General features: G+C 37.6%; 1 protein-coding gene across 2 annotated transcripts; it reads right to left on the bottom strand.

Moving 5' to 3' along the window:
• Nucleotides 1-23,898: 23,898 nt before the first annotated feature.
• VSTM2A (V-set and transmembrane domain containing 2A) lies at nucleotides 23,899-50,050 on the bottom strand. 2 transcript variants are annotated; one of them, XM_042927565.1, is made up of 5 exons: nucleotides 49,972-50,050; nucleotides 48,004-48,170; nucleotides 46,774-46,824; nucleotides 43,565-43,901; nucleotides 23,899-24,053 (listed from the first exon to the last, which is right to left on the bottom strand). In XM_042927565.1, the coding sequence occupies exons 1-5, from the start codon at nucleotides 50,048-50,050 to the stop codon at nucleotides 23,965-23,967; spliced, it is 723 nt and encodes a 240-aa protein (XP_042783499.1). In that variant the 3' UTR covers nucleotides 23,899-23,964. The 2 variants fall into 2 exon arrangements, with proteins under 2 accessions (XP_042783499.1, XP_042783500.1); XM_042927566.1 differs by lacking the exon at nucleotides 23,899-24,053 and adding an exon at nucleotides 24,099-24,178.
• Between the last annotated feature and the right edge of the window lie 22,039 nt (nucleotides 50,051-72,089).

The raw sequence follows: 72,089 nt of genomic DNA, 5'->3' as shown, positions 1-72,089 counted from the left end.
TACCCATTTGTATGTTTTGTTTCGAGATATGTCCATTCAAGTCCTTTGCCCATTGTTTAATTGGGTTATTTATTTACTGCTGAATTATAGAAGTTCCATATATATTTTGGATTTTAACCGCTGTATGCTTATTAACTGTGTGTGCTTATCAGATAATGGTTTGCAAATATTTTCTCCCATTTTCTACGTTGCCTTTTCATTCTGTTGACTGTTTTTTTGTTGTGTTGTGTTGTGTTGTGTTGTGTTTTTTTGTTTTTGTTCCTACGCAGAAGCTTTCAGTTTGATGTATCACCTGCCTATCTTTGCTTTTGTTTCCTGTGCTTTTGATGTCATATCAAAGAAATCATTGCAAAGAACAAAATCAGAAAGATTTTCCCATCCATTTACTTCTAGGAGTTTTACAATTTCAGGCTTTACGTCCATTTTAAGTGGATAGTGTGTATAGATGACCACAGGAGTCCAATTTCATTTTTTTTTTTGTGTGTGTAGTTACTCAGTTTTCCAACACCATTTGTTAAAAACACTTTTTTTCGTACTCTTGGCATTTTTGTCCAAGATCAGTTGACCATATGTGTGTGGGTTTATTTCTGGGTGCTCTGTTCTGTTCCATTGGTCTATATGTCTGTCTAACAGATATTTGATTTAGCATTTGAATTGAAATTAAACTGTGAAAGACTTAGTGAGAGGTGATTGCCTTAGGCAAGCCAGGGCAAGTTTCACCAAAGGAAGCTGGGACTCCTGAAGTCAGAAGCTTACAGAAGAATACAGGGAAGGAAGAGAGCATGTGATCTAAGTCTCTGACCTCAGGTATTTAGGACAAGGCACATAATAAGCAAGCCACTTCTTCTGTACACAGTGCTGCTAATGTGCATTCAAGTCTCCTGAGAGGTCTCAAAATGCAGATTTTGATTCAGGTGGAGGGAAAGGAACATACTGAGATGTGGGAAATCAAATAGCTATGTCCTGGGTTAGGAGATTATAGGGAACACATTGCAAAGCGGAAAACTACTTTCTAGCCTTGCTGAAAACAGTGGTCATGCTTCGCTTATTTAGTTAATGCATATCCAGGGGGGCACTCACTTTGCTTATCTAATTAATGTACATCTAGGGGTTAGGTCTTGCCTATACTCATAAATTCCTAGGCAATTTTTTTTTAATTTCTTTTTTAATGTTTATTTTTGAGAGAATGACAGAGAGACAGAGTGCGAGTGGGGGAGAGGCAGAGAGAGAGAGACATACACACACACACACACAGAATCCAAAGCTAGCTCCAGGCTCTGAGCTGTCGGCACAGAGCCCGACGCAGGGGTCGAACTCACAGACCGCGAGATTGTGACCTAAGCCAAAGTCGGATGCTTAACTGACTGAGCCACCCAAGCATGCCAGGCCATGTTTTATCACATGGAATATATTACCCTGTCTTGACTTGTTTTCCCCTCACGTTTTCTATACGTGCTCACTGGCATATAGCCCACCGACATATTGTTTATTGTTTCCCTAGATGTATGTTCAATGAATATGAGAGCTTGAGAGCAGCTCGGGAGACTTCTCTTAGCCTCCCTCTCATTTCTCGTGACTTGTATAGACTCTTGAGTATCCTTTATGCCGTCCTCAGCTTTGCTGGACAAAGCCAAAAGCTGAACTCACACTGAGATTCTGCATTTTGAACAGATTCTTAGGGAAGAAGATACTGCTGACCTAAGGAATATAATTTGAGTAGCAAGACTCTAGTCTATTCATGTTTATCTATGACAGCCTTATCCTCTATCCACAAGAGTTACCGTTTTATAAGACAATATTGTTAAGCAAATATGGTACTGCCTATTTTACTTGTCTGTTACTTTATTTTCTAAATACGAATAGTAGCTAACATTTCTTGAGGACTTACTGTATACAAGTGCCTTATAATTAAGAACGTATGTGAACGTCACATTTATTAAGTCATTACAACATCTCTATGAGGTAAGTGCTATCATTATCCCTAGTTTGTGTGTGGAAATTGAGACACTGGGGTTAAGAAACATCACCAAGCCAAGTGGGCAATGTAGGGTCTGGACTGACACCAAAATGTGGATGCCTGAACCTATGCTCATAAAATTTACTCTTTGTTAAAATTACCTAAGAAAGAAAACCCAGAAATGAACCCACAACTATACGGTCAATTAGTTTTCCACAAAGCAGGAAGGAATATCTAATGGAAAAAAGATAGTCTCTTCAACAAATGGTGTTGGGAAAACCAGACAGCAACATGGAGAAGAATGAAACTGGGCTGCTTTCTTACACCATAGACAAAAATAAATTTAAAATGGATGAAAGACCTAAATGTGATACAGGAAACCATTAAAATCCTAGAGAAGAATACAGGCAGTAACTTCTTTGACATGGGCCGTACCAACTTCTTACTAGATATGTCTCCTGAGGCAAGGGAAACAAAAGCAAAAACAAAGTATTGGGACTTCATCAAGGTAAAAACCTTCTGTACAGCAAAGGAAACAATCAACAAAACTAAAAGGCAACCGATGGAATGGGAGAAGGTATTTGCAAATGGCATATCTGAAAAGGGTTAGTATCCAAAATTTATAAAGAACTTATAAAGCTCAACATCCAAAAAAATGAATAATCCAGTTATAAAATGGGCAGAAGCCATGAAGAGATATTTCTGTAAAGAAGACATACAGATGGCTGACAGTCACATGAAAAGAGTTCAACATCACTCATCAACAGGGAAATACAGACCAAAAACTACAATGAATTATCATCTCACACGAATCAGAATGGCTAAAATTAACAACACAGGAAACAACAGATGTTGGTGGGGATGCGGAGAAAGATGAACCCTCTTACAGTGTTGGGGGAAGGCAAACTGAGGCAGCCAACTGTGGAAAACAGTATGGAGGTTCCTCAAAACATGAAAAGTAGAATACCCTGTGGTCCAGCAATTGCACTACTGAGTATTTACCCAGAAGATTAAAAAAAAATACTAATTCAAAGGAGTATACGCAGCCTGATGTTTATAGCAGCATTACCTACAATAGGCAAATTATGGAAGGAGCCCAAGTGTCTGTCCATTGACGGATGAATGGAAAAAGATGTGGTATACATATACAATGGAATACTACTCAGCCATAAAAAACAATGAAATCTTGTCATTTGCCATGGCATAGATGGGGCTAGACTATAATATTAAGCAAAATAAGTCAGAGAAAGACAAATATCATGATTTCACTCATATGTAGAATTTAAGAAGCAAAATGAACAAACATAGTTGGGAAGAAAAGGAGAGGCAAACCCAGAAACACTCTTAACTCTAGAGAACTGATGGTTACCAGAAGGGAGGTGGGTGGGGGGATGGGTGAATGAGGTGATGAATAGGTGATGGGGGTAAGGGGTACACATGTCGTGATGAGCACCGGGTGTTGTATGAAAGTGTTGAATCACTAAATTGTACACCTGAAACTAATATTACACTGCACGTTCACTAACTGGAATTTGAATAAAAATTTTTAAAAAAGGGACACCTGGGTGGCTCAGTCAAGTGTCTTGATTTCGGTTCAGGTCACAACCTCACGGTTTGTGCGATCAAGCCCTTGTATTGAGGTTGCTTGAGATTCTCTCTTTTCCTCTCTTTCCCTCTCTCTCTGCCCCTCCTATGCTTACATGGGTGTGTTTTCTTTCTCTCTCTAAATAAATAAACTTAAAAAATTAAAATTTAAAACTACCTACCTAAGTGATGATAGATTCGAATACATTAATTTCGTACTTTTGAGTAAATTTTGCATAGTTTATTTGTAGGTCTTAATGGTCTCATTTTTCTGAATGTCATTACCTTTTTACCCTGTCTAGTTTAAAAGTATTATTTACCATTATCTCCTTGTTATTTAAAACATATATAAATGTGTATTTATTTTAGATAATTTTAAAAATTCAAGTCAAGGGCTAAAGAAGCCCTAAATAAAAAGAGTAGGAAGGTGAGTCCCCTAAATTGAGTCAACTTGGTGACAACTCAGCTCTGAGCCACATACTCCTTTAACATACATAAAATCCATTTTGATTTGGCAACATAACTATACAGATGGCGTCTTTTATATTGTATATGTTAATTCTACCACTTACATTGGTGTGGGTGTATGGTAATAATTTTTTTAATAAAATGACTTTACTTTCACATTTTAGGAGTAGTACGTTGTTTCTTTTTATAAGTAAAAATTACTAGGTTGAAAAGAAGGTCTACAAATATCCTGTAATATCATAGTTCAAAACCATGACCAATAAATAACATTTTGGCTTATATCATTTTAGCATTAATCATGAAATATATGTATATGCATATATAGTCACAAGAATTTGAAACCAGAATGAATTGCTTTAAATCCCAATTCTGCCATATCATCTCTCTGTAACATTGAATAATTTATAAGTTGCTTAACCTCTTTGAAACTAAGTGTCCTCATCCAAGAAAGGGGAAAGAAGCAGTACCTACATCAAATGTTTATGAGAATGAAAGAAGTTAATATATGTAAATATCTTAGAAATGTGCTTGCCACATTGTGAATACCTAATAATATTAGCCATCATCATCATCATATTTTTCATAAAATTTCATGTTTTTATATTTATCAGTAATTTTCCTTGAGGTTACAAACCTTTAAATGTCTTTTACACATTAAAATAATAGTTCAGGGGGCCTGGGTGGCTCAGTCTGTTAAGCGTCCAACTTCATCTCAGGTCATGATCTCAAGGCTTGTGAGTTTGAGCCCCACGTCAGGCTCTGTGCTGACAGCTCAGAGCTTGGAGCCTGTTCAGATTCTTTCTCTCTCTGTCTCTGTCTCTCTCTCTGCCCCACCCCCATTCATGCTCTGTCTCTCTCTCTCTCAAAAATAAATAAGCATGAAAAAAAATTTTTTAAATAAAGTAATAGTTCAATTATATAACAATCGAGCTGATAGATTATTTTCCCCATGTTTGAGGTCATTTGTTTCAGAGCAAATATTAGAACTGTTTACAAATAGTTGGACTTTATATATTACAACTTTTATTTTTATTTTGTTTTACCATTTACTGGTAGCATTTGTATCTGATTGATTTTTGTGACCAACATGAATCCTTTTCAATAAGTTCCACTATTGTTGGTTCATTTGTTTTTTAATTTATTTATACATGAGTTTTCTTTGTGCAAAATTTGAACTCATAAAGCTCTGTTGAGGGCTACTATCTGCTGTCAGGGTACTCAGATTAGTCTCTCAGCCCTTCTGACTTCCACCCTGACCCTTTATGAATTTTCCCTGTTTTCGACAGCTGCTGGATGAGCAAAACCCCTGCATAAATGTCCAGGGATTGGTCTAGTGTGGTTCTGCTGGACTGAAATGACATCGTCCTTCACTGACACCTGATTTGTCTTTTGACACTGGAGAGAAGGTGCTGGGAATGAAAACCCACAGTTCCCAGGTTGCTAGGACATCAGGACTCTGCCCATCTTCTCCCATTCGAGTGCTCTGGCTTGGAGAGTGGAGCTCTCCAGCTACCCCACAGCAGCCACAGCTCAACAGAGGACCCACAGCTCTTTTCCTCACAGACCTTGCAGTGCTATGAACCACAGCAGGGAGCATGGAGGATTGGAGGTTGCTCTGTGAGTGGGCAGGCCTGTGAGTGAGGCTCTAACTCCAGATTCATTAATGTGATGGTTGATACGAAATCCTCACAGATTCTGGCAATGCACGAACTGTCAATCTCAGTCTTTAGAAATAGAATGTGTCTTCCTCAGTGTTCATAGACGTTATTTTGGAAATTTCTCACGAGATTTCAGTTTAATCTAGGTACAACTGGCTTTCTTACTCAAATCCTAAGGTATTGTAGTCTTAGGAAAAACGTTTCTAAGAATTCTTCAATGCTCTTAATCTTTTGTGCGTTTGATACTTCTTTTGATACCTTAGAGACCATTCTATGTTTTATTTTATTCTTTTGTACCTTGAAGGGCATTTTAATTGGAAATTGCGAAATCACAAATCAGATGTCAGTTTATTCCAAACCTCGATTCAGTGTCTAGTAAGGACCCATGCAGTAAGAGATTAAACCTGGTAGTTTTAATCCCAGTACGCTTCAGCTGCTTTCCAGGTGAAGATCATGAAGTGACACTTTTAATTTTTTATTAGCGCTTCAGAAACTCCTTCACGTGCATTATCTTATTTGCTCCTTGCAGCCGCCATGTAAGATAGGCAGGGCAGGACATATAATTCCCACGACACATGAGGAAATTGGGGATCAGGGAGGTTAAGTGTCTCATCACCGGCATGTTACTTCTTTGGTGAAAGGCATCAGTTTTGTAGAAAGCAGCATGGAATGGGAGAAAAGACACCAGCTTAGGAAACAGTGTCTTAGAATCCTGTCTTTTCCCATCTTCTGCACTGTCTTGATTGTGCCATTTAAATTCCCTGAAGTCTGTGTCTTGAAATGAGACATCTAAAATGGAACACACTCAATAACAATAACACCCTACATACAAACCCAGAGGAATAATTTGAAGTTTGAAATAATGGCTATGATGAACAGAGAGTAGGGAACATAGGCAGGGGTTGGAGCAGGCCAACAGGCAGGGAAAAGCGACAAGATGGGAGAAAGATGCTAAAGAGGGAGTGGAAAGGCGACTTTCAGTATTATTATTTGTATTTATTTTCTTTGTTAGAACTCTTCTTTGGATGGAGAAATCATCACAGAGCTACAGCATTCTTACTGGGGAGGAATGTGCAGACATCATTGTCCTTGGACACTATTACAATAGAATTCCCATACCACCTGCCGCTTCTTGAAAACAATAGCATGGACAGGTGCCATTTGGGGAGACACACTTTAGAAACAGCCTGAGATGTGTGGCCCCTAGGCTTGAGTCATGTGTCTGTGGATTGTTGTGTACAAGGGTGTGACGAATAAGGCTTTGGCTGGACTAGAGGGTATCTGGGAAGAATCACTGAGGGACGAGAGTGAGGTGGAAGGGTGAATCCAGATCTCAGAGACCCCTGACTGCCTGCTTATGTAATTTAGACTCTACCGACAAATGAGAGACATTGAAAAGTTTTAAGGAAAGTCATGCTGTCCAGTCATTGGATGCATTCACTGGTTTCCAACTGGATTTAACAAATTAAGTGACTTTTTGTAATTCCAAATTATTTATACTATATGGTTTGTATATAATTATAATTATGCACGTATTCCTTAATTTATTAGATGCTTTTTCAATAAACATGTAGACATTACACCATGTATAGATAGGCTAATGCCTTGTAGCAATAGCTCATGAAGCTATTCAGTCTCTACATTTTCTACATGTTATGGAGAATAGCACTGGACCTGGAATGAATAGTAGCGTATCAGTACCTATTTCAGAGTCTAATTTTGCTGATAATTTAGTTCTGGCATCAGTAATGTTATCTCTTCAAGTTCTCATACTGTCGATATAATTAGTATGTAGCTTATAAAGTTTTTTTTATTGAATTTCTTTCTATAATGCTTTAAGATGGGTCCCCCAGGGCCAATCTTTATCGCTGTCCAATGCCAAGAGTATATTCTTATCTTTGCAAACTTATTTCCCAATGCCAAAACACCCATTCTTTTCAAATTTATGAGTCCCTTTTTCTCATCCTCTTACTCCCTGAAAGAGTAAGGAAAATAAGGATGATCAAATTAATGTATAACAGAAAGATGTGTCACTCTCACGTAAAAGCACATTTGATGTCTTTACAGTTAGTTGTCATTTTAGAAGCTTGTGAAAATTGCTTTCATTCTCTACCCTCAAATCACAGATAATAAAATGCAAGGATGCGTCACAACAAACATTTAAATGATGTGCCAATCCTGACCATTCTGACCATGCTGGGAATAGGTATGTGCCCGTGCTGAGGAATATGAGAAAATATGCTGTCGCTGCCAATTTAAAAATGAAACAAGGCTCTCATGAAAAAGAATAAGGCACTCCTGTATTAGTGTACAAACTATTTTAGACACATCCGCCTCATCCATAACTGTCATTAAAACAATACTTACACAAAATTGATGCTTTAAGAAAAACCTGCATAAGGTAGAGGTGGAAATGAGCTCAGCGCATCTAACATTTTCTGTATACTTTCAGAAATTTGAAACCCAAGTCGAATACAGAAGAGTTTGACTATCTTTATGATTCCCCAAAGAGCTCCTTCAGGCTTAGACAAAGAACTCAGGCATTTGCATAAAGAACCCAATCAATGCTTCTTCATCCTTTTCTTTCTTGGCTTTCTTTTCTTCCTCCTTTCTTCTCTCTTTATTTACATGCAAGCATTGCATTTTTACTCCAGGTAAGAGTCTACACTACTGTTAGGAATGCAAAGATACAATCCATGTACCACTAGCATCGACCCAAAGACCTATGATTCACATTTTCAAGCCTTTGAATGTGAGATGCAGGTGAAATGAAATCTCACAGCCAAAGAATTCCTAACTATGCATGATGTAGAAATACACACGATGTTGTGCTTTAGGGGCTCATTGCTTATAGAATAGTTTTCTTTGCATAATTGTCATCATAAAAATTTTAGTAGTTTAAGGTTTTAATGTATTATGCATCTTGGTATGTGAAGATTTAATTGTTGTTTGGCTTAATTTTTAATTGAAGATACTGACCGTTTGACGTAGTTAGTAACAATGGCATGTGGTTTCAAAGACTTACAAATAATCTTAGAGTGATTGTTACAGTCCTTCCAAAATCTTTGACCTCGGTCAAGCTGAGTCAGTTTGTAGTTGGAGTATTTTGATTTTTGTTTTTTGAAAGACAGTAAACTGTGTTGACATATTTTAAAACATCTCAGTCACCTTTTTTAAATGAACAGATTTTATTTTTTAGAAAAGTTTTGGGTTTTCAGGAAACTGAGCAGACGGTACAGAGAGCTAAGATATACTTTCTCATGCCCCCATTTAGTTTTCCCTATTATTCACATGTCTCAGTAGTGTAATATTTGTAACAATTGGTGAACTCCTATCAATACATTATTATTAACTAATGCCTATAGTGTACATTACCAACTACTCTTTGTGTTCTACAGTTTTATGTGTTTTGACAAATGCACAATGTCATTTAACCACCATTACCCAATATGTTTCATATCATACACAATAGTTTCCCTGCACTAAGATTCCCAGGCACTCCCCCCATCCATCTCTCATGGGAACCACTGAACTTTTACTTTCTCCATTGTTTTGTCTTTCCAGGACATCATTTATTTGGAATCACATGGTATGTAGCTTTTTCTTTCACTTAGCAATATACATGTAAAGTTCCTTTACACCTTCCATGGCTTGATTACTAATTTCTTTCCATTGCTGAGTTATATTCCATTGCACAGATGGACCACAGTTATTTATCCATTCACTTTTTGAAGGATACCTTGGTCACATCCAGTTTTTGGTGATTATGGATAAATGTGCACATTTATGTACTTATTTTCGAGTGGAAGATTTTTCAACTCACTTGGGTAAATACTTGGGGATGTAATTGCTGAATCATACGGTAACACTATGTTTAGCTATGGAAGAAACGGTCAAACTGTCTTCCAAAAGGGCTGTACAAGTTTGAATTCCCACCAGCAACGAATGAGGGTATCTGTTACTCCACATTCTCACTGGCATCAGTGGTGTCAATGTTTTGAATTTTAGCTATTCTGATAGGTGGGTAGCGGTATTTTATTGTTTCAGCTTGGAATTCATCTTTTCATATACTTAGTAACCATTAGTATTTTTTTCACTGGTGATGTGCCTGCTCAGATCACTTGCCCATATTTAAAATGATATGTTTTCATTCTTATGAAAATTCAAGAGTTCTTTGTATGTTTTGGACACAACTTCTTTGTCAGATATGCATTTTACAAATGTTTTCTGTTCTGTTCTCTGGCTTGTATTTATATTCTTTTGTAACTATCATTCACAGAACAGTTTTTAATTTTCGTAAACTTTAAGTTTTCAATTTTTTCTTTCATGGAGTATGTTTCTGGTGTTGTATCTAAAATTCTTCACCAAATATATGGTTATCTAGGTGGTTTTCTACTTTTTTTTTCTTCTGGGAGTTTCATAGTCTTGTGTTTTACATTTAGGTCTTATATATAGATGCATTAAAAACATTTTTTTTCAATGTTTATTTTTGAGAGACAGAGACAGAGTGTGAGTGGGGGAGGGCAGAGAGAGAGGGAGACACAGAATCTGAAGCAGCTCCAGGCTCTGAGCCATCAGCACAGAGCCTGACACGGGGTTCAAACTCACAGACAGTGAGATCATGACCAGAGCCGAAGTCGGACACTTAAATGACTGAGCCACCCAGACACCCCTGTAGATACATTTTGAGTAAATTTTTAGGAAAGGTATAAGATTAGCACCTATGTTCTTTTTTTTTTCTTTTTTTAAAAATTTTTTAACATTTATTTATTTATTTAAAATTTTTTTTAATGTTTATTTATTTTTGAGACAGAGGGAGACAGAGCACAAGTGGGGGAGGAGCAGAGAGAGACAGAGGGAGACAGAGCACAAGTGGGGGAGGAGCAGAGAGAGACACAGAATCCAAAGCAGGCTTCAGGCTCTGAGCTGTCAGCACAGAGCTCGATGTGGTGCTCCAGCCCATGAACGGTGAGATCATGACCTGAGCCAAAGTCAGACGCTTTAACTGACTGAGCCACCTAGGTGCCCCTTCCAATTACGCTTTTATTTTATTTTTATTTTTTTGTTATTATTTTAAATTTTTTAACGTTTATTTATTTTTGAGAGAGAGAGAGAGAGAGCGCGCACAAGCAGGGAAGGGGCAGAGAGAGGAGACACAGAATCCGAAGCAGGCTCCAGGCTCTGAGATGTCAGCACAGAGCCCGATGTGGAGCTCGAACTCACGGACCGCAAGATCATGACCTGAGCTGAAGTCAGCCGCTCAACTGAGCCACCCAGGCACCCCTATGTTCTTTTTTTTTTTCTAAGTTGGTACCCAGTTGTTCCAGTACCATTTATTGAATAGACTATCTTTTCTTCATTGAATAGCCTTGTGAAAAATCATTGACCATATTTGTGTGGGTCTATTCCTGGGCTCTCAATTCTGCTCCATTGATCTATTTGTCTGTTTTGCCAATACCACACTGTCTTGATTATTGTAGCTTTATAATAAGTCTTGACGTTAGGCAGGGTCCATCCTACAACTTTGTTCTTCTTCGGTATTGTGTTGACTTGAAGCATCCTTCTCATCACTGTGTTGTGCTTCCCTATGTGTTGATTAACTACTGTATAAAAATGAGCCTCACAGTAATGACACAGAAATGGAGATCTGGGCTATTCTATAGTGACCTTGTTATCAAAAGTAACAATAGAAGGAAATACTTATTTTTCGCCTACTATGTGCCAGGACCTGGGCAAATTACTTTGGAACTCTAAGAACAGGTTGAAGGGGACTGTCTATGAAGTGTTCATTGTCAGACAGGGGCTTAATAGTTTGGCAGTTTGGATATGTATAGGTTCTTGCACACTTTGGGAACTGTCATGAGTTCAGACTTTAAGCTAAGAGCAGTTTTTCTGAACAAAAGATTTCAAATTTTTATTATTTGTTCCAGCAAAAAAAAATGACAGAGGGTAGTGATATTTGAACTATGGTTGAGCAGATAATTCAAGTGAGACAAGAAATATCTTCACAACAAATTTAATAGTAAGGTTAAAAAAAAAGTCCTAAAAGCTTCTGGGGAAAAATCAGCTGACCAACCCCAAAATAAAATTCACTCTGGCTTCAGACATTTTCTCCATAACTCTAAATTCCAGCGATAACCTGGGAAATATATATGTGTATAGGGTATTGAGTTAATGGAAAGAGTATCTAATATCTATATTCTTTCCATGTTTATATTTTCAAATATATTTGCATAGCTTTATAAAAAAATTTCTCTTATTTCAATTTCCTCTATATCACTTATTATATATTATTATATAATATATTATTATATATTATATATATAGTATATACTCTTCTGTCTAATAGCTGTGTCTGTAGCCAACTTTCCAGCTGGAGGGTTAATGTCTTCATATTTATGATGTTCTTAACTATTAAGGATATAAGCTACTTATCTGTTTCGTTTTTTGCCTGTTCAAGATGTTACCTTTCAAAATTGTCTTTCTTATAGAAATTTTATATTTCTCCATATTTTATTTGTTAATTTCCTTTATAATTGCTTATTTCTAATGTTTTCTGCTTAGAAGTTTTTCATGAATTTTTTCATCTGTCTTTTTTTTTCATTTAATTGTCTAATCCACCTAGAATATTCATGAATCAATGGTGAACACTGACTATGAAACCATTTATTCATCAAATCATAATTATTGACTAAATAATTCCACTTTCCCAGTTGCTTGTTCATATCATCTTTATCATGCAATTTTTTTATATACACTTGAGTATTTCTAGAACATTCATCGTGTTCTATTTATCTTCCTGTCCATTTTTTGGCCCAAACTACATTATTTTAATTATTGTATTTTCATTAGCTGGGAGGTTAACTCTTTATTCATTACTCTTAATTTTTTTCCCCCCTGGCTATCTTCCATCATTTCATTTTCAAGATCAAACTTAAAATAATTTGGCAAAATTCCAAAACAAAAAAACATCTAGCTAGGATGTGTTTAGAAATGTGTGGATTTGGGAAGGATTGTCATCTTCATAAAGACTTTTTCTGTAATATGGTATGGTTTCCCACGATTAATTTTGTGCCCTCAATATTTTTGTTTTTTTCTTCATTTAGGTCTGACATCTTTCTTCACATTGCTATTCTTATTTAATTTGTGTGTTTGTTGCCAATGTGAATGCATTTATTTTTTCATTATGGTTTTCTGGGTGGCATGTAGAAAATGCTGTTTTGTATTTTAATATCTGTCTTTTGTCATTTTATAGTCAATTACTTGGCTTAAAATATGCCAGTTTTCCCTCTTGTGCTTTTAGGTAGATAATTATTCGCCTCCAAATTATGATGAGTCTAGTCTTCTTTTCAGTATTTGTTTCTTATTTTTGCATCTTACACTGGCTAGATGATCAAATCACTATTACCAAATCACAAATATCAAACAATGGTAACAGGGATCCTGGTTATGTTTCTTAGCTTAATGAACATGTTTATAATATTTAAATTCTAATAGTATGTTCTGCTGTTAGCTTAAGATAGATTCTGTTCATTTTACTGAGAAAGTATCTCTCAAATCCAAGTTTGCAAAGAGGTTTTGAAAAGAATTTTGAACTTTATGAACTATCAATTTTCATCTATAGGGGTGATCATTTCTTAGCTGTATTACAATCTTATGGTATGCTATGTCATCTTATATTAATACATTTCTCTGGGCTCACTGACTGGGGCTTCCCCACATCAAGGCTGCTTAGTGCCGCCACACTGCTGAGCATCCATCTTGCTTATAGTAAAAACCAGTGCCAAGCTGCTGGCACCATTGCCAGGAAGACCTGGTAGGTAGGAGGTTGATTACATTGGATTCTTTCCATCGTGGAGGGAATGATCATTTGTTATATCAGGAACATATAAGAATTCTGTACATGAATTTCTGTCTCCTAGGTAATGCTTTTGCCAGTGCCATCATCCTAACATTACCTCTGATCAAGGAATTATTCTACAGCAGAAATACACCAAAGGATGCATGTGCACAGAATCCACTGGTGTTACCCCATACCCCACCACCCAGTAGCAGCCGGCCCGAGGAAACAGAGACATGGCCCACTGAGACTCTGTTATGCCCCAGTTGGTATCAACATCCGGAAAGAGCATATATGATTTGAATCAGCATCTGATATGTGGTGCTGATTTTCCCAAGGCCAGCATGTAAGGGTCCAGAAAACAAGGCTGGAAGTGAGAGTGGCTCCTTATTTTGCTCTTTTGGAGATTTTGGTTCTCAAAGGACGTAGGCCTCCACCAGTATACCTGAGGACTTCATTGAATTGGCAGTTGAGATTGCTACTCGCCATTCCGAGCTTTTTATCCCACTGAACCTACTATAGATAATCAGACGTGTATTTTATAGTCTTTTGTAATTTTCAGTGTCTTGTCTTTTGTTTGATCTTCAACATTTTATTTTCTTCCACTTTGTTCCCTACCACCCAGAATTTTGTCTATTTTATTGTTTATTCAAACAACTTTTCCTTATAGCTGCTCTTTAAGGTTTTTCTATTATATCATTTGTTATTTTTATATTTATCCTTATTATTTCTTCTTATCCTCTGGTTCATTTAAAGGACAATTTTTACCTTCTTGGGTTGAGAATGTAATTTATCCAGTTTTTTTCTTGTTTCGTAATAAAACATTTAAGAACATTCATTTTCCTCAAATTCAGATGTATGTTTATAAAACATTGATCATGTTGTTCCTGCTTTCTTTTATTTTTAGTGAGATTGAATATTTTCATATATATTGGCTATTTATATTTCTCTTCTTGAAAAACATTGATTATTTACCCCCCGCTTTTTAAAGCTGAGATGCTTTTCTTTTGCTTTCTGATTTACATAAGTTTGAAAAATAGGGAAGGATATTTTAGGCATATCATAATATTGAAGCACTTTTCCCTTAGTTCTTCTTTTGAGTTTGAATTTTTGCCTAAATGAAGTTTAAGTTTTATATTGCCATTTAATTTACTCTTTCCTAACTTTATTTTGCTTGATTTTTTTTTCCAAATAGTTAATCAATTATCTCACAATTGCTGACAGAATCATTTTTTCCCAGTGATTTAGAATGCTGTCTTTATCATATGCTATCTAATATACACATTAAATGTGTACAAATAGGTGTATATACAATTTTGATTGTCAAGGATGCTGTTGAATATTTCAAATTTTGTATAGCTTCTAGATATCTTTTAAAAAGGGTTGCAAACTCATCTGTAAGTTGAATGTAAACATTTTCCTTTATGGAGAACTAATTCTTCATGACACTATAACGTGGGTTGATTGAGGATTGACGTTTATGGTGGGAATATGGAAACTGACAGTGTGGCATTTTTACGCAATTACTCGTACTTTTAGGATGTTCTCAGACACTTTCTTCTACATGATGGTGGACCGTTGTGGTGTGCTGGACTTCAGAGATAACACTAAGTTCCAGAAGGTTGCATAATTTCCTGGTATCTCATCTTTAATCTCTCCCAGGGGGCAGTGGTAAATGGTTTATTAAAAGCAAAGGAATAAACTACCATAGAAGGCATGGCTTTCCTACAAAAATCAAGTGATGTTCATAGTGATTCTTCTGGAAAGATTTTTAGTAGACCCCATATATATTAACAAGATACTTTGAGCACAATTGGACGTGTAGAGCTGTAAATATCAATGGGCAGAGCTATTTGCTTCATGGCCTGGACCATATAAGAAGCCTTCTTTTCCTCTGGTTTGCACTCAAACCTGGCAAACTTTCAGGTCACTCAATAAGTCGGAACAGCACAGCAGACACACATAGTGTGTGTGTATCCAAACTCCAAACAGGCCCATGAAATATGGGACTCCTTTTAGTATTAGGAAGGATAAGGTGTGACGTATTTCTTCATTGTAGAAGAAATTTTCTGACATGCTTCAGACACCGGTTCAATTTTACTTATTTCTGCATTTTGTATAAACAGAAATCTTACCATAAGTATATCTTATGTCTTTAATCAATCAGGTATCCATTACAGATTTAAAATTCATCCGTAATGTTGTAAATAGCCCTAATTAAAGTATTTTCTTTGTTGTCCAGTATATTATTTTGTGAACATAGTACATATACATATATGTTACTATTAATGATTATTGGTGTTCTTTCCAACTATGGATCATTAAAATGCTTTTGAAAACATACTTCTATAATAAATATATGTGGGATAGTGGGTTTTATTGTCTTGCTCCTCAATTTTGAGTATAAAGGAAAAATATCCAATGTGCCATAACGCAGTATGGTATTTGCTGCAACAATTTTGAAAATACCCATTACCAGGGTAAGGAAGGACTTTTCAAGTTTTTAATCATGAACGGATGTTGATTTTCATCAGATGCCTTTCTTTCATCTCCTGGGATATGTGCATACTTTTTTATTTTGTCAATGTTGTCACAGGAACTGCTGTGGTCCCTATGGAATGGGGCTCAGCGCTTCCATATGTTTAAGCAAATTCCTTACCTGCCAATATCTACAGTTTTCTTAAAGACTGTCTTGGAAACTGCAAAAGGCTATTCTGCTCATGCCCAAGGCAGGCTTGTAGCGGCTGGAAAATTGAGCATCTCATTGTTGGTGTATCCAACTGGGCATTCCTGAAATAAACCATGTTTATTCTATGTGATATATTATACATTGATGATAAGGCGTCTTGGTAGCTCAGTTAAATGACTGACTTTGGCTCAGGTCATGATCTCACTGTTCTTGAGTTTAAGCCCCGTATCGGGCTCTGTGCTGACAGCTCAGAGCCTGGAGCCTGCTTCAGATTCTGTGTCTCCCTCTCTCTCTCTGTCCCTCCCCTGCACTCTGTGTCTCTCAAAAATAAATAAATATTAAAACAAACAAACTAAATATATATATATATATATATATATGTATATATATATATATATGTATATATATGGATTTGTTTTGTTATTCTGTGGTTGATTATTCTGTGGTTGATTTTCTTCATGAGTTAGATTACCTGTAATTTTCCTTTTTTTCACCGTTACTGTGAGGTTTTTTAGCAAGGTAATGCTAGTCTCATAAGGGGAACCAGAGAACAAGCTACACTTTTCTATTCACTTGAGGTTTTTTGTGAAAAACTGGAATCATACTTCCTTGGATGTTTAAAGGCATACTTGAAGCTACCACAACCCTATGTTTCTTAGAGTTTATCTTTCATCCTGTAGACTGTACATATATTATTAAGGTCTCCATGGCATTATTTTTTCCTGATCTCCAGATCTTATCAACATGATGCCATCAACATGATAGATCGATAGGATTTCTGAGGGGCTGGTGAGGAGGAAAACTAAATTGTGGCTCAGACCTGGAGAGTCCATGTAATTTTGAGGCAAGATGGCAAAGGGGTACTTTCATCTCTGCTAGGTGATGAAAGTATCCTTTTATTTATTTTAGTTGCGCTAAAGCAGAAAATTACCAAATTATTAACTGCAGAACAGGTGCTAAGAGTTCTGCTGCTTTGCTCCAGTAAGTACCCATGTTTGAACCAGCAGCTACAATGCACTCATCACCTAAATATGCTTGTGATAGCCTCGACTCAAGACTCAGCTGTCTTTTGTACTACCAAAGAAAGAGGTAAATGGTTTATCCATGACTTTAATAGTGTCACTTTTTTTTTCTGTTATTGTTTCTTATCGACTATTTTGGTGAAGAGGAGAAATTCCAGGGTCCTTCAAAAACATGTCTATTAGCTAACTGGGCAGGGAAGTGATGTGGAGTTTTTCTTCTATTGCTCTGATTAGACATTTCAACTGTGTTTTTTGGAGCTGGGGAAGTGACTGCAGGTGCGTAGAGTGGTCTCTGTAGCCAATAAGAGATAAGGATAAATATTCTGTGAACTGCCTGCCTGCCTCATTTTCCACTAGACATGTCAGGGATCCCAGGATACAGTATTAGTCTGGAGTCATTGTCCAGTAACACCCCACGTCTGAATATTTCTCTTTCTTCAATGCACACTTACTCTCCAAACGTCTCAGGTCCTTTAGGGGATGCTGAAAATAATGTTCTCAGAATTCACATGAAGTATTATTGTTGAGACCCGTGATCCATTTCACGAATCTGACTCTGGCAATGAGTTTGAATGAGGAGTGAGACTTTAGTACGGTGGCTCAAAACTCTGTTTCCAAGAAAAGGTGATCACACAAGTCAAGTGCGTCTTTAAGACGGCCGCTTTTCTATTTCCTTCTTTCAAAACATTCTGATTACCTCTCTGGGTTTGTTGCTTGTTACCTGACTTTCTTCTTGTGGTTAAATGCCGTATTCTAATGTCTTCCACCATTTCTCGGGTATCTGAGGACAGCCATGGAAGTAGGCCTCAAACATGCTGGCATGCTATCTCTCCAACGTAGCTCTCAAAGCTTTGAAGAGGGAAATGTCCTCTGGAGGACCTTAGCAATTATAACTAGGGGTTAGGGATGTCTCAAACACAGGAAGGGGTTCAGATGATAATAAGCCGGAAAAAGAGCAAGACACAAACCCAAAAGAGAACAAAAAGACCAGAGACATGCACAATAACCCTATTAATCCCTTACCCCCTCATATGAGTCATGTCACTTTAGTACAGGAGAGACAGTGCATTTTTTCCCTTGGGTCATTGCTGACTTCCTGGTTTTTAAGGACATAGGAGTTTAGAACTCAATTAGATTACTGCTCTTTATATTATATACTGCCACTTAGATATGCTTGTCCTTTGTATTACATTTTGGATTAAAATGTGATTTCTTTCAGATTTTGGGTTGTAAAAATCAATCTAATGTTGTGTGACAAGTGTTAACAAAAAAGAAAGAAAGAACAAAATAGAAAATGTTAGAGTGCGTTTCACTTCAGGCACCCAATAAGGGTAAATACTATTTTGTGAAACTTTTGTTTCTTTTCCTATACAGTAAAATACAACAAAATATTCAATGACTCTTTAGATTGAACACAGTTTCAAAGCTCATATGGTAGACAGTTTATCTTATGCCTATTTATTTTTAACATCATATTTGATTCTTTTCTTGGAGCATATAGGAGGTAAGTAAGCCTAACTTTAACAAGAGTAGATACATGTGATTTTTCTGAGTCATGCCTACCTCAGAATGATTTTTGTTTATTTCTTTAATAACGGAAATATAACAGCTAAGTATAAAATTATTTTGTCACAGTATTTCCCCCACTTTCCTCTGTAATCCAGTTTCTTCTGGGATTTGTATCGTGGAGGACTCTATGATCTTATTTTTTTATTTTTTGATCATTTTTTTTTCTGTGCACTTGCAGAATTTTCCCCTCCCTCTACCTTTTTAATTACTATGTTACACCAAGTGTCTAGGAGTCTCTTTTATTTCAACCTGTCTGCACTTTGAGTTCATATAATTCATGTTTTTACTTCAAATCACATTTGTAATTATTATAACCAGTTTAGTGCTACACCAGAAGCAGTCCTGATTATCTCCCCAATTTTTTCTTTCCCTCCTCAAAGTTATCAAATTGTAAATTAGCATTAAAATGTAGTTACCTTCCTTTATGCTTACTCTATCCCGGAGCCCCCAGACAAAAGTGTAACTTGACTATTTGAGAGATCCAATTTTGTTCCCAAAGGAGTCTTGTTTACAAGCTAAAGTATATACAGTAAGTCCAGACGTAGCCTGTGTCTGGATCTCAGAATAATAGCTCACCTTGGAATTTTCACAAACTGTTCTATTCCTCTGTCCTTGCTTAGTTCCTCTGGCTCTCCCTTGCCTGATCTTATCTCCTGCCAACCTCCCCTCACTAACTACACCCTTGTGTGTATCTAGTGCAAGAGCCAGCCTAGATCGATTTCCCCTGAGGGAAGTTTCCTTCCCAGATCCTTGCCTGAGGGACTTCTTGTCTTTCAAGCTTAAATATTGCCTCCTCTGAGCAGCCTGCCCTGGTCACTTCCATTCACACTCCTTTATATCATCCTACTGGGTTTTCTTCTTAGAATTTATCACTAGTTTATATTCCCTTGTTTCTGGTTGTTTCCTGTCTGTCTCTCCCTAGATACAGGAAAGGGCTTTACCCATTCCATAGGTGAAACCATAAGGTCTGTAACACTTCCTAAATGATAGACTGTACCCTAATTAATGGGCAGTTCTAAAATTAAAATGATTTGGGCTTCATATTTGAAATTATGTGCAAGTCTATTTTGTAGCTGTGTAGTCTTAACTGCAAGATGAAATTATCAGTTTATGAATGACCTCAGATTACATTCACCTCTAGCAATTACTTTTTCTTATAGGAACTACTACTAAGTTATATTTAATATTTTGTTTTTTATATAAGATCAAAACCAAGACTGTTTATTTCAATAGTATTTGTGTATATCTTGTAAAATTGTATTTTAAGTTGTTAGCTTTGGCTCTAAAAAACAAAACAAACAAAACACACATCATCTTATATCTGTTATTCCATGCAGTATATGATAAATTTAAAGGAAATTTTTTTTTCTGGATTTAAAAATAAATGTTTTCTTATATACATATGTATATCTGTATGCAAATACACACACACACACACACACACACACACACACACACACCTACTATTTCCCTAAACATGTCTTGCTTCCAAGGACTTGAAGGCAAATTAGTTTAAAATAATAATCAGGTCCTTTTAGGTGCTCAGAAATGTCTAAGCATTCTTCTGTGGGACCGGCAAACCATAATCAAATCACTTTCAGAAACAGTGAATGCAAGGGACCTTAGCCATAAAACAAATACACATATATCACTTCACGCCTGTCAGAATGGCTAAAATCTACAACACAAGAAGCAACAGGTGTTGGTGAGGATTCAGAAAAAGGGGAACCCTCTTACACTGTTGGTGGGAATGCAAACTGGTGCAGCCACTGTGGAAAACGGTATGGGGGTTCCTCGATACAGTAAAAATAGAACTATCCACAGACTCAGCAACTGAATTACCAGGTATTTACTCAAAGAATACAAAAACACTAATTCAAAGGGATACATGCACCCTGATTTTATAGGAACACTAGCTATAATAGCCAAACTATGGAAAGATCCCAAATGTCCATTGGCTGATGAATGGATAAAGAAGAAATGGTATATATATATATATATATATATATATATATACACACACACATACATGCACACACAATGGAACTTACTCAGCCATCAAAAAGAATGAAATCTTGCCATTTGCAACGACATGGATGGAGTTAGAGTGTATCATGCTAAGTAAGTAAGTCTGTCAAAGAAGGACAAATACCATATGATTTCACTCATATGTGGAATTTAAGAAACAAAACCAATGAGCAAAGGGAGAAAGAGAGAGAGAGAGAGAGAGAGGGAGGGAGAGAGGCAAACTAAGAATCAACTCTTAACTATGGAGAACACGCTGATGGGTACCAGAGGGGAGGTGTGAAGGGATGGGGGAAATAGGTGATGGGGATTAACGAGTGCACTTGTAGTGATGAGCACCGGTGACTTATGGAAGTGTTGAATCACTAAATTCTATACCTGAAACTAATATTTCACTGTATGTTAACTAACTGGAATTTTAAAGAAAGCTTCAAAGAAAACCAAATACACATATGCAAAAATATGCATAAAATTTTAGTGGATCCATAGACTCTACCCAGTTAGCTTGTTTACTAACTCAGAATAAGATCTCCTGCTTTAGATGATTTTTGTTACCTTATTTTATCCTCAAGTGTTGGCATTTGTATTGTTTCATTTGTAAGCAATGTGTAAGTCTTTAAGAAAGAACGAAAGAATCTGATTTGAATTCAGGTAAGCAATTTCAAATTTTTATGACTTTCTCTTCTGAAGAACGTTGCATAACCTTAGAAGTTAAGGTTGAGAAAGTCATATAACTTATTTTTCAGTCTTTATTTCTAGAATCATGGTTACCTATGAGGAATAGTCCCAGAGCAATACAAGGTGAAAACCACTAGAGATACTCTTTAATTTTTAAAGGCTTCTGTTCCAATATTTAAGGTTACACATTAACTTTTCGAGTTTGGAGATATAGTGTATCATGTTCTTTCTCACAGACACCGGTGAGCCAGACTCTTGGTAATGCACTGACAGAGAAGACTTGATTATTTTGGACACTGACACAATGAATCTAGTGAGAATTCTTCCCAAGCCAGCATATATCCTTTATTACGAGCGAGCATGGTAAACATCATTGATAACAGATACACATCTGTCTTGCTTTAGAGTTGACCAATCTCATGACCTGAACTTTGGGTAAAAAAATTACATGGTGGATTTTCCCAGCCTGACTGAATTAGAATCAGTATGCTAAATTATGCTTGAATGTATGTGATCTTTAGAGGCCAGATAGACTCAATTAATATTTACCTTACCATTAATTTATGCATTTGAAGTATTAAATTTTGAAAGAAAATAAATTTCTAGGTTAATAAAATAGCGCAATCAAATCCTTTATTTTTCTCATTAGACTGAAATAATAAACCAAATGGACAAGAAAAATGTCAATAGAAGTTTTAGCCTGAAACATTATTTCTCAAAGATAATGTTAAGATAATATGAAAATATGCACATTGCTTGTAATTGAAGTGCAGGAAAATCAATGCATTTACCTTTGAAAAGCAGAGGTATTCATTGCCTTCAAGCTTCAGTTTAGGACCTCAGCCTGCCAGCTACTGGCCCTACAGAGATGATCTTCTGGTTTTGTTATGAAAGGGAATGGAAGAATCTCTCTGGAAGGAAAACTTAGGTCATTTCTATCTCAACCTGTACGTATTCCATAGTGTATATGGAGCACATTAGTAGTTTTGCCTCTCATTCTTTGCCAGAGTAGAAAACAGTTTCCAAATGAAATAATCTGAATTATCATAAAGCCAAAAAATAAGAAAGAAATATTTAAAATTGTAATTCACTCAACCAGTGAAAACTTGAACACATTATCTTCTTTAGTTGGAGACTCGCAGTCATCTTTTGCATATTATATTTAGCCAACAACCAAATTTTAATTTTTAATTAGGAGGCATTAAAATATAATTAGCAGCAAATAACAGAATGACAAATCTACAAAAATTCATAAAGGTCAAAGGAAGCAGCATTTTTAGCCACAGCAAGAAGTGTTCTTCCATGAATTTAGGGAATCATGGTGACCACTTCACCTTCTCCACATTCACCTCCAAGGCAAATCTTCTAGAAGCAACATTGCTTTTTGAAAACAATAATGATGATAATCATGTGGGGATAGCTGTCAAAACCAGAAAGTGTACATTCTTCAGAGTCAAGAGACCCTCAAACCTCAATAAACACCATATATAAAGGAACATAGCAAATTTCAACACAGCATACACACAACAAAAGTAATTCATTTATCAGAGACCAATACAATTTTGAATATGCATTTTCCAGAAGGAAGCAGAGGGCAACAGAGACCACCTGCAGCTGTCAGACCTGTGGAAGTGAAACAACGCATTACAAAATTCACACCAATATATGAATTATAAGTGAAAAACAAATGTGTTATCTAAAAAAAGTTGGTTGGTGACCCAACATATAGATCTCTATATGTATATATTTATATATATGATGATAAAAATCAGCTTGCATGAGGGTCATAGTCTACCTACTTTGAAGTTATATCACACATACTAGAAGCAATTTACAGAATTTGTCAAGTTTGCATATACAGGGATTGCAAAATGAATTAAAATACATTGAAATATAGAACACTCAAAATGTATTTATATAAACCTCCCAGGATTGACAGGGATTGGCCGTAATCAGCACTTGCCACCATTGAACAAAAACTATAATCAAGAAGAAGGAGAAAAAAAATCCAAGGGAAAAAAAAAGAAAATAAAAAAAAAATCCTTCTTTTATCATGTCTTATTTAAAATAACGTTCTCCTTGTTGACACGCAGTGTTGATGATTTTGTTGTTGCCCCAAGATGGGGATTTCGTTTGATGATAGCTTATGTTCTGTAGCTTTTTGATTTCTGTTTCCTTCCTGCAGATAATGTGTCTTTTAGTAGGAAATCAGTGGTATCCATAGGAAATATTTACTATATCGATGACGTTCGGGCCAACCCCTGAGCAGTCAGCGAGATGATGCTTTAAGCAGCCGAAAGAAGAGAAAAAATGAAAACAAAAAATAGATCTTGCTATTAGAAAATGTCCTATCACTTCACACTAATTTTCTTGAAATAAAAGATCAGTGATTTGCCCAAGAAAATGTTATGAACAAAGCGTGTGATAGCCTCTTCGTTTATGCTTCCGGAAGCAGGCGCTCCTTGGGTAGGTAATTAGAGAACAGTGGGTGCAGAATGGTGCTTGGAGTTTAGGGTCAACTTTGCTGTCCGCTCCGTAGATTTTACAGGCGATTTGCTCTTTGCTTTAAGAAGAGAAAGTGATATTGGAAAAAAGTCAGCACTTTAGATTAAAGCAAAGCACCCTTCACAAAGCCACAAACAAGAAGCAGGACAGAAAGTCCATGGCTTGTAGCTATCATCCTTGCACCTGCGGAAGAAGTTATAAGATATTCGCTCATCTTGAAGATTTCCAATGCTCCTTATTAGGCTGTTTTAAACACATACATATATATATTTAATTAGCTCGCCAGCTTGGCTCTGGTGCTCATGAATGTCTTGGCATGCACTGCAAATAACAACACATACAAAGTATTTCAGTCCCGGGAAGTTGGTCTTGTTTGTTTTGTCTGTTTTCAAACAATGCCATCCCATGGTTGGGAACACTGAGAGGAACAAATCCAAATACTCTTCCCTCAAGGAATTCTTTACGGATCATTCCCTATAGTCATTCCGTTATTCCTCTATTGGTACCAAAAACACACGTAACCTGTTTTACTACCGCATAAGCACAAAACCACAGGAGTATACCCAACACTGAGAGCAACAGGCGTCTCATGGGTGGGGAGAATTGTGTTCTGGGATGGGTGCGTTAGGGGCATTTTGTTCTAGAGAAAGATCTTTCTTAATTGTTTATCTTGGAGATCTGAGGAAAAGTTAGTGCTATCAAGAGTTGGAAATTTTTGAAAGAGCTTGGGGAAAATGTAAGAGGGAGAACTACATTGCATTTTTGCATTTTATTCTTCATGCATTTTATACAGTAAGCTTCTAGCTAATTATGTATGAAATACCTTTATTTGTAAGAAGACAAAAATGTGATGAGGCTCAAAGTATTTTCTTTCGTTATTTTTTTTTTTTTGGTTTTTGTTTTTTTCTGTCTTTTTTTTCTTTTTTCTTTCTTTCTTTCTTTTTTTTTTTTTTTAATTCTAGAAAGGTTGAAACCGTTCGAAAGGATAAGGGTAGGGAAATTCACTCTTTGGAACATTTCTGCTAACGCGTGTTCAGGTCCACTTTGGCAATGATAAACATTGAGGCAAAAACACATGCTCACATTTAGTAGGCCAAAATTACCATTTTTTGGTTAGGTCACTGCCATTGATCGTCTTGTTTGGTAAGTGAGCCATATATTTAACACAGTATCTCCACACAGAAACCTAGTGCCTGAAGACCCCGAGGTTAATGGTGAGTCTCCAGAGAGTGCCTTCACTCAGGCTGGGTAAGAAGGTTCAAAAATGCAAAAGTGATAGCGTAGGTCATGTGCAGCTCTAACCACAAAGATCATGCAAGGGAAATATAGTCAATCTATGTAGAACCGTTAGCATCAGAGCTTTCCAAAATTAAATATATATTCTTGTTAGCTTTTGAAGAGAAATTCTTTGACATGGACTCATTTAATCAAAAAAAAAAAAAAGGAAAGAAAAAAAGAAAGAAAAGAAATGATTACATGACTCCTTTAGTAATAGCTAACTGCTTTTGACGTGACACAAAGTATGTCGGGTATTGAATAAAGGTTTAAAAAATGCTAAGAGCAGTAAAACCAAGTAAAACAACTCACTCTTCAGAGAAGGTACTGTGTGAAGTAATAGTTTCCTTTTCAGCATGGTCACTGCAAATTGGTTCACACTTGCTCAACCTGTGTGTGTACCATGGTGCCCCTTTCTCAAATAATCAACCCTTCAGAGGAGATGTCTAAGCCCACCATTCCCCAAAAGATACGAAGGGAACAGCTACTGCATTTTGACCCAACACTTCCAACCATACTCTGTCCAGCATGTGCAAGTTAAAACAAGATTGACACAAGTAGTATAATTAGAAAGAAACTCAACTGCAGACTGTAGAGTATTTTAAGGCTACTAAATTTCTGAACTGCCCTCACATAGGCAATGTGCCATTGTAACATGGTACTGTTTTTGCATTTGTTTGTTTTTCAGCTCGTAATCATTCATCTGCTCTAGGTACATGCATTTCCTAGCATATTTCTATTAAATGAAATGTATTGCTGTCAGGCCAATTGTAAAACATCCCTCCTTCCCCCTGAACGTTAGATTCTATAGCAATTTTATCATCAAATCACTGATCATTTTTCTCTTCTTTCTGTTTTACGTCTTGAATGAAGAGATATGTGCTCCTTTATCTTTGTAATCCCAAAGATTTAGTAAAATACAAGATTCTTAAATGCTGTCATTTGTCCTGTGTAGTTTTAACAAATAATCGTCATAGTCCTTTCTATTCAGATGTACACTATTCTGAGTACTACATTATTACCAAACATGTTATGCTCTTCTCTAGAGTGTTAATTTTATTATTATTATTAATATTATTATTATTATTTTGCAAAAAGCAAACTTCGGCCGCTCATCATGCTTTATTCTTATCTTCACCGATAGAAACATCTCACTTTTGTGAAGTAATGAGAGCCTGGACTGGCGTTGGGAGCCCTGAGTTCTAATTTCCTCTGCTCCCCCTCGTTTCTAAGATCCCAAACAAGATATGTATTTGTTCTACGTTTTCAAAATTGAGCCTAGCGACCATTTGTGTATTATTATTATTATTTATATTAGTATGACATTGTGCTGGACTGCCTATTTTGCTTTCTTTGGTTTCTTCTGCCTTATGCCCAGAAGCAGGTTAACTTGCTATTTCCTCATAGGACCATGAATTTAAGCCACTCTTCCCCTCAAAAACCCTGCATCCACTTTGTGTATCCGCACCAGCTAGCTGTTATCTCCCGCCCTCTGAACTTCACAGTGTATTGGCTTTGCCTCTCCAATGGCCTTAATATGGCTTACATTGACCCCTGAAAGAAGAATTCATTATATTCATATCTTATCTCACGGATTACATTGCAAGCTCATTAAAGGCAAGGGGCAAAACTTCAGCAATTTTTTACGACTCTCAATGTCTAAAACAATGCCTGGAGAATTTTAAAACTTTTGCGCCCAACACAAAATACGCTGTAAAGAAGAGAGATACCATTATCTCAATTGTGTGAAGAAAATGCACAAGAGAACATGCCCGGATGAAGAGCAGGCTAATAGAACTTAAAGATTTCTCTATGACTCAGGATGCCATTTCGTAATGTCCTTTCACTTCTATTTAATAATGACGACTTCCGTTTGGTTTTATGCTTAAAGATTTCCGTGGTGCTCTCTCAGGTGTAATTCCCCACGCCTTTGTAAGACAGGCAAGACATTTTCTCCATTTTTGCAAATGGAAAAGTCTAAGAAATCTTCTTAGACGTCTAAAGAGTGCAGGAACCTAGCTTCTAATTCTCAGCTCTTTTTAGACCTCATGCAATACCCATTGTCGCATCACCATCACTGAGATGTGGACAAGCAGGCATTTCTCAAGAGGCTGACTGTGACAAACGAGTCTGGCTGAGGAGAAATAGGAAAAAAGAGAAAAAAAAAAGAAAAGGCTTCAAATATTTTATCTTAACCGTAATTATTATTTCAGAGAAGAACAAAAAATTCCCTCCATTGCTTTTAAAAAAACAAAACGACCTGAAAAACTACCGATCAGGGCACGGCAGTGAGACCTTGGCATTGTCTGCAGTCCGTTGCAGATGGTGCCCAGTTCTCCCGCGTGGTGGGAACCACTGTCAGGTTCAGCTCAGTCCTGCATCTTCCTGCCTCATTTCACTCACTACAACTTTCCAGACGGCAAAGTGTGCCCTGCCCCTCTGAGGTGTCTGCCAGATGGAAGAACTTAGCTCCTTGTTAGCACCTTCCTTTTTAAACTAGTCCATCTGTACTGCCATCTCTTTCCGGCACCCACGGTCAGGAGGCTGGAAGGCACTGGGCATATTTAACAACGCGGCATCACTCTTCTCGATTCACATCAATTCCCAAAATGACTACCTGCATCGGGGCCTCGACGATGTGTCAGGGAATTTGCATACATTGTCTTAGTTCGCCCTCTAGACAGTTCTGTATAGTAGACAAACAGGTCAAGAACATGCAACTCAGCGACCTGGAATAACTCACCCTAAGTTACATGGATGAGAGGTGGTAAAGTACAGAAATGAAGGAACAGCGAGGCAAGTCAGATCAGCTTAGAAGGACACAAGTCAGTGGGTTAAGCGTCCTGCCCAGAAGCAGGTCTGACTCTGGATTTTGGGTCAGGTGGTCTGTGGGATCAAGCCCCAAGTGAGTCTCTGTGGTGACAGCGCGGAGCCTGCATGGGATTCTTTCTCTGTCCCTCCCCTGTGCACACGCATGCACGCGTTCTCTTTCCGTCTCTCTCTCTAAATATATAAATGTTAAAACCAACCAACCAACAAACAAAAGGATTGGGCACCTGGGTGGCTCAATCAACTTCAGCTCAGGTCATGATCTCACGGTTCATGGGTTCGAGCCCTGCATTAGGCTCTGTGCTGACAGCTCGGAGCCTGGAGCCTGCCTTGGATTCTGTGTCTCCCTTGCTCCCTGCCCCTCCCCCACTCATGCTCGCGCACACTTTCTCTCTCTCTCTCTCTAAGATAAAATAAAACATTAAAAAAATTTTTAAAAAGGACATCCTTTTTTTCTGAAACTCCCTAAGGCAAACAACCTTGCTCCATGGTCTCCACATCTGTTACATCAAGATGTGAAGCTATTATTTGTATATACACTAATCTTTTCAGAGAAAATGCACTGGCCGTAACATACTTCAGAGCAAAAAAAAAAAAAAAAAAAGTTTGATCTAAAGTTTCTTTCCCAACTCTAAATTGATAAATATTGGATATTAAAAAATCATCAGACTTTTAGTTTTCCCAAATATTAATAACAAGTAAAGTTTGTTTTGCTCTGTATAGTGTACCAACTGTCCTATGACATAATATTTTAACCTTTTGGTTTCATAGACTTTTACAGCTTAAAGGTTCATCCAGATTAACTTAAACATTTGAGTAAAAGGTGACTCCACCATCATTCTTCCATGCCTTCCTCTTTCTAAGAACTTCTTTTTTCCAGGAGTGTCTCTATGGCTCAGTTAGTTAAGTGTTCGACTTTGGCTCAGGTCATGATCTCGCAGTGTGTGAGTTCGAGCCCCGCATCAGGCTCTGTGCTCACAGCTCAGAACCTGGAGCTTGTTTCAGATTCTATGTCTCCCTCTCTCTCTTCCCCTCCCCACCGCTGGCACTCTGTCTCTCTCTCTCAAAAATAAGCATTTAAAAAAATTTAACGAACTTTTTTTTTTTTTTCCAAGTTTTTTAATTCAGATTGATAGCCTAGGGCCAAAAAAGTTAACTTGTCTACCAGGAAAAAGCATTAGAAGAGGCTATGGGTATTGAATTCAAAGAACCAGGTGGAGCGTTTAGTCAACTGTCTAGACACTTTATCCCATCGCAATTTTACCAGCTCTTCAAATATCCACTTTTCCTTGGCCGTGAATATTTTCTGATGGATTAATTTCCTATGTGAGTACAACTTTTCATTGGTTTAGATACGAAGAACAATCGCAATTCAGGGCATCTGTCTACAAATTTGGGCATAATTCTCTCCTTTCTCTTGTTTGAGTATCTACAGGAATTAAAAGGAACAAGAAAAGAGAAAGAAAACAATTTGTCTCCAGTTGTGTGGCTCCACGGTCTTACTCCAGTCTTTATTTTGTGAAAGTGAATATTAGCAAGGTTTATCATCTGAACAAACCTAAAAATGAAAATGCTCCAATAAAAAAAGGAAGCAACTGTCAAATACCTTTTTTTTTGTCTGTAAGGAGGCCAAGTTTATAAAGAATGAGTGTCCATTACAGCTCTGGGAACAGACATACCCTTTGACATACTTCTCTTTTATTACAGATTCCAGTTTTAAGAAATGAAAATAGCTGTGTGAGAAAATTTGGGCTAGCTTTTAATGCAATTTTTATTCAGGTTTGCACATACTAAATCACTATTTAAGGGGAAAGGTCAAATAATAGAATGATTTTATCCTATAATTTTTTGAAAAGAATATCTTTTTATTAGAATTCTTACAGATCCAGTGCCAATTTCTTCCAGAAATCCATTTTTTAAAAGAAGTGTGCTTCATTTTGACCTAATACATAAATTGCCTATTTTACTGTGCCCCAGCATGTTGGCAGGTTAGCTGTTTAAATTTCCTTTCCTGCGTTCCTTTCGTCAGCAAATTTACACCTCTATTCTAGTTATGAGGCCTCTTATTGGAGCTGGGTGGGGGGGTGGTGAGAAGTGCAGTTGCCCAAGTACTCAAGATCTGACTGACGAGATGATACGCCATTCACCACAGAATTTTCGAGAATCTAGCCTTGGCAGGATTTCAGGATTTCTACCTACCTTGTACGCTGACTTGAGAAGGAACATATAAAGCGATGGTGCCTCCCACCTGCTAAGGCCATAGTGCATCTCACAACACACTATCATTGTAACTCATTCATCCGGGTAAGACTGCTTTGGGTGCAGACCGGATGATGATTACAATGGCAGCAGCTAATATTTCTTGAACATTTGTTATTTCTTGACCTCTGCTTGTGATCCCATGAAGTTACGATAATCATTTTGCTACTTAAGGACCTCTCTGTGCTCGAGTTTACCCAGCCAGTGGGTGGTGCCGCAGACATTCAAAACCAGTTCTGTTTCACTCCAAAAGGTAATTTGCATCATAATTTCCTCCCGTGATTCTTCATGCCTGAAAACTCTAGACTCTCAATTCTGCCTATTAGAAATATTTGGAAATATGAGCTGTTTTGACAAAATGGAAGGGAGAACAATATAAATTAGTGGAAAACAAAATGTTCTCAGAGTGAGGTTTTTAATACTACATGCATTTAATAACTCCTTTGATGCATGAATAAGAATGATTTATTATTAGCGTCACATCCACCAGTATATAAATAAATGCTGCGGAGAGGCTGGCAACTCTTTACCCACGGAGTTTAACTATCCTTCCTGCATGTATGTTTTCATTATTAACTAGCATATTCTTTATTCATAACGCAAAGGTAGATATTAATCCACATCTTGTTGGTATGATCACAAACCCCCTGTTAGGGACTGCACACACACGTGGTTTTGTTGCAGTTCGACAGTGTTGTTGAACAACGCCACCTTTCCCAAAGAGCTTAAATAAGCACATTCAACTTGGGGAATGTAAGAGAGGAAATTATGAAGACAACTGGGATCAATGTGTAATGACCTTGCGTCAGGGTAGGGCTATGACTGTCTGCCCTGAGTGAGGAAGCTGATACAAAGAGCACCACAGGGGCTCCTGGGAGGCTCGGTCAGTTAAACATCCAACTCTTGATTTTGGCTCAGGTCACGATCTCATGGTTCCTAAGATCCAGCCCCATGCTGGGCTGCATGCTGACACAGCAGAGCCTGCTGGGGATCTTCTCCCTCCCTGTCTCTCTGCCCCTTTCACCATCTCTCTCCCTCTCCCTCCCCCCCACTCCGCCTATCTCTGCCCTGCCCTACTCTCTCTCCCTCTCTCTCTGTCCCTCCCCAGCTCTCATGCTCTCTTTCTCTCTCTCTCTCTCTCTAAATAAATAAATAAACATTAAAAAATAAGAGTACACCACAGCTAGAATTATTGACTACTAAGTGAAGAGGTAGGTAAGAAAGCTGTATTTTCAGATTTGAGCCATCATTCACTAATTGGTGAAATAAAGAATCTGTTGTTATAGATCACCCTTCCCCTAACATCACCAGAGAAGAATTTCTCGTCAAAGAAACACATCTCATATTTTTAGAGAAATGGCAACTGCGGCACTCAGAGTGAAGAAACAGAAGTCGAGGAAAGACAAGGAAAGAAAAATAGCTGCGGAAATGTGATTTCACTTTTCACTTATCCTCTTACATAAATTGAAAAGTAAAGATTTCAACAAAATTTACACAGTAATTTGCCTACATTTAAACATCACCTTTGGGGTGCCTGGGTGGCTCAGTTGGTTAAGCGTCCAATTCTTGGTTTAGGCTCAGGTCATGATCTCATGGTTTGTGAGTTCGAGCCCCACATCTGGCTCTGTGCCATTGGCACAGAGCCTGCTTGGGATTCTGTCTCCTTCTCTCTCTGTCCCTCCCCTCCTTGCTCTCTACCTCTCTCTCTTTCTCTCAAAAGTAAATAAATAAACATTTGGGAAAAAAATCTTAAAAAAATCCATTTTAATTGTACAGCAATGTTTGCTTTTGAGGAAAAAATTATTTGAGTACCTACTGCCAATAGGATGTAGAAAAACCTTGGGGCACCTGAGTGGCTCAGTCGGTTAAGCGTCCAGCTTCGGCTCAGGTCATGATCTCAGGGTTTATGAGTTTGAGTCCCATGCCGGGCTCTGTGCTGACAGTTCGGAGCCTGGAGCCTGCTTCAGATTCTGTGTCTCCCTCTCTCTCTGACCCTCCCCTGCTCACACTGTCTCTCAAAAATGAATAAACGTTAAGATTTTTTTTAGAAAAACATCAATTATATAGCTTCAGAAAACACACCTATTTTAACATAAGAAACATGTTTTGAGACTTTACCCATATATTTTCTAAATTTGAGCCCATGGTTTTATCCTTTTCCTTAATCCAGCCATTTCAAAATTATCTAAATTATAATGTTTTACAAATTATCCTCAGAACAGAAATGACCTTAGCCATCAGAATTATGTAATTAACAGACATAGTTGAAGCATTAAAAATCCCCTTTATCAAGGCATGTGCATACAAGAAAAATATGTAGTTGCCAGGACTGCTTACCAAATGTCCTAAACATAATTTGTTATTAAATACAATTTTAAATACATGAATATTGTTGTCATGGTATGTAATGAAGGATGGTGCAATTGTAATTTCTAATCCTCTCTCTCCATTAATACATAAGGGGCCTGGGGTTCTTTTCTTATAGATTGACTGAATTACATAAAAAATCATGTAACTTGGGCGCCTGGGTGGCTCAGTGGGTTAAATGTCAGACTTTGGCTCAGGTCATGATCTCTCAGTCTGTGAGTTCGAGCCCCACGTCAGGCTTTGTGCTGACAGCTCAGAGTCTGGATCCTGCTTCAGATTCTGTGTCTCCCTCTCCCCCTCCCCTGCTCACACCCTGCCTCTCTCTCTCTCTCTCTCTCTCTCTCTCTCCCTCTTTCTCTCTCTAATTACATGCTAAATACAATAGTTAGACACTGCATTAACACCAAAAATATCTAGACATAGTTCATATTTATAAAATACTTATATTTTCAGATTGTTTGAAACTGAGTTTTTACATTCTAAAGGGTTTTTCTTTCTATTTAGTACTTGGCGATCTTATTATTTGCTCCCTACATGTAGGGTTTTTCAAATTAACCCTTTACATTGCTAAGAGAAGTGAGAAAAATTAATAAACTTATTTAATCAGAAAAATTAAAGCTCAAATGTGTTCCAGGGCTGAAGAAGATGTTGCTGAGATTGTGTCTATAACACAAAACATAAATAAAACAAGAAAAAAAGCAGTCCCATAATAGACCCCCTCATTGCGCAATGCCTAAGACCTGTCTGCTTTAAAATATAGAGTGACTGCATTAATCTTTATTAAAGTATTTTTGTCTGTGAAGCTAATAAAATTGCTTCATGTAATTTCTTGCAGTTTACTTTTCAACAGCTCCACAGTCATCAGCTTCACGGAATAGGGAATCCTAACGCCTAGTTTTACCATTGGCTTTAGTTCAAACACCAAGAGTTTAACCTGTCTTGGGTTTGTTTTATACATATAGGGTTCTAAATTCATGCAAAAATGCTCTCTCAGGCTTTTTAAAAGACATATTAAATAAAACATAATTATCACTTATAAATCCTCCGGGGTACTAATTTTCCTTGATAGCCCCAATGACTGCACCATTATTCATCACTCTGAAATCCCTCTGAATTGGGGGCCGAATGCGTCATGCTATTGAGAGGAAAATGATTGCATGATATGTAATTTATGGACTTTATATGAGTTTGATTAGTTTCATCAAAATAAATTTATCAAGATCACACTCGTTATGTTCAGAAAAATAAAAAAAAAAATAATTTGACCGTCAGATTATCCATCCAGCTCACAGGAAATAAGATGCAGTGTTCTTAACTTAGATGCTACTAGAATTTCTGAGAATTCCTACTTCCATGCTAGGACTTCTAACGTATGTGTGCACATACGTGTGCATGTGTGTATAAATATGTGCATGTACACATACATGTATGTGTGTATATGTTTTTAATTTGTCATGACCTCCACAATCATACACCATTATTTTACCTTGCCTTTTTGTTTTTATTTGTTTAATATATTTTATTTGTTTGTTAGTTTGTTTTCTCTGTCATGAGTTGCCTGTCACTGGACTATCTTTAAATCTGGGAAATTTCAAATGATGTGTTTTTTCCCTCCAATATAACAAAAGTAATAAATTATCACCATATAAATGTTAATGATACAGACAAAATAATTAAGCAATTAAAAATCATAACATATTGGGGTGCCTGGGTGGCTCAGTCGGTTAAGTGTCCTACTTTGGCTCAGGTCATGATTTTGCAGTTTGTGGGTTTGAGCCCTGCGTTGGGCTCCGTGCTGAAAGCTCAGAGCCTAGAGCCTGCTTCAGATTCTGTGTCTCCCTCTTCCTCTCTGCCTCTCTCCTGCTCTCTCTCTCTCTCAAAAATAAATAAACATTAAAAATAATCATTACATCTTGACTTCGGACGTACATTTTCATATATTTCTTGTCATTTTTCTATGCAAGTATCTCAGATTGATTTAAAGTTGTATATCCTATATTTTTGACTTTAATGTTTTGTCCTGTATCTTTCACATTATATTATGTGTTGAATCTTACCTAGTTTCATTAAAACTTGATTTTAGAAGCTGTGTAACAGTCACTGTATGGTTTTAACATTTTAACACATTCATTAGGTAACTTCCTTGCTGTTGGTCATTTTTGAGTATTTCCAATTTAGGGATGACCTCTGTAATAAGCATGGGTCTGGGCCTACTTCCCACTGATCTTTCTGGAATCTCCTCCCAGGAATATTACTTCAAGCACCAGTGGGCCACACAATCTAAAGCCCTGTGACTGATCTTTCCAGATACATTTTTCTCCAGAAGGAAAGTACCAATTCACCATGTAAGTAATCATATACCAAAATGCTTGAGTCCCTGTAACCTTGATGATACATATTGATTCTAAAAATCTTTGCCAAGATTATATGTGTCAAGTTTGAAAAAAAGACTAGGGTTTTGACTGAGACTGCATCAAGTCTATAACTGCTTTTGAAAAACCTGACATTTTTTAAATTGAGATCGTCCATCCAAAGACACAGCATATTTATTCATTTATTCAAACCTGAACTCTCTGAAACAAGTGTTCCAACGGTCTTCATATTTAGAATGCTTGTTATTGTCTTTAAAAAGAAAACTAGATACTGTATATCTTTCGTTTTTGTTGGTACTGTTGAGAATTATTATTATGCCCCAAATATTTTCTATTTGGGTATTGCTGTCCATACCCAAATAGGCTTAAGTGTATTTTGCTACCTCTAAGTCATTTAGAATGGAGTACATAATCATAGTATATGTAAAATTGATATTATTTTATTCTTTTCTGAAGTATTAGATGTACATATTTCCTTGTCTGCAGCGTCGTGGTTTACTTACATTTGACTTAATCAAAAAATTTTAATTTCTTACAGTAAAATGTTATTTTCACTTGTATATTTTGTAACTTTAAATCTTGAGAGCCTCAGGCATCTGATTTTATGTTAATCTTTCTAAATCTGATTTTTCTTTTCTGCTCTGCTCTTTAATTAATTTGAGTTCATCTGGATATATATCCTAAATTATGACAATGTTTCCTTTTGTCACTTATTAATTAAATCAATCCTTTCTTAATTCTTGTATTTTTTAGTTCATCAGTATGATATTATTTTATGTAATTTTAGAGCTTCCCAGGCTTATTATTTTCTTTCATCCCTATTCATATTTGTGTTCCTTTGCTACCTTTTTAATCATAGTTACTTAATAATATGCTTCAATATCTGGTAGGTACGGAAAAAGGAACCAATCACTGCCAGGTTTACCCTGATAGATAGTTAAAATACATCATGTCACTTACTGCTGGAAATGACCCTTAGGGCATATGTGTTAATATTTCAGTGTCATAAATAATGACTCCTGAGGTTCAGAGATATTTTGTACACAGCTCACTCAACAAACAAGCTGAGGGTTATTGGTTTATCTAAATCCATTTTATCTTTTTTCTCTTTTTAAAGCTTTTAACTAGTCTCATTTGTTTATGTCTTCAGATATATGTTTAATTATTTTACAATTTTAAAAATTCTGAGGGTCATTTTTGGAAAGCTTGAAATTAATTAAGAGAGCAGCCGAGGTATGTAATTGTGGTTTCCAAATACATGTTGCTTATTCCGGCCACACAGTTCAAATTCCTAACAATCCTTTGGAGTTTTATTATGCTTTACAATAAGGATCTAGTTACAACCTTGGGCAAGACAGCTGGTGGCCAATATATTTAGTATGGTTATCTAGGGGGAAATTTATCATCAACTAATGGCATTGTGACAGAGTAAAAAAGGAAGTTCTGAAATTATGCACAACAAAACGTGGGCCAGGAATGAAGACTCAGTCTTCCTTCTTTAATTCATCACCTACACACACTCAATACACACACTCCGCCACAGTGGAGCCAGGTGGTGTAGACCATGTACTCTCAGGACTTCACGGTCCCTAATAATCATCATCATAATAACAAAACACATGCAACAACAGTCCTATTAATACAACAAGTAGTTATCATTTATTGAGGGCTTGATCAATGCCGAGCTCTCTCTGTATCTAATTTCATTGAATCCTCAAAACTCGGTGAGGATTATACCATAATTTCCATTTAATAAATGAGGATATGGAGACATGACCAGCTATGAGTGATGGACATGAGATGGGGACGGACGTCCTTCTTAAGTGCTGTGCCTACTGCCCCTGCTGGTGAAGGCCAGGGCAAGAGGCAGAAGGTCTAAGGAACACCTTCCTGTTTATTTCTACCCCTTGAAGCTGATATGAATGCACCTGTGGTAGCTATAGGTGGCAGCAGCGATCCTTGGGAGAAGGAACGCTGCATTTTTCTCTTTTAAGATGTGTGTTACGTTGGCCAACCGAACTAAGTCTTTCCAGCAACTTCTCAAACCTTTGGTCATCTATCCAGATAGCTGCTTCTCTGGCAGCTTTCTGAAATCTCAAGAATCATGCAATCATTAGAGACAAGAGCTTAGAACCCTGACAATTCTGCTTTATGGCTCCGTAATTACAGAGCTCCTGGAAATCACAGGTAAACCTTAATGTGTCCAGTCGTGCATTGAAAAGCCCTCCCAACATATAACTGGCCCTTGGTTTTATAGACCCAGATAGGTACTGAATTTCAATGAGTGAAGTATGGTTTGCGAGAGAATTTAGCCAGTATAGACTTTTAATCTACATAATTCCGGTTCAAACATGGCTCGAGCAGATTCCTTGGCCGGTATTATCTAAAGCACTGCCTCAAATCTATTTTTCATCTTATTCATAGACACTTGATTTACATAGCAGCCATTTAACTGATAGAATTACGATGATCAAATTAATTTAACCTGTGTAAGCAGCCAAGTTGGATCATTTAAACCAAAATCAACATTGAGGTCTAAATCATATCATGGGCTTTCTACCTGGATGCAACGCACCATTTCCTCATATTTTAAGTGAGGAAAACAATCTCCTGCAAGCCCCTCAGCCCCTCAGCTGCCCCCTCCCATACCCCCACCCCCACCCCCACCCCCACCGGCAGCTTTGAATCCTGTTTCAGGATCATTCTTACTAGATCTGGCCACTTTTGGAAAGCAGCCATGTTTATCGGCAGCAGGGGAGCTCCAGGAGCTCTTGGCATCTAGCAGCTGTAGCAAGGCAGCTGCCTCTCAGTGTTCAGGTTCACCTCCTGGTGAAAACACAATCATCATATTTCGGAGTTCAGAGAATCAGCGTCCCTGCTGAGTGACTAGAGACTCCACACGCGGAAACAGAACTACCCCTTAACCAATGGCCAGATTTCCTGTAAGTGCCAGCTGCAGATCACGGGAGTGAAGAGAACAGCTTTGCACAAGTCTATCTCTACACTGGAAAATAAACGATGGCCAAAGGCCAGTTTCAAAAAAAAGGATTTTGTAGCATCGAACACATGTATGCCTATCTCCTAGGAAACGATACAAAATTCTTTCCTCGCCTATAAGAACTTTGTAGAGCTAATGATTTTCGTAATTTGCTGCACATAAAAATACTTCTTTCTGGTTCTCGATTCAGACTTTCATTCAGTAGGTCCTGGGTGGAGTCTTTGAATATGAATTTTTAACCAGCTCCCTTGGTGAGTCTGGCTTAGGTCGTCTGCACTACACTTCGAGAAACACTGTTTTAGAGTCTCGTTCAGTTTTGGAATAGTGGCAGTATTATGTACTTATGCAAATATAATTATAAGGAAAAAAACAACAAAAACAAAGATTTACTGTCCCTCTCTGTTTCCCTTTCCTCCAGCAAACATGAACTCCACTTGTTCCAGGCACCTGGTGGATTGCAAATGCAAATTGTAATATTTGGAGCCTACGAGTTATAGTTGGGTGACCGACTATCCCCTGAGCCTGAGGCTTCCCAGTAGGGCAGAATCCAGCCAGGAAATGAGGAAAGCCCCAGGAAAAATTCCTACACTACACTACAAGGCACAACAATGGCTTCAAAGTTAAGTGTAAACAAGTTGCTTTGAGCCCTGAAAGAGGAAACAACCAATTCTAAGACGAAGGAGGAAGCTTTATAAAAGAATTTGCATTTGAGTAGGAACTCAGCAAAGAGGGAAGGGCCCACGCAGGGAAAACACAGTTGCAAAGTCACAGAGGTAAAACAGTATCTGAAAATGTTGCAGAAATACCAATTAAGAAGATTATGGGCGTGAGGATTGGGAAAGCGGGAGCAACAAGGCTGGAAATTACACCACGCAAATTTGCGATGGTGCTTTGGAAATAGTAATTATATCATACTTGCTCTGTTGTGATCTTTTCAATGCATTAGAATTTAAACAGGCAAAGTATTAGGAGCTGTTGCAAGAGATGCGGAAAGTGAACAGGCTCCATCTTGAGAACAAAGTCTCTATTGGTGGAACAGGAAAAAAAACGCAGTTGTTCAAGGTTATCTTAAAGAGACCATTTGGAAGACTGAATAACTGATTCATTGTGGCAACCGGAAGAAGAGGAAATAAGAACATTTTCAAGATTTCCACAAGACCTGTGGATGGTGATCATGTTGTTAAAAGGATTGGGGAACCCCGGAGGAAGAACATTTCTTTTTGGTGAGGAAGCTAAGACAATAAACTCAGTTTTGAGTTGTTTGCGTTTGGGGGCCTAACCTAGATATCACTGTGAAACAAACCATCCTACAACTCTTTATTATTTCTCAGGAGTTAATGTCAGCTGGGCTCAGCTGTAAGGTGTTGGTTGAAATAGCAGCGAGGGCTGAAGGTAAGGGTTGGCCCGCTTGGGCTTCTGTCAACTCGGTAAGGCGGTCTCAAGGTAGCTGTCCTTTTATGACACCTGGCTTCTAAGAGGCCAACAGCAGAAGCTAGAAAGCCAACAACAGAAAGGCTAGGTCTCTTGACCGGGCATTGCAGTGCTTGCATAACATTACCTTACACCTTCCTGTCTAAGTGTCTCATGCCAGCCGGGCTGGGGGTGGGGGGGCAGGGAGGAAAGGCCCCACGTGTCAATGGGTACAGTCAACAAAGGTGCAGCCCTCTCTACCCTGCCACAGTGCTTGTAGAAGGCACATGTGGAGATGCACTGGTGGACCAGAGTGAACCGCAGTCTGGCTCTCCAGAAAGAAATCAGAACTGGAAACGGGTGGAGGAGTTTTCTGAGGGAAAGTTAGCAGTGGAAATCCTAACAGTGGATGAGAAGTTCAGGGAGTTGAGAATGGAAGAGGTCTACATTCAAGAGAGGCGTTTTGGGGAGAAGCCAACAAACGTGAAACTCTACCAGCCTATCAAGAGGACACGGGAAGACTGATGTTCCTAGCAACTGCGCAGGACAAGACAGGGGAGGTGAGGGGACCGGGCTGGGGACTGACTGCAGGGCTGGCAGGGAAGGAGGTGCTAGGAAGGCGGAGTGGGCGCCGGCGCCCCCTGCCGGATGGTGGTTGGCGGCTAGTGCCTTCAGTACAATTTGCCAGTTTTCCAGGCGTGGGGAGGGGTCCAGCCGCCGGGAAAGAAGAGAGGGACAAAGGGAGGACTGGACGGTTGCCTGTGGGGGGCACCTTTGGCTCCTGGAAGGGGGATGAGACGGGAAGAAGCAAGTAGACAAGGGTGTGTAGAGGGAGGTGTTTGGGGAGGCAGGAGCGCTCCAGTACGTCTGGGTGTTCCCTGTGAAGATGGAAGTAGAATCAGGAATTTCTTCCTCCTCAGAACATCTACAGGACATTTTTTCAATGTCAGTTATGGGTGCACAAAACTGAAGTTCAAAAGAACTGGCAATGAGAAAACAAGGGGTTGCAAAAGCCAGGTTTGGTCTATCCGTTTGCTTTATCATTTTCCCTCATTATTTTGGTTTTAATTGTGCATTAATCAAGTGAATTGAAAAGGCGATGTCATAAACAGTTTAAAGCCGGAGGGTCCAGTCACATGCTAACTTTTGGAAAAATGGGACTAGCTATATTAAATGATAGTTAAATGTATCTTTATCTTGTGATACGTAGATGGTAATAGGCTCTTCTTCCATCTTTTTTTTTCATGTAAATTTCTGTTTTTAGGAAAACTGGTTAATTGTATGACAATTTGAACATTATATCTAGGTATATATACAGAGTTACTTTCAGTTAGTGCTTGTCCTACAGAGAGACAAAAATCCTTTGACAGAAAAATACTATGAATTAAGAGTTGAGTAATTCAGCCTAAATAATTTACTCAACCAAGTCAAAGACTATCGTGAAGAGAAAAGGCCAGATAAACCAGCCTTTTGTAACCCAGGTTAATATTGCAGTGTCTTATGTACCATGGATGAAGCATGCCTCCTGGTAGCGAAAATAGACAAAAGGTTACTATCTTGGCCTGTAAAAGCAAGATTTTAATTTCTGTGTCTTCATTATGTCTTGCCTTTAATAGAACAAGGGGGAAAAAAGATGCATGATGAATGGAATTTACAAATATTGTGTTTGCTCACAAAGAGAGGAAGTATGTCTCCCATTTTTGTGTCATTGTGCCTGGCGTAGAAGCTCTTGGAAGGATGGAGAGTGAATAAATGAAGCATGGGTATTGAAATCAGCTTTATTTGGACATAACCTGGAAAATTATAAAGCAAAATTATAAATCAGGATGTAGGTGTTACAGTGAATCTACTATATAAATATCCATCCCAGATACTGTATTGTATACAATAATTGTGCAAGCTCAAAAACTTACACACATATAGAATGGGTGGCTGGGCAACCCCAGCTTCTGAAGTAGTTAAAAAATGTTACTAAATGTATCAAAAATATTTTCTAGTATTTCTACTGGTAGAAAAACATAGACATGAAAGATTTGGATATATTTCATATTAATCTTTGCTATAAGCAGATGGCTTTGGATGCATATCTGGATGCTTATGCATGAAGTCTACATCCTTTCTTCCATATGCATATATCCATGCATATCTGGATGCATATCCATGGATGCATATCCATGAAGTCAGCATCCCTTCTCCCACTTTGCTTTAGAGAAAACAAGTCAAGCTGGTGGTGTGGTGGAAAATAAGCGGTGATTCCTACTTGAAAACTGTTAGAAGATATCTAGAGTTCTACCATTTAGCTCCAGTCACAATACTGAGAAAAATATATTAAGATAAGTTAGCTATTTTGAGAGTACGTTACCTAATCCAAAAGTAAATAATTTAGAAATAGAACATTTCATTCCATGCTTAAAATCCTCCATTGGAATAGGTAACCCATTTGATTTTATTCAGTGGAACAGATTTATGATCTCTAGTTTGGAGTAGTCTATGTAGGCTAATAATTTCACTTCCATGATTTGGAGTTCTCCCTAATAAGGTTGTAAACTGTCTGCTGAGGGTACTCTAATTTTGCATATAGTGTCTAGCTTCTGTTTTTATCTTTGCATGAAGGGGAGGAGGACAATGTCTCCAAAGATGTTGAATCTCTATTAAATAATGGACACAAAAATTCTAACCACTAGGGGTGTGTGCGTGCGTGTGTGTGTGTGTGTGTTTCCGTGTGTTACATATGCATATGTGTATATACATATGTATACATATACATATATATGTACATATATATTCTAGCTGTGGTCTCTGTGGTCTTGTTTTTTAACTTGGGAAACAAAAGAGATGATAAGGAGGAAAATGAGACAAAGCCACACAAACTGAGCCTTAGAGAGGCTAAGGGGCTAAGCTATTTACTCATCAGACTGGCAGAAACTGCCAGGACCAAGGCAAACTCACCCACGTTTAAAGGCGATGCAAACCCCCAGGGACCCTGAGTCAAGCTCTCCACACGTCATATCCATTAGCACGTGATGAATAAGAAGGAAGCCTAGGTTGGCACACATTATCTTAAAAGTGCTGTTCACCAGCAAATATGTAATATACATGTACACATGTATCTGAAACTATCCTAATGAATGCCCAGGTTTTTGTATTTGACGGCTAAAGTGACCTTGAATGTTAGCAGTGTCATTTGCTACTACCAATAGTAGTATCAATACTTCTTCAATGATAAACGGTGAAGGGAAAAACTTAAAGAATGATAAATTAAGTATTTTTATGCCGCCTGCATCCTGTAATATTACGTCAAGTGTTTGAACAAAATACAGAACAGTCACGGGGTCGTGCAGGGGACTGCTCATTCCAAGAACCCTTTATCCCCCATCAAGGTTAAAACTTCAATGAGTTTCCATTGGCTGAGTGATTGCATAAATTAATGCTATTCAGAACAGCTTTAACTTGCACAGCTGACTTGGGAAATGTGTGACTAAGCTCCTAAATTGGCATCGAAGGCACATTTGCGGGGAGTTGCCGAAACCCTGCACTACTTACTGCCTTTCATCCCCCCTCACTTCCTCCCATTATCATTATCACTTTCATCACAGGCAGCTGAAGTTTCTCCTTCAAAATCAAAAGCCCTTGGAGAACAATCCTGCCTTCAAGCTAGGGGCCGCTGAAAATGTGTTGTCTCTTTCATTTACATTTTGATTAAGTGAAAGTCTCTTAATTTGGGCCATTATCGATACATAAATCTGTAGAGAAAATGAACATGCATTTATAATGCGACCAACATGACATGATTTACTGTTCTTCTAAGGTGTAAATACAGAAGGAAAAAAAAAAAAGTCCAGCTCTTAGGTCCCCTGGACGTGTACACGGCCAGAGACTAACGGGGCGACTCACGTCCTCTGGGAAGGCCCCGCGTGCTTCATCTCGTCATCATTCCAACTGCACTACGTCTCCAATTTTAAAACCATCATACACAAACCTGTCTACTCTACTTGACCGATCTTCCTGTGGGAAGGTTTGTGAGTGGTAAAATGAAAGGCTCAAAATGGGTTTCCATACCTGATTGTGGACTTTGTTTGGGGATTTTGGCTACCGCTTGAGGGCTGGAGGTGGAGTGCATTCGCTGGTTGCCAGAGCTGTGGATGCTGCTGGGAATGGCCACTGAGACATTCTTGCGAGGCTTCATATCCTGCAGCCACATGGGCGAGGCTTCGAAGGCCTGCATCCTCCTAGCATGGCTGTTGGCATTGACTTTCAAGTAGGCCTGGGCTTTGTGTTCCTGCAGCTCTCCGTAATTAGCGTCCGTCACCCTGCATTCATACAAGCCTTCATCCTTTTTCCTCACTTTGGAAATCTGAAGCTTGTGAGAGATGTCATTGCCTTGGACTTTCACTGTCTGAAAAATTGCAGGTGGAAAAAAAAAGAAAAAGTGCTACATCAAATGATTTTGTTCCCATACGTGCTCCTAAGCTTGCTAATGTTGGAAAATGAAAGGGTCTTAATAGCCTCGTAGCCACAGTCAGAGAGCTATTTATTTTCTCAACAGTCAAATACGAAGGTCGTATTTATCCCATTGCACTAACAACTGGCTTCACAAAATCATGGGGTAATTAGTTCAATCCGGCCAGCGCCAGAGTCTCTCAGCCGCGTGGTCCCCAGATCCTAGGTTCCAGGTCTGCCATTTTCCAACCATGGGATTGACCTCCGCCTGGTTGGCTCCATTGAACGAAACACGGACATAATAAGGTAAAGGATATAGTTTGTACCGCCTCTTGTCATCGCTTCAGGCTACAACTCTGAGAGATCACAAAACTATGTTGTTGGGGACACCAGGGTTTAAGTGAGAATGTGTTTTTATCCCTACATTGGGGATGCCTTACTAAAGGTAGTGACACAAGGCTTGAATATTAAGTATTCTTCTCAAGTGTTTGGTGCAGGCTTACCAACAGTCATGGGGTGGCATGACTTGGGGTGCAGATTAATATCACCTGGTCTTATGGGCAGCGTACATACTTCCGGCAATGATAGGGTTTTTATGCTACTGGAACTGGAGAGGCCATCAATCAGACGCTGGTTTGATTTCCAAGAGTGAAACCGGCTTTCTTATTTCTTCTAATAATTTTGATGCCAGATTAACAGCAAAATTATATATAATTGTAATATGTAAGATTATATATAATTTTATATTATGTCAAATATACATATACACATAGATATCCATAAGTGTCTTTATCAGAACAGCTAGATTTTATATACATCATATATTATTCATGATTGACAGGATGATGGATTTCATAAGACACCCAGGATTTAAGGCCTTGGATGATTTTGAAAGGCAGGGAAAGAAGTGAAGAAGGCATACACTTTCAAATGCCCCAAGTAATTAAGAAAACTTGGGGAGCGCTCATCTGTTTTTACCTACAGAGTTGTATACAGTTTCCAACAGTTGAACCATAACCATAGTATGTATTTATTTGTATACAAAATTACTTATAAATATACTAATACTATAAAAATAATGGGGACTAATCATTTCAAATATAGTCAGTTGAGTCTCCTAATAAAGTTTGAAATAGTTGGAGTACTTATATGATTATTTTTTTACAGTAAACTGAGATTTGGGGGTTTGGATCCGTGATTCTCAGCACTGATTGCACATTAGAATCCTCTAGGGAGCTGTTAGAAAATGGTCTCATTTGGATTAATGTGGAAACATTAAGTCTGCATCTCCAAGAGGTGAAGCTATCACAATGTTTCATAAAAGAATACCTGAGAATTCTAAGTTAACAACCGCTGGTTTAAGACACATGACATGGCCAAGGTCACCTTGTAGGTAAACTGGGAACAAACTACTTTCTACCTCAGTTTATAACGAGAATTTTTTGCTGATTCACTAGATTTTATTAACCTTTGGCATAGATAATACTGTTAGTCGCAGTATGTAGTAGCTGTGTGCATGACCGTGTTTCTTAACCGCATGCTTCCTTAGTTCAGGATGTGGGAAGCTATTTTCCTTACCGCTTTTTGGAAGATATAGGCGTGGGTGAAGGGTGAAACCTGACTAGTCAGTGAACAATCCAGCCACATATATATGTATATAAAATGAAATACTTAAGAAAAGTATTGTCAATAATTAATTTTACCCGTGAGCCTTTCTAGCATCATGTGAAAACAATAATTGTGTGATAGCATAATAATTGAATTAAAATATTCTAAAGTCAATAAGTTTATGAAGGTAAATTGTAGTTTTGGGTTTATGTCTTATTTTTGTTTGATATTTGCTTCCATGTTTAGATTATACATTTACATTTATTTTATAAAGTATTAGTTTCATATTATAAAAATTATAGAATATACAAAATATTATGTATTTTTATAAAATACATGTATTTTATAATTTATATACATCAGTGTTTTATAAAAGAATTCCTAAACATATATATACGCTAAGGAGACCTTGTACTTCCTGATTGTACAACTATTTCATTTCTAGTAATGGAATCTTCTTTATTATTTATGAATGAGCTAGGCGGTTCTATCAATATAAAGTGATTGTAGGAGGTTTCAATTGTGGTGTAGTAAAAAGATACAATTTTCTTTTTATTTCTAATTTCACAGAGAGTTATTAAAAGTAATAATCAGGACAGTCGAAATACATCTCGATATTTTCAATAGGTCAACCTCCTCCACTATGTTTTATATTTATATTGGCTTTGGCTTTATATGATTTTGAGCACTGGCATTAGAAATACATGGCATGCATTATGAATCACATTGAAAATTGAGTGTTTTCAATACAATTTCAACATCCCGTTGGATGCTTTAATTTTTTCCTGCCTAGGAAGATTTTCATAAGTTAGTGTTTTACTTCCTATTAAAGGATAATTCTTTCTATGATTTTGAATGAAGATTAGCCTTGCAGCGCTACAGGCTTACAACTATTTATTTAACTGTTAAAAAAGAGTGAGAAAAAAAGCGTCACACTCTTTGGCCGGCAAAATGAGTCTTTAGTAATTGTTTAAATACTTAGGATATTAAAGTAAATAATTTTATTGTGTCATCTTTAAATCGGCTTCAATTTTTTTGGGACCCAGTGAAATAAGAAAGGGAAGACTGGTTCTCGTCCTGCGTTCGTGACATTGCCGTTCTCGGGGACAACTAGTTAAAAGGCTTTTTAAAAAACCTAAAATTCACTAATTTTCACCTGGGGCCTGCCTGGCAGCTGACAAAGGCACGCGCCCCCTGTCGCCTGTCGCTGTGATACTCACGCTGATCTTAGTCCCGTCGTTGTCCGGGTCTCGGTCGGGCACCAGCTCCACCTGCGGGAGAAGGAGACGACGCTCAGACTCGGGACCCCCACGGTCCCCATCCTGTCCCGGGGGCGGCCGCGTGGAGCCTGCCCGACGAGCCCCGAGCGGGGGCGGTAGGACCGTCTCCGGTGGGGTGATTCAGAAAAGAGACCGACGAGGGCGAGCGCGGCCCAGGCCACCGCGGCGCGGGGAGGGGACCGCGCGGGGGCGCTGCCGAGTCGCGCGCGCGGGGAGGTGGGTCCCGGACGCGCCGGGCCCGCGAGGGGGCGCGGGCGCGGGTGGAAGTTTGCGGGGACGGGATTCTGCGTCTTAGCCCAGCCTGCGACCCCTCCCTGGGGTCTCTGCCAGATTTTCCTTTTTATTTCCGCTCCGATAAGGCCGCCGTCTCTTTTGCTGAACTGTTCAATCTCTGCTCGGACCCTCTTTTCCTCTCTCACCGCTTCTTCCCTTTTCCTCTTCTCCTCCTTTTCCCAGCCCTGCTCCGTTTCTCCACACCTTCCTTTCCCTTCTCACCCCACCCCTCCGCCCTCCTCTCCGGGGTGTTGAGGAGTCACCTCCGGGCCTCTCCACCGTTCACTCCCCATCCCCTCTCCCTTCCGTCTTTCCTTCTCTCCCCGCCTCTTTCCACCGCCCCCGCCTTTCTTCCCCCACTCCGTCGCTCCCTTGCCCGCCTCCACTTACCCCTCCTCTTTTCCCTTCTCTCTCCCCCTCCCCCAATCTCTTTTCTGACAACCTCAGTCGTGAGAACTGACGCTGTGTGTGTGTGTGTGTGTGTGTGTGTGTGTGTGTATGTGTGTGTGTGTGTGTGTGTGTGTGTGTGTGTGTGTGTGTGTGATGGAGGCACAGAACAATCCCTCCCCACCCCACCGTCCCGGAAAGGGGAGGAGAGTGTCCTGGGATGTGTCAACACAGCAGTCCCGGAAGGACAGCTCCACCATCGCCGGTACTAAAAGGAGGAAGTCATTCCCAGTTTTAACTGGGGAAGACTCCACAACAGGACGTCCTCCTTGGTTTTAACGTGATATCAGCAGGACACATTCCTTCTCACTGCCTGGTATTGCTGGCATCAGTCGCGCTAACAGAACCACGCGGGCCCCCGGGGGCGCCCCCTAAACTGGACACCTAGAGGACTAAGGGGGTGAGTGGGACACACTCAGGGGGGCGTTGCGGAAGACGCGACTCCGCTACCTGCGCACCAGCCACCTCGGCCCCGGGCTCCAGGTCCTCGGGCCCCCGCAGAAACCACCACTGGATCTCCAGGTACACCGAGGCAGAGCCACTCTGGAAAGCGCAGGACATCTCCACATTCTGCCCCTCGGTCGCTGTCACGTTCCGCGGAAACTCGGTGAATTTTGCTGCAAAACAGAAATGCATCTTGTTGGAATGTACACACCACTCTCGTCAGCTTCTCTTTCCTTGAGAGCTCGCTACATTTTTCTTGGACTTAAAAATCAGGGCAACAAAACCCCTCCGTGACATCTCGGACTTTGCCTGGCTCCCCAACCCCCCTTCCTTTGCCTCGTTCCTGTCTCATTTTTGGGATCATGCCTAAATAACTTTGTTGTTGATGAAGTCCAGATAATGGAAAGGCTAACAAGCTTGCCAAATAACTCCCCTCTGTTAGCCAAGATGCCCACATACCTTTTGTCAGACTGCAGCATTACCCAAAACTTACAGAGGGATTCAGTGAGCTACATTTTTGACAAATCTGTCAAGCTGATCTATGAGGAGAGCCTCTTGCGCTAAGTTTCTAAACAATCTATGACTAACTGGATGTTCATATAACAGAGAATGGATCGTGATTACCTGTCAAAATGCACCTTCCTGATATATCAAAACAATGGTTAGCAATTGCGATGTTAAGACCACAGCAGTGAGACAAGTTGCACATGTTCTAAGCTGCGAATATTTCTTTCTTTCCAGATTCACCTTTGTATTTGTTCTCATCAAGCCATCACGCTGCCAATTGCTGTACATCATGGCATGTAAGAATCACACCCCTCATTTGAGTTCAGATTAAAGACTATTTTGAAGCCACCAGAGATATATTTTTTTTCAGTGTTTTCACTATCGATCTGGACACTGCTACTCTGCAAAATTCAGAGTTAAGAAGAAACTCACGAAAATGAAATGTTCCCTTTTCCCCAAAGGCATTTCTTCAACATAGAATGCTTTGGGTGTTTGTTCTTATCTTGTCTAAGGGACACTTTGCAAAGAACTGATGTTTCCCTGAAAGTAGTCTTAGGGAGATTTGTGGGTGATGGAGGTGCACAACTACAACGCACACTCATGGACAGGACTGGGGGGCTGTAGCACTGATTTTGGGTGGGTGCACCTTCCCCCCACTTTTTAAAGAGAGGCACCGTCAGTGTCTCTTTTCAAAATTTGGTGAAATACCAAGACGATCTCTACCGAAGTGGAACCGTATTTATACTTAAAGGAAGTAGCGGATGTTAAAGAAGACATTCGGCTCTGAAAAGGACTTTTCTGTTTCAGCTCCCAGGAGGAAGATAGCATTTCTGCTTGCAGAAGTGATGCAGTCTTCTGGCAGCAGAGATGTGATCTGTTCGTGGTGCTGAAATGATCACTGCAGCCTGCGAAGTCCTGAACAACTGGATTCAGCAGGCTGCTGCTGTTTGTGATGCAAGTCGTGCCTTTTTATGGGTCCTCAGAGGAGTCTGTCCTTTGATAAACACACATGCAAACGAAGTCGCAAGGACCCAGAAAAAGGAAACTCTAAACCAATTCTGCCTACACTGAGGACTGGCAATGGAGAGCCCCCCATCCCCAGCTCTGTTTGTTTGCGATGATTATGTATGCATGAGTGGTTACCCAGTGCATGCACACAGATACAAGGCGCACATACACACACGCACACACACACACACACACACACACCCCTGTGTTTGCGCTTGCACAGGAACCCACTTCATTGTCAGGCACCAACTAGGCTTGCTCTCAAATCTAGCTTGCCTACTATTTAATAAACTTTAAAGAAAAATGCCAAACAGAACACTATTCCACCGTTACTTGCTAAGAATCTCACTACATCTGCTTGGCCGTTCTTTGAATGTAGAGAACACACACACACACACACACACACACACACACACATTCCACAAGCAAATGTATATTTGCCAATGAGCACACACTTACCTTGAGAAGAGAGCCCTTGTTGTACATATAAAACGGAAAAGAAAACAAATCCAACATACGCCAAAAAGATCCCCATCATTCCAAAAAGGGGAGGGGGGGTCACATCAGTGTAGCCGACAGCCAAAAAGCCCTAAAAGAAAGGAATGCAAATGTATCAGAGGCTCGGTCTCAGAGCCCTGGGCGCGACACTGCAAACATCCTGCTGCTGGTTCAGCGAGCACTGGCTTTGGGGAGAGGGGAGCGCAATTCGCAAAGGTTAAAACCAGCTGGCTCGGATTCGGAGAGGCTTCGAGTCCACACTCGGGCTTGCAACGCGGGGAAGTGCCTCAGCTGCTTCGCTGCCTGCTCTCAGCTACCTGGCAGCTCGTCCAACGTCAGCCCGCTGCTCCGGCTTGCGTGATCACTGCCCTCCCTAAACGCCGAGCCAGCTCGGGAAGTGGGGAGTGGGCAAGGGGGGCGGGCTGGAGGACTTCACCGGGCTCGCCGCGCCGCAACTTTTCCCTCTAATGGCTGCGATGATGCCTTTAACTCTCTGCGCGCCGGACAGCTCCCCAGCTGCCGGGAACTCGGGCCGGGCAGCCCGCGGCAGGCTTGGGGCTTGGCGGCTCCGTCTACGTTTTCCTTCTGGGGAGCAGGAGCATTTATTTTTTTCCAGTTTGCTTTTTTCCTCCATGGATTGACTCCTTCTTGCCTCGGCAGACCGGATCGCTCGGTGCTTAGGAGGACAATACAGTTGTAGGATTGCGGTGTAGGATTGCGGGGGGGCTAGGAGCTGGAGATTTGGGGAGGAAGTTGGGGCATTGTTGAAGAGGAAGGGAGGAATGGGATGGGGTGAAGGAGACTGCTTTAGGGCGAGGAAAACAGTCGTTTGAGGGAAATGTCGCTTAACCAGTTATTAACTGCTTTAACTAGAATGATCACATGCTATTATTCCTCACGAATTTAGTGCCGAACAGCCTCCAGCGGAGGAGAAAGCTCATGCAGGCACCATACCACTCTAGCTGGCAAACGGAGAAGACAAAAAGTACGAAAAGTCACGTATTGAGAGAATTTTCCAGAAAGAAAAACCCACCACACGACGATTACTTTTATTGTATTATTTTTTAAAAAATTCATATGCCCCTCTGCCTTCCCTGCTTCTGTCTCACACGTATTTTGGAATGGGGGAGGGGTTTTAAATACCATTAAGGTCTCCATTGCACGGGTTTTCTTTTTGTTTCTTTGCTTTTCTTTTGCATAACAGTAATTATCTAATGCTCCCTAGGATTATATGAATAAGGAATATTCTCCTAGGGAAAAAAAGCACAATAAGTTTTGGAATTTGAAACAAATCCACTTATTTGCCCTGGAGAAGGTTTGAGATAGAGATGTTCTATTTCTTATTAAGAACCTAAAAACAGTGTATTAAAGACTCCATTTGTCCTTATGAAGTCCAACCATTAGCCACTGAATTTAAATCTTTTTAACAAAATTAAAATCATTTCCTATTTAAGCAGAATACCAGATATTTTATTCCCATTATTATTTCTATGCAACTATACCACAAATTTTCAATATTATTTGGAAATATGACTCAGCCTTAACAATGCTGTCAGGAAACCAATGCAGTATATGTATTTTCATTTTACTGGTAAAAAATCTGTAGTTGGCTAATTCCTTCACTAACCAGACCAAAAAAAAAAATAACCATAACATATCTGTTGAGTTTTTAAACCACTTATGCTTCTGCTGCTGAATGCAGCAACAACTTAAATGATCAGAAAACCAATACACAATAACTTCATAAGAATATTATTTATTTTCTGAAGATATATTTATTTTTCACTCTGAATATAAGATTTATAAGATTCGAAGAAAGTCATGGGGAATGTTTTACATTGGTTTGTGTTTAGGCCAACAAGACTCCATATCCTTGTATTGAGCAAAGGATTCTGAAGTATGTCATTTCAAGAAAATAAGCTTCTTTATGCCCAAATACTTCCTCACGGAGAATGTATTTAGAGTACGGAAACAATCCAAGTTAATATACTTGCCCCGTACTTAACATTATTTGGAAAATAAACAGAACTTTGCAGGTATTAGATCCTCAGAGGTTAACTTTCAAGTTATCCTTAACAAGATATGTTCAATGTTTATCTCCTGGTTTTAGCTTTAGTTGAATATATAACATAACCATGAGATTAATATGTCATGAAAATGACCTGACTTCAAGGTTATCTGCTGTTCGAACAGTTTCCAGTATAAAGAAAAGGGCATCCATTTTAAGCAAGGGAAGTTCTGAATTAATTTAGCAAAGCACTTCAATTTCTTTTAAGGGGAACTTGATCATTGTAACTAGAGAAGTACAATAAAAGTAAGTTGAAAAGTGTTAAAGTATGAGAAAAGCTTTTATAGGACAGATAAACTATCAAACTACTTTATAAGCATTTAAGCAACAAAAGAAAGAAAAAAAAGAAAAGAAAAAGAAATAAAGAAACAAGAAAGACAAAATTGGAAAAAGATTTATGTTCTTTTTCTTATGAAAAATGCCCGATAGGTATATTATTTTCACTTTTGCCAAGATAGACCAATAATTTCATCTTAAATATCTGCTGTATCATTTCAAGGACAGTATATAGTGCTGGCAAACAAACTTGCATTATTTCCTTTAGAACATTTGCTTTATTAAAGACAAAATATCTCTATATTAGCAGTTTGAAATGATAAGAAAGTTTAATTAAAAAAGTAAATATACCCAATATATCAAATGTCACAGTTCTGAGGCAAAGTCCCACTATTTTTTATTAAGTTCCTGTAAAATACCACATTCTTCTATAAAATTGGTGGTAACTTACCAGCACAGATAACTTGTTTGCATCCAGAAATGGGAGAGACATTTTCTTCTCATTTCTCCTTTCCCAGAATGATTGTTGGTCCCTCACCCTATAAAAATGACTGCAAATCTCTTCTTAAAACAAACAAGCAAACAAAAATCTATCTATGAACTAACGCTCCAAAAATAAAATCTTACAATCTCATTTTTAAAATTGTTTTCTTGCCTTCTAAACTAACTTTTGTTAATTTTTTTTGCTGTTTTAAAATTTAAATATTTGTATCACCAGAGCTACTTTTCCTCTGAACTGTGTAATAGGAATGCTTATTCGAATATGTTCCTTCCTTGGGTATAATTCAGTCTGGTTGAGTTCATTCCATTGCCTTCCTTTGATATCTTATTTAGATTGCATCATACTCTTTTCTTGTGTATAAAAACTTGTTTAACTTTATCTTTCAAAAACTACTGCCTTATGATGTCCACAGTCTCACATACACTTTCAGAGCCTTTGATCCACTAAGAATTAACTAAGCAGGAGAAGGGCTCTTCAAGATCTGTGATTGTAAACTAGATTGGCCCTTTCTCCTAAGAGGGCTTTGGGGCATCTGTGCACCTTGAACTTGACGGGGATCACCATTTTTCACTTCCAAAGGCTCAAGATGAAATTACTTTCCATATTCCATTTGCATAATCTGTCCTAAATTGAGACTTAGTGCCCAATGTAAACTTTTAAAATTTTCTCAACAATTGGAAGATCCAAGATTATGTATTTTATTTATAAATAACCTTTAAAATAAAACTAAGAAATTGGAAGATCATCCTCATGGGTCTAGAAACATAAGCTTCATTTCTTTACCTCTCTGACAAGCAAGGTTAGTTGAGCAGCTCAGATTTTTCTTCCATGCACCTAGAGGTACATTCTACTGTGTTCTCAAACATGGTCTTTGGAGAAGCTCAAAACTGTATAGGAGAGAACATTTCAAGATATTGAGGCATATTTTCACCTGTAACCTCATGCCTGGTTTATTTTTTCTCACTTGGGGAAATAAAAGGAAATATTACAGAGTCTTTAGATACGGAAGCAATATATAAAAAACCCACAGAGAAACTCTTTCAATGGAAGAAATTAGAAGTCTAGGAGAAATTCACTAATTCATATTAAGCAAAGATGACCTTTTAAAATTTGTTTTGGTAGTGCTGGGTTTATTGGTCTCCTCCACATGTCACATTCTCAAAGATATGAGAAAGTCAAGGACAAGATAATCACAACAGAAACAATATAAATAACATCTCTTGCTGTATATGTATATAGCATGTCTCCTTAAAATCAATGAATTTCAGAAATGGAATGGAGCTATCAACCAACCTGCTCACTCACAGATGACAGGCCAGAGGCTGCAAGTGATGGTCACTCCTTTGGGTCATAAAACTAAATCAAGACTTTCTTTCATCAAGATCCTAAGATCTAAAATGCTTAAAACAAAGGATTAAGGATTGCATATTTTAAGGCAAGCAAACAAAACATGTTCATGCTCTTGGTTCTACAGGTTTTACTGGAAAAGTGACCGCTGGAAAGAAATCACTTGCACCCAAACTCTCTCCTAGATGCTGGTAAATGAGTCACTTGAAATTCCAGTCTTTGAACCTCCTCCACATACATTATGATTGTCTCATATCTTGCATCTGATAAAGTAAACAATTCAGGGAGGGAGAATAACGGGTGGTCATTGGAAGTGATCAGTATTTTAAATAGCCAGGTGGTCTATATTGCCTAATTACCCCTTGTATGGCTACTGTTCATTATAATCTTCCACACGTAATTTTCCCCTTTATTTTTTTCCTTTAATGCATGACCAAAATAGAAATTACTTAGATCTAGCTTATATTCTGTGAATCTCAATGTAACTTTGTAGCTGAAGTTCACAAAGTCAGACCTCTAATTATTCATGAGGTCATGTTATGTCATTTTTAAACTGTAATATCTGGTCTAGATGTGACCGCTGGAAACAGCAGAGGGAAGCTTCACATTTTCTGTAACAGTTAATATCATGATCTGCTTAGACGTCCTCCACAAAACTCACGGATCCTTCCATTCACCTTTTGTCTCGTGAGAGATTAAAATGGGCTCATGATCAAACATAAATTGTATCTGGTAATTTCTTCATTAGTAAAAAAGCTAACATGAATATTGGGTGCCCACCCTTAGTGAAAAATATAAAGAGTCTATAGCTGGAAGCTGTGAAGTTAAAAAAAAAAACAAACAAAAAACAGACAAACAAAAAAACCCCTAAGGATCGCGTAGCTGCGTCTACTATCTCTGGAATATTTCTTCTGGCTTCAAAATTATGCTGCAGTTGAAACTCAGGGTTTGTGATATTTATTAATTTCAATATATGCTTTTTTTTTCCATTAAAAATCCTGTGGGTTTGATTAGACATGAATAACTATATTCTACATCTATTTTTGTGCAACAGATAATTATTTGGGGCGAAATAAACCCAAAATACAAGAAAAGCAACAATTTTGGTAGAGTTTATAGTTTCTATGCTTGTCCATGTTTCTTTGCCTATATTTATAATATGAATGAAAGTAAATAATAACTTATATAATAAGTTATAATAATGCTTTTGAACATCTTTCAAGAAACAAAGCGATTTACAAACATTTAACTAGCTTTACATGCTTAAGTATATATATTTCCTAATTCAAAACATTTTTAAGTATACATGTTTTCTAATTATTGAATATTAAAGATTGAGTTCAACCTTCCCTTTAGCATTTATTATCTGTATGCTTTTAAGCAAGTGACTTTTCTTTCCTAAATGTCACCCAGTTGCCCTGTAAATGACAGCTCCTGTTTTATACTTTGTGAGGAAATGCCAGGTATACAGTAAGTGTTCAATAAAAGCTAACTATTTTTTTTAATTTTCACTTATTCCTATTTTTCACTCATAAGCCCAAGATTTTAAGATATTCAGGATGAATAAAAAGGGAAGTCTTATTACCCTTATAGTGATCTTTTAGAAGAAATGTATGGGGGTATTCTGGGCTTCCCCACAGGCAAATGGTGGCAAATTATAATCATTTGTGTTGGAGGAATAAAGAACTCATATTTGAGAGGAAAAGTGGAGTTAATTCAAAACAACAAGACTAAATTTGAAAAATACAATAGGACCGTGAAACTTCATTCATGAGATGTTGTAAGAAGGGGGCCAAGGCAACAAAGTTCTAGGACTGATTTAGCAGTGTTCTAGCACTTAGTTATTTTGAGAAAAGGGCTTTGATGTGACTCCAGTATGTATGGAGGTCCCGCTCACCTCCATTAAGCTAAGCCAGGTATATTAACAAATGGGTATAAGTAATTCTATATGGTAACAAACTTAACTGGAGTTAGTCTGACTGTAGTCCGAAGGGCTGAATGACTTAAATAATCAACCCCTGTCATCATAAGAACTTGGTCCATTCCCCTATTCAGAATCTTGAGCCTTTTAAGGGAGCATCATACAAGTCCTAGGTTGATTAAAAATATAGTGATCACATCAGAATGGTCTTGGTTCATGTCACTGTCTCACTATAATTGTTAATATCACATACTTCTGCTTTCAAAAGCATCCCTTTCTGGATGATAAATTATATGACCACCGTAGTTTAAGAGGAATATAGAGCCCTTATTCCGGTGTCAAGTTGACGATCATGACTGTGTAACTTGCGAGGTATAAGAGAATATTTAAGAGTCCTGTAAATGGCCAGGATTTAGTTGTGAAGGTATTTGAGGTTGGATGAAAGAAAATTTGATCCCAAGTCAAAATGTTCTAAATACAGAGAGTGGGAGTCAGCTCACATTCTCTTTGGAAGACCCAGAGGCCCTGTGGGAGTAGCCCCTGATAGCTGGGCTGAATCATCAATTAGTCTCGGTAATTGCTAAGAGGAAGCAAAAAAGCTTTACATTTAAAGAAACATAAGTACAGGAAACTATACTTTGAGAAAATGCTTTGCAATTTAAGAAAGAGGGAACAAAAAAGTAAAGGAGGTCTTTAGAATTTCCTGGGATTTGTTTTATATTTGGAAGGTTTGATTCACAATTATGGAAGGTGTGTTCACCAGTCCATTTTCAGAGGAGAGAGGTGTATGTGTATGTGTGCTGCAGCAGTGACATTCAGGGGTGGCATGGGACAGGAGAAAGGGGAGTAAATACATACAGGGCTAAAGGGAAAACTGTAGCTGGCCCTTCATTCTCTTGTAATGTTTTGGCCACTTTTGTTGACTTTACTAGACCACATGTGTATCCAGCATGCTTTACCTATCTGTTCCCCACAGAGGATGTGTTCCAGGCTTCTCTACTCCATGGAGTCCTTATGCCCATGCTCTAGCCAACATTCTTCTCTGGTTCTCTCTACTGTGTCTTCTGAGATTAAGAAACTTTCTTACATCTTCACCCTCTTCCCCATTTTTGTCTTTTGTACACATTCAGCGTGCAACCAGCCAAAAGCCTGGTTCTCTTCAACTGATACAACACCCCAGGAAACCTTCACCTTCACCTAGGCCATTTGTACTCTAACATTTCAAGTTACTGAAGAGCAGAACTTCCTAACCTGATATTTCCTCCTTGAATTTAACTGTGTCCCTTTGGAGCTCATGTTATTCAACTTAGAACATGTTTCCCTTTTTGTTTATAGACTTTCTTAATTTATCAGCTCTTCCCTGCTCTTAGTTACTTCAAAAACTACTAAAGGATACTTCCCTTTTCCTTAGTTATTTCAATATTCAGTTAGAGGATGCTTTTAAAATACTGATTTCTCGGTTTTTAATTTTATATCAAATAAAAATATTGCTCACCCTACTTTCAGTCGCATACCTCCTTTGTCTCATTGTGGACTTTGCCATTTCCTAGATCTGTTGTAACTTAGAAATAGTAAATTTACATCGCCCGTCACTTACCAAAACCTTGCATCCTTGATCTGCAACTCCCACACCATTAGTTGGTCAACCATTTAAAAAATTCATATCAGTTTCTCTTTGGACATTTCCCCATATATCATTTCATTCCTTCTTGACTTCCTCCTCTCAAAGGCTGGTTCAGTGTGCTATCACTTTATCCACTATTAGCCTCCCTTGTTTTGGCCAACAAGTCATATAAGGATTCTGCAAACTGCTCAGCATATCTTCCCTAACACCATTCAAAACAAGGGGGAAAACCACAAGTTTGGCCCACACACTCATCAGATTCAAGATTCTGTGTATGACCTGATTTCCATTAGCCTTTAATATGGTGAACTATGGTAGCATATTAGGTCCCCAGGCGTTGATTGATGTATCAGGAGACTTCTTCAGGGGACCCAGAGACTTTTGCATTCAAGAGGTTTTTTTTTTTTTTTTTTTTTTTTTTTTTTTTCCCGTGGTGATTTATGATCCAGAAGAAAAAAAGAACTAATATTTAAGAGAAAAACTAGTATTAGTTCAAAACAAAAAGACTATGTAAAAAATATACTGAGCCTGTGTCAATGAAATGTACATGTGAAGGGGGCCAATATAACAGTCTAGAGTTCTATAGTTGATTTAACCATGTTCTATCTAGCATGGAGTTGTCAGAGAAAAAGCTTTGGTATGACTCCCCATTTGTGATCTAACTTGTGTCTGAGCACTTGGTGAGAAGATCTTTTTGTTTTGTTTTGTTTTGTTTTGTTTTGTTTTGTTTTTTGATATTAGCTTGTTTCCATTCAGACATAAAGTTCTACCCCCCTGCCTCCAATTATATAGATTGAACACTACTTTGAAAGATAGTCATCTATTTAAGTTTTAAGTACATCATGATCAATTGGCCAATCCCTGAAGGTCAAGGCCCTCTGATTGCCATGGCCTTCCTTTGGCTTATTATTATAACTTTGTAGTTAATTGCAGCCACAAAATGATCATTCCCATAAAGAGCTCATTATAGTGGTGCCCTACAGAAGACTGACCCCACCAAACTAATTATATGGAAGCTGGTGATGCTTGACTGAAGTATTTGTCAATATCTTAGTGAATGAGGTGTCTTCTGAGTCCCCTCAGGGGATAGATAGTGAGTAGGTTAATGTGTTTCACATAACAAATACATACAACATTCCTATATTTCTAAAGCTTTGGATATCTTCCTCCACATTATGGAAGTTCATTATTTTGACCTCATTTAATGTAGGCCATCTTTAAATTCAAGTTTTAATCACCTAGCCAAATAAATTCTTAAAGTCACTTTCAATTTTGGATGCTAGCTTCTTAAAGTATGAATCTCTTTTAGTGAACCATTTTGATAATTCAATAAAAATGTGATAAAATTTAATATCCATTAATGATTAGTGTCCCTTATTATGCAGGAAACAGAACTTCCTAAACCTTATAAAAGACATCTACTAAATGCTAATATTAAATATCATATTTAATAGCAAAATGTGTGCCTCTGAGTTTGGGACGTAGACAAAGATGCCCACAGTCTTCAGTACCATACAACATCGTATTGGAGGTACTAGCTAATGTATGAAGACAAGAAAAAGAAATAAAACATGTAAGGATAAGAAAATATTGAAATTAAACTGTCAATACTTGTGGTTGATAAGATTATATATGTAGAAAACACAAAATATAAATATAAATTATTAGAATTTATAAGTAAATTTTGAAAAAAATTGTTGGATATGAGGTCAATATATCAAGTCAATTGTATTTCCACACCGTAGTAACACAGATTAGAATATTAAAATTATTTAAAGGGACGCCTGGGTGGCTCAGTCAGTTAAGCATCTGACTTTAGCTCAGGTCATGATGAACCCCAGGTCGGGCTCTCTGCTGTCAGAACAGAGTCCACTTTGGATTTTCTGTATCCTCTGTCTCTGTCCCTCCCCTGCTTGTGCTTTTTCTCTCTCTCTCAAAAATAAATAAACACTAGGGTGCGTGGTTGGCATAGTTGGAAGAGCATGAGACTCTTGATCTTGGGGTCATGAGTTTGAGCCCCACACTGGGTGTAGAGATTACCTAAATAAATAAAATAAAATAAAATAAATAAATTAAAAAATAAATAAACACTTAAAAATACAGATATGGAATTTACAGGAGAATAAAATTATCAAATATCCATGAATAAATCTAATGGAAAATTTGCAGAATCTCTGTAAAGAGGTTGGGAAAAATAAAAGAAGATCTAAATAAAAAGAGAATATTCCTATCTTTGTTGATTAGAAGACAAATTAACATATGTATCTATGCAGTTTTACTCAAAATGTCAATAGGTTATCTGTGGTAATTGACAAGTTAATTCGACATTTCTTTTGGTAATTTTTGAATCGAAAGTAGCAAAGATTAAGAAAAGAGAAAGAGAAATGAAGATGATTTGGTAGATATATCAAGACAGTATAAATAATTTATAAGACATTATCATATTGGCATGATTACAGATGGAAAAAGTGAAATTAAAAAAATCTAGGAGCGCCTGGGTGGCTCAGTTGGTTAAGCGTCTGACTTTGGCTTAGGTCATGATCTCATGGTTCGTGAGTTCAAACCCCACATTGGGCTCTGTACTGACAGCTCAGAGCCTGGAGCCTGCTTAAGATTCTGTGTCTCCCTCTCTCTGCCCTTCCCCTGCTCATACTCTGTGTGTGTGTGTGTGTGTGTGTGTGTGTGTGTCTATCAAAAATAAATAAACATTAAAAAAATATAGAAATCTTCCTGCGTGTATTTGGACTTTTATATGCAACAAGGGTGAGATTTTAGCTACATGGTCAAAGGAAAATCTTTTCTATTAATGATTCTTGGCAAATTGGCTATCTACATAAAGGAAAATATAGTCCCTGATTTATGGCACACAGAAAAAAAAATCCAGGTTGATTATGACCTAATTGTGAACACTGAAATATTTACGTTTCTGGAAGATGATATAGGAGAAAATCCTCTTGATTTTGGCCTACAGAAAGATTCCTTAAATAGGTTACAAAACCAACAGCTACTAAGATTGATACATAGGAGTTCATTAAAATCTAGAAGTTCTGTTCATCAAATGACATTGTTAGCTGAGTAAGAATTAAAAACATAGAGATGAATAGTTGGAATATACATAAGCAACAAAACACACATATCCAGAATATATAAAGATTTCCATGGATCAATAAGAAAAGCATACTATTTTTCTTATTTATTTGTTTGTTTGTTTATTTATTTATTTATTTATTTACTTATTTATTTATATTTTTAAGTTTCTTTTAAAATTTTTTTAACGTTTATTTATTATTGAGAGACAGAGAGATACAGAATGTGAGCAGGGGAGGGGTAGAGAGAGGGGGAGTCACAGAATCCGAAATAGGCTCCAGGCTCTGAGCTGTCAGCACAGAGCCCAACGCGGGGCTCAGACTCACAAACTGTGAGATCATGACCCAAGCCAAAGTCAGTCGCCCAACCAACTGAGCCACCCAGGCGCCCCATATATTTTTTAAGTTTTTATTTAAATTTCATTTGATTAACATACAGTTTAATATTAATTTCAGGTATACAATCTAGTGATTCAATACTTACATGTAACACAAGCACCCTCCTTAATCTCCATCACCAGTTAGTTAACCCATCTCCCCATCCACCTCCCCTATGGTACCTACCAGATTGTTCTCTATAGTTAAGAATCTGTTTCTTGGTTTGCTTCTCTTTCTCTTTTTTCCCCATGCTCATTTGTTTGTTTCTTAAATTCCACATAGGATTGAAATCATACGATATTTGCCTTTCTCTGACTTATTTCACTTACCATTATAGTCTCTAGCTCCATCCATGTCATTGCAAATGGCAAGATTTCATTTTTTTATATGACTGAGTAATCTTCATATATGTATGTATATATATATATATATATATATATATATATATAGCTTCATCAGTTGATGAACATTTGGATTGTTTCCATAATTTGGCTATTGTAGATAAAAGCACACTATTTTTAAAAATGGGCAATAGACTTTATACTGACTTCACAAAAGAGAATAAAGATCAATAAAAATATGAAAAGATGTTTAATCTCTTTAATAGTAATGTAAATTCCGATGAAAGATGCAATGACATATCCCATTAGGATAGCTAAAATAAAAAAAATGGTATTCTCAATTACTGGTCTGCATGTGAAGCAAAATAGGGAAGCTCCTTCATTTAGGTGGGGGTAGTACCCAATCGTGCTATTGGTTTGAAACATAGTTTGACATATCTGTTAATTCTAAGGTGTACTTACACTGTGAAATATAACTCTACTCTTATGTACAAATGCAACAAGAATATATGTATATGTACTCCAAGAAATTTGTGTAGGAATATTCACCGTAGCATTACTTTTAATAGCCCAAAAGTAAAATCAGATGTTTACCTACACTAGAATAGGTAAATTATGGTATGTTCATCTAACAAACATCAAAGAAGATGAACAAAATAACCATAAACAACAAAATTGATACATCTTATAAACATATTGAGCACCAAAAGTCAGACATGAAGAATATGTACTATAGCATACAATTCAATACAATTAAAAAAAACCCCACAGGTATAACTAACTATATTACAGTGCTGAAGTCAATATCGGGAAAGGAAAATGGGTGTTGTGTTAAAAGACTCAACTGGGGGCTACTCATATTCTATTTCTTGACCTGGAGACTGGTTACATGGGTATTCTCTGGGTGATAATTTATTGATTTGTAAATTTATGTTTTCTGCAGTTTTCTTTAATAAAAAGTTAAGTAACAAGAAATTAAAAACCATTTCCACTAAACTGACATCTGACCATTAAACATTTATTATCCCCAGTCTCAAATGGGCCCTTGATGATGTCTGTAACTGTATTATTTTCATTGTAATAATAACAAATCTATTATTTTCCTAGTTGGCTCACTCCACATTATCCTCAGTTACTATTTTAAATTTTGCCAGCTTCCTAAAACTTTCAGCCACGAGAGTTTCTTTTTTATGATGTGCAAATTCTCTCTATTCTCACTCTAAATATTAAATAGAAGCAATCAGGGTGCCTGAGTGGCTCAGTCGGTTGAGCGACTGACTGACTTCGGCTCAGGTCATGATCTCACGGTTTGTGAGTTTGAGCCCCGCGTCAGGCTCTGTGCTGACAGCTCAGAGCCTGTAGCCTGCTTCTGACTCTGTGTCTCCCTCTCTCTCTGCCCCTCCCCCACTCATGCTCTGCCTCTGTCTCTGAAATAAATAAACATTAAAAAAAAAGAAGCAATCAGAAAAAAAGCTCATCTAACTTCCTGTCACCAAACACACAGACTTACCTGAAGAATTCAAGCTAATAATTTAGAAAGGATATATATATTTTTAATTTAAATCTGAGTTTGCTAACATATAATGTTAATGTGTAATAATGATTTCAGGAATAGAATTTAGTGATTCATCACTTACATATAACACCCAGTGCTCATCACAAGTGCCCTTCTTAATGCCTATCATTGGTTCCCTCACCCAACACCCCTCCAGCAACCCTCAGTTTTTTTTCTGTATGTAAGAGTCTCTTATGGTTTGTCTCCCTCTCTGCTTTTATGTTACTTTTGCTTCCATTCCCCTATGTTCATCTGTTTTGTTTCTTAAATTCTACATATGAGTGAAATCATACGATATTTATCTTTTGTCTGACTGACTTATTTCACTGAGCATAATACACTCTAGTTCCAGACACAGTGTTACAAATGGCAAGATTTAATTCTTTTTGATCACTAAATAATATTCCATTGTGTGTGTGTGTGTGTGTGTGTGTATATATATATATACCACATCTTCTTTATCCATTCATCAGTAAATGGACATTTGGCTTCTTAACATACTTTGGCTATTGTCGATAGTGCTGCTATAAACATTGGGATGCATATGCCCCTTCGAAACAGCACACCTATATCCTTTGGATACCTAGTAGTGCAATTGCTAGGTTGTAGGGTAGTTCTATTTATGATTTTTTGAGGAACCTCCATACTGTTTTCCAGAGTGGATGCACTAGTTTGCATTCCCACCAACAATGCAAAAGAGATCCTCTTTCTTCGCATCCTCACCAACATCTGTTGTTGCCTGAGTTGTTAGCGTTGGTCATTCTGACAGGTGTGAGGTGGTATCTCATTGTGGTTTTGATTTGTATTTCCCTGATGATGAGTGATGTTGAGTTCTTTTCATGTGTCTGTTCATCAGCTGGAAGTCTTCTTTGGAAAAGTGTCTCTTCATGTCTTCTGCCCCATTTCTTAACCGGGTTATTTGTTTTTTGTGTGTTGAGTTTGATAAGTTCTTTATAGATTTTGGATACCAATCCTTAATCTGATATGTCATTTGCAAATATCTTCTCCCATTTGGTTGTCTTTAGTTAGCTTATTGTTTGCTTTGCTGTGCAGAAGATTTTTGTCTTGATGAAGTCCCAATGGTTCATTTTTGCTTTTGTTTCCCTTGCCTCTGGAGACGTGTCAAGTAAGAAGTTGCTGTGGCCATGGTCGAAGCGGTTGTTGCCTCTTTTCTCCTCTAGGATTTTAATGGCTTCCTGTTTTGCGTTTAGGTCTTTCATCCATTTTGAATTTATTTTTGTGTATGGTGTAAGAAAGTAACCCAGATTCATTCTTCTGCATGACACTGTCTAGTTTTCCCAGCAACATTTGAAGAGACTGTTTTTTTTCCATTGGATATTCTTTCCTGCTTTGTCAAAGATTAGTTGGCCATACATTTATGGGTCCATTTCTAGGTTTTCTATTCTGTTCCTTTGATTTGAGTGTCTGTTCTTGGTGCCAGTACCATACTGTCTTGATGACAACTTTGTAGTACAGCTTGGAAGTCTGGGATTGTGATGCCTCCTGCTTTGGTTTTCTTTTTCAAGATTGCTTTGGCTCTTCAGGGTCTTTTCTGTTTCCATACAAATATTAGGATTGTTTGTTCAAGCTCTGTGAAGAATGCTGGTGTTATTTTGACAGGGATTGCATTGAATATGTAGACTGCTTTGGGTAATATCAACATTTTAACAATATTTGTTCCTCTAATCTGTGAGAATGGAATATTTTTCCATTTTTTTGGTGTCCTCTTCAATTTGTTTCATAAGTTTTCTATAGTTTTCAGTGTATATGTTTTTCACCTCTTTGGTTAGGTTTATTCCTAGGTATTTTATGGTTTTTGGTGCAATTATAAATGGGATCAATTCCTTTATTTCTCTTTCTGTTGCTTCGTTATTGGTGTATAGAAATGCAACCAATTTCTGTACATTGATTTTATATCAAATATAAAACTTTGCTAAATTCACGTATCAGATCTGGTGGAGTCTTTTTGCGTTTTCCATATGGAGTATCATGTCATTCATGAAGAGTGAAAGTTTGAATTCCTCCTTGCTGATTTGGATGTCTTTTATTTCTTTGTGTTGCCTGATTGCTGAGGCTAGGATTTCCAACACTATGTTGAATAACAGTGGAGAGAACGGACATCCTTGTATTCCTGACGTTAGGGGGAAAGCTCTCAGTTTTTCTCCACTGAGGATATTAGCTGTGGGTCTTTTGTTAGTGGACTTTATAATCCTGAGGTATGATCCTCTATCCCTATTTTCTTGAGGGATTTTATCAAGAAAGCGTTCTGTATTTTGTCAAATGTTACTTGCATTTTTGAGAGGGTCATGTGGTTCTTGTACTTTCTTTTATTAGTGTGTTGTATCACATTGATTGGCTTGTGGATATTGAACTAACCCTGCAGCCCAGGAATAAATCTCACTTAATCGTGGTGAATAATTCTTTAATGCACTGTTAGATCTGGTCTGCTAGTATCTTTTTGAGAAGTTTTGCATTCATGTTAGGGAAAGTGGTCTATAGGTATCCTTTTTAGTGGGGTGTTTGGTTTTGGAATCAAGGTTATGCTGGCCTCGTAGAATGAGTTTGAAAGTTTTCCTTCCATTTCTATTTTTTGGAACAGTGTCAAAAGAATAAGTGTTACCTTCTTTAAGTGTTTGGTAGAATTCCCCTGGAAAGCCATCCAGCCCCGGACTTGTTTCTTGGGAGATTTTTGATTACTGATTCAATTTCTTTACTGATTATAGGTCTGTTCAAATGTTCTATTTCTTCCTGTTTCAGGTTTGGTAGTTTATATGTTTTTAGGAATTTGTCCATTTCTTCCAGATTTCCCAATTTGTTGGCATGATTGCTCATAATATTCTCTTACTATTGCTTGTATTTCTGTGGTGTTGGTTGTGATCTCTCCTCTTTCATTCATGATTTTATTTATTTGGGTCCTTTCTTTTTTCTTTTTGATAAGTTTGGCTAAGCATTTATCAATTTTGTTAATTCTTTCAATGAACCAGCTCTTGGTTTTATTGATCTGTTCTACTGTGCGTTTTTTGTTTTTGTTTTTGATATCATTGATTTCTGTTTTAGTCTTTATTATTTCCCTTCTTCTGCTGGTTTTGGGTTTTATTTGCTGTTTTTTGTTTTTTCCTACTCTTTTAGGTGTAAGGATAGGTATCAAGATATTTGAGACCTTTCTTCCTTCTTGGGAAGGCCTGGATTGCTATATACTTCCCTCTTATGACTATCTTTCCTGCATTCCAGAGGTTTTGGACTGTTGTGTTTCATTTTCATTGGCTTCCATGTACTTCTTAATTTCCTCTTTAATTTCTTAGCTAACCCATTCATTCTTTAGTAGGATGTTCTTTAATCTCCAATATTCATGGTCTTTCCAAATTTTTTCTTGTGGCAAATTTCATAGCATTATGGTCTGAAAATATACAAGGTATGTCTCAATCTTTTTGTACTTGTTGAGAGATGATTTGTGGTACAGTATGTGATCTATTCTGGAGAATGTTCCATGTGCACTTGATAAGAATGTATTCTGCTGCTTTAGGATAAAATGTTCTGAATACATCTGTTAAGTCCATCCGGTCCAGTGTGTCATTGAAAACCATTGTTTCCTTGTTGGTTTTCTGCTTAGATGATCTGCCCATTGCTGTAACTGGGATGTTGAAGTCCCCTACTATCATGGTACTATTATTATCAATGAGTTTCTTTATGTTTGTGATTAATTGATTTATATATTTGGATGTTCTACATTGGGGGAATAAATATTTGCAGTTGTTAGATCTTGATGGATAGACCCCTTAATTATGATATAATGCCCTTCTTCATCTGTTGTTACAGTCTTTATTTTAAAATCTAGTTTGTGTGATATAAAAATGGCTATAAAAATGGCTTTCTTTTGATGACCATTAACATGATAGATGGCTCTCCATTCTCTTACTTTTGATCTGCAGGTGGCTTTAGGTCCAAAATAAGTCTCCTGTAAGCAGCATAGAGATGGGTCTTATTTTCTTATCCATTCTGATTCCCTGTGCCTTTGATTGGAACATTTAATCCATTTACATTTAGAGTGAGTACTGAAAGATATGAATTTAGTGCCATTGTATTGCCTGTAGAATTGGTGTTTCTGGTGATGTTCTCTGGTCCTTTCTAGTCTTTGTTGCTTTTGGTCTTTTTTATTTTTTTCTGTCTTTTCTCCATTCAAAGAGTCCCCCTTAAAATTTCTTGCAGGGCTAGTTTAGTGGTCATGAACTCCTTTAGTTTTTGTTTGTCTGGGAAACTCTTTATCTTTTCTATTTTGAATGACAGCCTTTTTGGATAAAGAATTCTTGGCTGCATATTTTTCCAATTCAACATGTTGAATATTTCCTGCCACTCTTTTCTGGCCTGCCAAGTTTCTGTGGATAGGTATGCTACAAACCTGATCTGTCTTCTCTCATAGATTAAGGCCTTTTCCTTGCTGTTTTCATTTCTTTCCCTATCTCTATATTTTGTGAATTTGACTATGATATGCTTGGTGATGGTTGGTTTTTGTTGAATCTAATCACAGTTCTCTGTGCTTCTTGGATTTTGATGCCTGTATCTTTCCCCAGATTAGGAAAGTTTTCCATTATAATTTGCTTATATAAACCTTCTACTCCTTTTTGTCTCTCTTCATCTTCTGGGACTTCTATGATTCAGATATTATTTCTTTTTAAAAAGTCACTGAGTTATCTAAGTCTTGTGTCATGATTTTTTTGCCTTAGTTTCCCTCTTTTTTTCTGTTACATTATTCTCCATAATTTTATCTTCTCTATCGCTGATTTGCCGCTCTGCTTTGTCCATCCTTGCCATCATGGTCTTCATACAAGATTTCATCTCTGTTATAGCATTTTAAATTTTAGCATGCCTAGATTTTATTTCTTTTATCTCCACAGAATGGAATTTTCTGGTGTCTTCTATACTTTTTTCAACCCTAGCAAGTATTCTTATTATTGTGTTTTTAAATTCTAGTTCTGACATCTTACTTCTGTGTTGATTATGTCTCTTGTTGTCATGTCTTCCTGTTCTTTCTTTTGGAATGAATTCTTTTATTTTATCATTTTGGAGGAAGAAAAAAATTAATAAAATAGAGAGTTAAAATAAAAAAAATAAAAACAAAACAAAAACTGAAAAAAAAAGGAAGCTGGATATAGTTCTGTTTCAGTCTGCTTGTTGAAAGAAGTTTGATAGAATGGAGAAAAAAAGAAAAGGAAAGAGAAAAAAATGGTAAGAAAAAATAGAAAAATTAAAAAATATATATATAATAAAATAAAATAAAGAAAATGAAATAAAATTAAAAATTTAAAACAATATAAAATAAAGTAAAAAATAATAAATTTTTCTCTTTCTATGTCCAAGAAAGAGAAAGGAAGAAAGAAAGAAAGAAAGAAAACAATTTATGCAAAAACAGAAGCAAAGAAAACAAACAAATAAGCAAACCAGAAAACAGAATGAAACCCAAAGAAATGGGTTTCCAGTTTCCCCTAGAAATGAAACTATGAAGGCTTCTATAGGAAATACACTAAGCAGGTAGAGTGACTTGTATTGTCTTCTGGGGGATGTGATTGGAGGACGTAGTTGGGCAGGCCTTGGTGTAATGGCTTTGTTCTCCACTTCTCCACTAGGTGGTGCTGCTTAGCTTACTGGGGTGGATCAGTGTGCATGGGTGCATGCATGTACATGGGAGAGGTGAAAAAGGCTTTACCCAGCTCCCTAATCTCTGGCACAGGAACTTTGTGCTCTCACCAACTTGCCATCAAGTATCTCCTTTGTCTCAGACCTCCATCCACTCCCCACCTCTACCCTGTCCCTGTCCAAGCTCTCCACCTGCCAGGTACACCTCCCTCCAGAATGTTCTCTCAGATGGGGTTGTATCACAAAATCTCACACTTCAGAGATCCCCCACGACTTGGACTTAGAGAGGATAGGTTTATCTGTAAGAATTAAATTTTGCTTAGAATGATAAAATCCCCCAAATAACAATACCTTAAACTACATCTGCCTGTCACATAAACAATAGAAACAGAAAGAGAATATTAGGTAAAAACTAAGTAAATCTGAATAAAATATCAACTTTAATAATAATTTATCAACATTTGTTTATTAATTGTAAGAATTATACCATAAAAATGTAATATATTAATAACCGGGAAAACTGAATGTGGCATGTATAGGAATTCTCTGTACTATCTTTCAATTTTTCTGTAACTCTAAATCTGTTCTGAAATAAAAAGTTTAAATATACATAAAAATATGTTACTTTAAACAATTACCTATTTATTGTAGTAATTGAGGGAATCATTGACAAATGCAAAAAGTGAATATGACCACTAGTGAATCTTGAGTTTGATGAGCCATTCTATCCTACATTGTCATTTCTCTTCAACTCAAAAGTTTTTTTAAATTTACTTTTGATTATTAATTCAGATCCACGTGATTTCTTCCATTAATGTAGTTTATTACTGTTCTCTGTCTTCCATAACTATTATCTCTTCTTTCATTATCTTCTATTCTGATTTTTTTTTTTTTTTTGCTGAATTTCCTAATAGCTTCTTAAGAGTTCCACTTACAATTACTAATTCAGTTCTGCAAAATGCCCACTATGGTGTTTTTAATTTCTAGTGAAAATTCAATTCTGCTTTGATATTACTATGTTATTGTTTATCACAGCTTGCTCTCCCTTTCCTCTCAGGCTAGTAGTGTCTTACGTAGGCATACTTCATTTTATTATCCTTCATTTTATTGCACGTTGCAGATACTGCTTCTCCTTCTTCTTTTTTATTTACAAATTGAAGTTTCAAGATTCAATATGGGAAGTTACTGTAGATGTAGTAGAAATAGCAAGAGAACTAGAATTAGAAGTGGAGCCTGAAGAGGGGACTAAATTGCTTCAATCTTATGATGAAACTTTAGTGGATGAGGAGTTGCTTGTTATGGGTGAGAAAAGATAGTGGTTTCTTGAGATGGAATCCACTCCTGGTGAAGATGATGTGGCATGACAGTGGAGGACTTTGTTGAAATGAAACAAAGCATTCAGATATTACATAAACTTAGTTGATAAAGCAGCAGTAAGGTTTGAGAGGATTGATTTTAATTTTGAAAGAAGTTCTACTGTGGGTGAAATTCTATCAAATGCATCACATGCTACAGAGAAATTGTTTGTGAAAGAAAGTCAATTAAGGCAGCAAACTTTTTTGTATTTTTGTAAATTTTTTAAATGTTTTTGTTTATTTTTGAGACAGAGAGAGACAGAGCATGAGCTGGGGAGGGGCAGAGAGAGAGGGAGACACAGAATCTGAAGCAGGCTCCAGGCTCTGAGCTGTCAGCACAGAGCCTGACACAGGGCTCAAACTCACGGACTGTAAGATCATGACCTGAGCTGAAGTCAGACGCTTAACCGACTGAGCCACCCAGGTGCCCCACTTTTTTGTATTATTTTAAGGAATCTCGTAGTCACCCCAATCTTCAATATGAAGGGAAAACCCTCTACCAACAAAAAGATTTTGACTCACTGGAAGCTCAGATGATGGTTAGCATTTTTGACAATAAAACATTTTTAATTTAAGGTATGTACTTTTATTAGACATAATTCCATTGCACTCTTTAAAAAAGTAATCTCGTGGCAATGAGAGAAAATGAAATATGGCCTTTTGTAGCAACGTGGATGGAACTGGAGAGTGTTATGTTAAGTGAAATAAGTCATACAGAGAAAGACAGATACCATATGTTTTCACTCTGATGTGGATCCTGAGAAACTTAACAGAAGACCATGGTGGGGGTGGGGGGGGGGGAGAAGGAAGAAATAAAAAAAAAAAAAAGGTTAGAGAGGCAGTGAGCCAAAACATGAGACTGTTAAAAACTGAGAACAAACTGAGGGCTGATGGGGTGTGGGAGGGATGGGAGGGTGGGTGATGGGTATTGAGGAGGGCATCTTTTGGGATGAGCACTGGGTGTTGTATGGAAACCAATTTGACAATAAATTTCATATTAAAAAAAAAAAGTAATCTCTGATTCCATTGTGGGGCTTCAACTCATGACCCTGAGATCAAGAGTGGCATGCTACATCACCTGAGCCAGCCAGGTACAGGTACCACAATTCACAATTCTATTGTAGTTTTAAAAGACTACTGTATTATATAAACAGAACTTTTATGTGCACTGGGAAACCAAAAAGTCATTGACTTGCTTTATTGTGATGTTCACTTTATTTCAGTGGTCTGGAACCAAACCCACAATATCTCTGAGGCATTCCTATAACCTGGTTTTTTGTATGTTTCACATTTTTTAAATTTGTAATTTAATATGAGTGTACAGACTATAACTATCTAAAGTTTTTTTTTTTTTTTTTTTTTTTTTTTTTTTTTTTTTTTTTTTTTTTTTTTTTCCTATTGGGTATCTCTTAAACTATATATTCTTCTAGGAACTGGAATTTTTGTATTATCACCATAGTTTTTTCCAAGTTTCTCTACAGATGTCCCTCTTTTCTTTCTTTCTTTCTTTTTTTTTTTTTTTTGGCTACTTTTCTGTTTATTTAATTTTTCATCAGAGAAATCTATCCAGACATATTTATCCCACAATTATGTGATGTTTTTCTTGCAGAGACCCACCTCTGGCCAATTTATGTAAGTGACTTATCAATCTGAGACCACAGCTCAGACCTTTTGGTATAATCACTCTGTGCCTCGTGCATTATTAGAGTATATCACAATTCTACATACATAATTATTTAGTTGGTCCAATGGTTTTCTTTCATACTGGACTCTTAAGACCCAGGAGGATATTGACTATATCTACCTTATTCACCTCTGTATTAACAACACCTAACTCAATGGCTACAGCAGACTTTTGATATTATTTGTTGACTAAATGGATATGAGGAATGGATGGGCAGGTAAGGCCAAGAGAAATCCCAGAATAGACTCACGATTTTGGTAAAACCAGTGCACACATAAAAAATACACTATTTTAGGTATCTCTTGGTAGGA

The sequence above is a fragment of the Panthera leo genome, chromosome A2, assembly GCF_018350215.1.
Source record: "Panthera leo isolate Ple1 chromosome A2, P.leo_Ple1_pat1.1, whole genome shotgun sequence".
In the NCBI taxonomy this organism is placed as follows: domain Eukaryota; kingdom Metazoa; phylum Chordata; class Mammalia; order Carnivora; family Felidae; genus Panthera; species Panthera leo.
The sequence above is the reverse complement of the archived record's forward strand: the minus strand, read 5'-3'. Positions and strand labels throughout refer to the sequence as shown.

Excerpts from the sequence above, each read along its gene's own strand:
- VSTM2A (XM_042927565.1), bottom strand. The coding sequence starts at position 50,050 with ATGATGGGGATCTTTTTGGCGTATGTTGGATTTGTTTTCTTTTCCGTT. Across the intron at positions 48,171-49,971 it reads ACAAGGGCTCTCTTCTCAAG|CAAAATTCACCGAGTTTCCG; the intron begins GTAAGTGTGTGC and ends TCTGTTTTGCAG. Across the intron at positions 24,054-43,564 it reads CAAACAAAGTCCACAATCAG|CAAAGAGCAAATCGCCTGTA; the intron begins GTATGGAAACCC and ends CTCTTCTTAAAG.